The following is a 51,239-nucleotide window of genomic DNA, read 5'->3' as shown; positions in this document are numbered from 1 at the left end:
GCATTAGACTGTCAGGTGAGGATGTGACAGGACTAATAAATACAAGAACACTGATCTCTCCTGTCTGTTAGTCTGCTACAGTTCTCTCCTGTATGCTAGCCTGGCACAGGTCTCGCCTGCTTAGTAGCCTGGCACAGGTCTCGCCTGCTTAGTAGCCTGGCACAGGTCTCGCCTGCTAAGTAGCCTGGCACAGGTCTCGCCTGCTTAGTAGCCTGGCACAGGTCTCTACTGCTTAGTAGCCTGGCACGGGTATCTCCTGCTTAGTAGCCTGGCACAGGTCTCTCCTGCTTAGTAGCCTGGCACAGGTCTCTCCTGCTTAGAAAAAACAGAGCACAAATAGTCATGAATACCTAAAATCAATCTCTCCGCCTAAATTAATAAATTAATCAGAACGTGGTTTCTAATAGTGGACAATCCTATAAATTTAGTAATTCAACAGGATGCTATGTATTATTATGTATCATTACATCATTTGTAGCATGATCATTATACATTTTAAATAGAGATGAGAATCCACAGAATCCGAACCGCTCTGAACATGGGGATCTGAGTCCCACCCGAGCCTGCCGACTCAGATCCCCACTGCGAGCCGAACATCAGCGTCCTGACATGGGATCCTCATCCTTATGTAGAGGCGAACTCTCGCCTCTCGCGAGAGTTCGCCCCTCTCGCGAGAGGCGAGAGTTCGCCTCTACATAAGGCACCGAGTCTCGTTACTCGGCTCCATTCTCCTAGGGTCACACTGCACACTGCGCTATACTCTGCTGATTAAGTGATGTGTCCAGAGACTCATAAGTGGCTGTGCTGGCAAAAGTGACTGTGTAAAGGGACACACTGACTACACGCTGATGTATGCTGCATTGCTCCGCTATACTGATTAAAGTGTCGAGACTCATAAATGGCTGTGTGTAAAAAAAAAAGTTTAAAAAAGTAAAAATAAGAAAGTTAAAAGTTTTTTTTTTTGTTAACTTATTTTGGTGCTGTACCCCACTGTGTATACAAGCACTCTGTATAAAATAAATTAAAAGCACCGTGACTCTGTGGGCCTTAGCCCTCTGTGTATACAAGCACTGTGACTCTGTGGGCCTTAGCCCTCTGTGTATACAAGCACCGTGACTTTGTGGGCCTTAGCCCACTGTGTATACAAGCTTCATGACATTGTGGGCCTTAGCCCTCTGTGTATACAAGCACTGTGACTTTGTGGGCCTTAGCTCTCTGTGTATACAAGCATCATGACTCAGTGGGCCTTAGCCCTCTGTATAAAATGAATTAAAAGCACCGTGACTCTGTGGGCCTTAGCCCTCTGTGTATACAAGCACCGTGACTTTGTGGGCCTTAGCTCTCTGTGTATACAAGCACCGTAACTTTGTAGGCCTTAGCCCTCTGTGTATACAAGCACCATGACTTTGTGGGCCTTAGCCCTCTGTGTATACAAGCACCGTGACTTTGTGGGCCTTAGCTCTCTGTGTATACAAGCACTGTAACTTTGTGGGCCTTAGCCCTCTGTGTATACAAGCACTGTGACTTTGTGGGCCTTAGGTCTCTGTGTATACAAGCACCGTAACTTTGTGGGCCTTAGCCCTCTGTGTATACAAGCACTATGACTCTGTGGTGTCCGCACCGCTGCTCTGTCGCTTAGTAACCAGTCAGCTCAATGCAACATTTGGCCAATAATGGTAAAAACAATATTATAAGCTGTGAGGTGGTCTAAATTGACTGTAAATTACTGGAAATTAATGTTATTGAGGGTAATAATACTCTCGGAACAGAAAAAAGGCAAATCATGTGATTTTAGTTTTTTTTTGTCAATTTTTGTAAAAAATCCAAATCCAAACCGGACGACGAATCAGAGCCAAATCCAAATCCAGCTAAAATGGTTCGGGGCTCATCCCTAATTTTAAATATAGTATCCTGATCCTGTATCTTGTTTTGTGGAGACATGGGGCCTGATTCAGACCTGTTCACTAGCAAGCGATTGCTCGGAGTGAGCAATGTTTTTCAATGTGTGCATGCGTACGCTTCGTATTGCGCGTATACGAACTGGAACGAGCGATGGGGAAACCCTCGCTTGCCAAGCATAGACAGCCCAGCTGAATGAGTGACAGGTCAAGCCATTTGTGGGTGGTAACAGGGGCAGGCCACTGGAAACGGGGGAGTGGAGGTACGAACGCAGGCGTGAGAGGCGTGCATAATTAACAGCCAGCGTCATAGGACACGTCACTTGCTAGAAATATACACTGAAGTACTCGCAGTGCTTGCGGCAGGGTATAGTCAACCTCAAGCGCTGCGAACGCATCTGATGGTGCTCGATGTACCAATGGTTTCATGCACTTCCTGGAGATGACGTACACAAGTGGGCATCTTAAGACAGGCTGGTGGGCGTCTACAAACAAAAAGTGATTGCTCGCCAAAACAAAGTGGGAGTGGTTATGACGTGCCCTGCGAGCAGCTGCCTTGACGTCACTTAGCCGAATTTCCATACGCTCGGAGCGAGCAATCGCATCTAGCGAACGGGTCTGAATAAGGCCCATGGTCTCTTATTTCCTTTCCCTTTCCCTCTTCTTATGGAACCCAAAATATATGTGAATGCACACGTGTTTGTGTGTGTGCTTATATGTATGTACTGTATATATAAATATATATATCTGTGTATATATAGTAATGTGCAGAGAAATATATGTACAATATATGCATGTTTGCATATAGGGTTGTGTATTATATTGTGTATATATTAAGGCTGAATTGAATAAACAGAATTTTCCTATAGAGAATTCCTGAGAGGGGTTCATGGTGTTTAAGGGGCTACACCTCAAAAGCTATTGGACGTACTGAGCTGAAATTTGAAATGGACGGGTAGAACTGTTGCTCGGTGTTGCATGCTGCATATAAGCCAGCGCCAGGCAGCAGGTGTTAGTCTGATGGCGAAGGAGGATCAATGAAGAGCTCTTGAAGATGAAAGACGCTGGGGAAGTCCTGGATGGGCGGCGGCCATGTAAAAGAGCTTAAATGCCACCGCCCTACAGGTGAAGATGCCATGGAAGTCCTGGGGAGGTGGCAGCCATGTAGAAGAGCTTAAAAGCTGCCACCCCCCAGGTGAAGATGCAGCATAATAAATTATTAAAGCATTCGGTGTAATGTTTTTATTTGAATATTTATTTTACATGTGCACTATAGGTACCAGAGGGCCCTTAATGCCCCGCTTGCTGGTACTTGTGGTTCTCCAAGTACCAGCATGCAGGGGAGGCTTGCTGGGACCTGTAATTAACCTGCAAAAGACTATATTTTAACTCTTTATTTGCACTACACAATCAACCCAGCACCCACCATCCAGGGGTGCCAGGCATAGCGCGGGCTATCAGCCCAGGCCTGGGTTGCCCTGGAGATGGGGACCCCTTTATTTGGGGGTGCCTAGCTCCCCAGAGATCCCCGGCCTTGGCTGACTAGCGGTCACGGGTAATGATTTGGCCGGGGGACATGGTGAAAGGGTTCCCCTGGCTGTGGCATTACTCCACCACTAGAAAGAGTTCTGTGCTGTTTATGGATAATGCAGGGGACCCCTACTCTTTTTTTCCTCTAGGTTTCCAAAACCAGGACCGGCTCGTCTGAGCCCAGTGCTGGTTGTGCTAAATACAGGGAACCCCTACGTATTTTATCCCCTGTATTTTCACAACCAGGACTGGCTCTGAAAAGCACAGTGCTGGTTGTACTAAATACCGGGGACCCCTACAGATGCATGGATCAATCTCACTGATACATCCATACATCTGTGTGATTTTATTTTCTCAGATGCATGCCAGTGAGCCCCTCTGTCACCCGCTGATACCTCTGTGTACTGCCCTGCTGCTGCAACTGTCTGCACACCTGCAACCCACCCCTGCAGCCGTCCCTCCCTCTGCACCCCCACAACACCTCCTGTGTGCTGTCCCCTCCTCCACCTGTGCCACCCTGATGGTTAATAAATTATAAAAAAAACAATGAAATTCCATAGACACAAAACCTTGCGGTTTCACATGTCCCATTAAGGTTTCTTAGACATGATCTGAAATTTATAGAGGTTTTGGTTACCTTGCGCTCTCTTAATAGATATTTGTTTGGCCCGCAAATCTTTTTTTGATGTTAGTTGCTCTTGTATTTTTGTCTGAATTTTTTTTTTCAATTATATCCCTTAGTTTTTTGGGTTTTTTTGTAGCGATTATCTCTTCTTCTAATCTTTTTAATCTAGTTTGTGATATTTCTTCTAGTTGTTGAAATTCTTTATCTTGTCTATGTATATTAGGGAAGTATTTAAGTTTTTGATCTTTGTTTCAAGTCCTATCAGTTCTGCCTCATGTAGAATTTTGTTCCATTGTTCCATGAAAATAGCAATCTCGTTATTGTGTGTCGGATGTTTCTTGATCTTTTAACCTTTTGGGATTATATTGTGTTCTAATTACCAATTTAGAGATCTATTGTCCCACCAGACTTTAGATACTTTGGTTACTAATCTTTCTAATTGTTAAAAAAGGTCACAAAATGTATTGACACATTCAAGTGTAGCAGTGGTCTGGTTAAATTATAAGAATACTAGTTTGGCCCTAGTGGTCCTCTCCGTTCTTATTTCAACTATACAGTATGCAAATAATACCCCTTTCAGACATACAACCTGGGAAATTTCCTGCTCAGACCCGGGAATTTCTCCTGTGCAAATTCCCTTGTATTTGGTCGAGACCCCCCTTTCACACTACAGTGTCTACCTGGGAAATTCCCAGGTAGACCCCTTTCAGACAAGAGCAGGGTTTTTCTGCTAACCTGCCTCTTCTCTGCCGTCTGCTCCTCCCAGCCAAAAGCCGGCCAATCGTAATAAAGTTTTTTTTTTTTATTATTATAATTTTTTTAACATTTATTTTAATTCCCTGGTGGTCCAGCGGGAGTGCGGACGGCCCGCTGTGGCACAGCCGGCCGGTGCTGGGGGTGGTGAGCAGCAGCGCTGAGCATCCTGTAGGATGCTCTGCGCTGTCAGCTCAAACAAAGCAGCGCTGAGCGTCCTATAGGACGCTCTGCGCTGTCAGCTCAAAGCAGCAGTGCTGAGCATCCTATAGGACACTCTGCGCTGTCAGCTCAAAGCAGCAGTGCTGAGCGTCCTATAGGACGCTCTGCGCTGTCAGCTACATGCAAAAGCTGCTCCCGGGAGTAATAAATTCCCGGGTAGCACCATTCAGACAGAAGCAGGGTAATTTCCCGGGACTTAAGTCCCAGGAAAAACCCTGGTCGATTGCAGGGGCGGCTACCCGGGAACGTGTTCCCGGGTAGGTACCTTTCACACAGACATGAGACCCGGGAATTTTGGCCGAGGCAGGCCAAAATCCCGGGAATCTCTGTATGTCTGAAAGGGGTATTAGGGAGCTGCTATGGTATTGGGATTTCAAAGCAGTATATATAGAGGTTTTGGTTACCTTGCACTCTCTTAATGGATATTTGTTTGGACCGCAAATCTGTCTAGTAAAGGTTACCCAATCCCTTTTGAAACATATGGAAATAAGCAGATAACAAATTGCACCTGTCAGAATACAATTATAGTATTCTTAATCTCAGTTATAAAGATATGTATGTAAAATATCTTATGAAAAAAGTATATAATTGAACTAATCAAGGATATTTGACACACAGTATAACGTACATACGTTATCTGAAATTTCACAAAACCTGCTGAATTTATGCCACTCAAATTAAAAAAAGCAATGCAATTCCAATCATTAAGGCTTACGCCTTAATGGACATGTTCCTTGCGCAATACAGATATGGGGCCAAATTTAATAGGGAGAGAGTTTAGAAAAGTGAGAGTTTCTGACACTTTTTAAACTTTATCAATGTAATAGAGTCCAAAAATAAAGTAACAGAGCGAACTTGCATGTTTTTTTAGACTTAAAAAACTCTCAAGATTTAATATCTCATTCAGATGTTTTCCCATTTTGAAGATAAAACACAACCAATGTGAGAGTTTACTGCTAAACTCTCACATTTTCTAAACTCTCACCCTATTACATTTGACCCATGGTATGCCATCACACCCTGTGGTTAACTGCAGCTTCAGCACACTCCCAGAGTGAGATTGCTGTCACTCACAAAATGGTGGAGCTGCTAATTCACAGAATTGTGTGTTCATTGGAAAACACACATACAGTCTATGCAAACAATATAATTTTGTTTTTATGAATTTCTAAGATGAATTTCTAATAAACTGCCATGAAAGATTATGTAGATTAGTATAGCACTATATGTGCATGTCACGCTTAAATATTTATGTATTTATTTATATTTTTACTTGTTTCTATAATATGCTGATCATTGTAACTATTGTGTCACGACCCTGTCTAGTTGTCACCTTTTTGCCTTGGGACTTACCCCTGTCAGCTTCCCCATGGAGCTGTGTGTGTAATTTGCCTGGAGGATTTGCTCTGATTATTGCACCTGGCCTCTCCTCTGTCTGTGAGCACTGCTAGCCCTGATTGGAATCACAGGTGTGGTTCTGATTCTCAGAGCTGCAGAGATGAATACTCCTTCTGCATGTTGTGCCTTCCACCACTCAGAATGCTACTACCAGACCACCTGTCCGTATCCACCAATTGCTGTCAGACCCATGGTATATATATCCTCTCCTGAAAGCATTCTGGGCCTGAACATCTCGTCTTCCCGTGGTGTATGGTTCATGCTGTTCCTGCATTCAAGTCTATCCCTGTAACCTGTTACAGCAATCCCTGGCGCTATCCAGAAAACCTGCTTCAACTGTACCTGGCAATCCAGTAAATCTGCTGGCAGCAACCCCCGATGCTTCCAGAAAACCTGTTACAGCCAAACCTGGCAATCCAGTAAGCCTGCTGACAGCAACCCCTGGTGCATCCCGAAAACCTGCTACAGTAATACCTGGCATCCAGACATCCTGTTACAGCATACCTGGCCTGTGCTCTGCTGTTAGTCCTACTCCTGGTTGGTCCCTGGCACTCTGTAAACCTGCATCGTGTCACCCTGCCTTGCTTCCTGCTGTGGATCAACTCCTGCCCCTGTTACCTACCTATTCCCTCCCTGAACCTAAAATTCCCAAACCTACCCATTCCTTCCTGAAACCTGTTATTTCCAATTATCCTGTCCAGCCTGCAAATTCCCAAACCTAACCATTCCTTCCTGAAACCTGTTATTTCCAATTATCCTGTCCAGCCTGCAAATCCTAAAACCTACCCATTCCTTCCTGAAACCTGTTATTCCCTATTATCCAATTCAGCCTGCACCAGAGTTCTAGCCCTTGTCATAGTAATTCCAGATTACCCTGTTTAGCCCTCGTCTCAGCATTACCTGACTTCCCTTCAGCCATTGTCACATTCCAGTCCTGAGTCAAGTTCCAAGCTCATCAGTTCAGTCCACGTCATTCCAGTCCAGTTCTTAGTTCATCAGTTCAATTCAACAAGTCTTCCTGCCGGTCCCAGTCCGGTCCCTCCAGTTCCTGTCATTTATCATCAAAGGCAGTTTTCACTGCTACCCAAGTCTTGTAAATAGAGCTATTTACATTATCTGTGATTCCAGTCATGCCGGCCTCCGTTGAAACCCGATCACCACCTGAGACAGGTAACTCGCAGACACCAATCATGACAGAATGTTCAGGCCCAACGATGGTGGCGGATCAAGCACCTATTAAGGGACTAGATGCTTTCCGTAACCTGGTCACCCGCTTGGATTCACAGGAGGCCGTACAGCATCAAGTGCTACAGCTTTTGAAAATCCTGAATAACCGGCTAGATGTTACCCAAACCTTACCTGAACCCCTAACTACCTTCCATCGACTGCTGGAACAGCTTCAGGCTCTACTCACCAAAATTTTTCAGATCATTCCTGAATTTCTTAGAGCTGCCTCTGTCTCGACTAAAACCTCTGCCTTGGAATCCCTAAGAAACAAGGATTCTTCTGAACCAAGTACTGTCAGACATCGTAGTTACCCACGCCCCAAGCTCTCTGTGGCCGAATGCCAGCGGCGCAAAGATTTACAGCTCTGTCTCTATTGTGGGAGTTCTGACCACTTCATTAAAGACTGTTTCCTTTGCAACTCCAGCAGTGGTTCCAAGTGTCAACGTCTCAGTGTCCGTTCCGGCTCCAGCCCGGATTCAGCCCGTTCCGGTCCCAGCCCGGATTCTGCCCGTTCCGGTCCCAGCCCGGATTCTGCCCATTCAGGTCCCGTCCCGGATTCTGCCCGTTCAGGTCCCGTCCCGGATTCTGCCCGTTCCGGTCCCAGCCCGGATTCTGCCCGTTCCGGTCCCAGCCCGGATTCTGCCCGTTCCGGTCCCAGCCCAGATTCTGCCCGTTCCGGTCCCAGCCCGGATTCTGCCCGTTCCGGTCCCGTCCCGGATTCTGCCCGTTCCGGTCCCGGATTCTGCCCGTTCCGGTCCCAGCCTGGATTCTGCCCGTTCCGGTCCCAGCCCGGATTCTGCCCGTTCCGGTCCCAGCTCGGATTCTGCCCGTTACGGTCCCAGCCCGGATTCTGCCCGTCCCAGTAGGGGACTCCAGTCAGCAGCCCCAGGAGGGGTTTCAAGTCTTGTACCCCAGGAGGGGGTCTCAAGTCCTGTACCCCAGGAGGGGGCTTCAAGTCCCATGCCCCAGGAGGGGGTCTCAAGTCCCGTGCCCCAGGAGGGGGTCTCAAGTCCCGTGCCCCAGGAGGGGGTCTCAAGTCCCGTGCCCCAGGAGGGGGTTTCAAGTCCCGTGCCCCAGGAGGGGGTTTCAAGTCCCGTGCCCCAGGAGGGGGTCTCAAGTCTCACGCCCCAGGAGGGGGTCTCAAGTCTCACGCCCCAGGACGGGGTCTCAAGTCTCGCGCCCCAGGAGGGGGTCTCAAGTCTCACGCCCCAGGAGGGGGTCTCAAGTCTTACGCCCCAGGAGGGGGTCTCAAGTCCCACGCCCCAGGAGGGGGTCTCAAGTCTCACGCCCCAGGAGGGGGTCTCAAGTCTCACGCCCCAGGAGGGGGTCTCAAGTCTCGCGCCCCAGGAGGGGGTCTCAAGTCTCGCGCCCCAGGAGGGGGTCTCAAGTTCCTGTTATCAGGGAGAAGTGTCTTGTGCTACAAAATCTGATTATGGTTCCTGTTCACCGTCTCCTGCATATATTGTTCCAGAAGATGACAATCTCTGTAGTCTGTTCTCAGCTTTGATTGTTGATGCTACTGTCTCTAGCTCCCCAGGACTCCTTCCAGTTCCATCAATTGGTCCGAATTCCGAACATCGGTCAGCTTCAGTTATTTCGACTCCTCATCAATCGGAGCATCCTCAAATTTCCTCCTGCCAGGCACCTGAAAGTGCTCCACAATCCTTAAACACACAGGATTCGTCAGATACGTCACCATGCATATATTTTGATGGGGACTTAACTCAATACTATGCTTTATTGAAACAATTATTTGGTATGATGAATTCTTCCCTGCCACGTGGAGTCAAGTCTACTAATATTGTAGAGTTTGTTATCTCATCTTTTCAAGGTAAAGCTTGGGACTGGGTTGCCCCTATTTACAACTCCAAAGATCCAATGCTTCAAAATATAAAGACTTTCAGTGAAGCTGTTGTCAAAGAATTTGGTCCTTACCCTGTAAACCAAAATTCTAGCGAAGTTCTCAGTTCCAAAATATTGTCCAAGCACTCTGTTTGTGCTACCAAGAATTCGTCCTCCACTCCTCTGAAATCTGAACAAGGTCAAGTTTTCAAGGGCCAGCGTGCCGAATTCCAGGCATCCCAAGAGAGCAGTACTTTTGAATCTGTAACCCAGAACATGACTTGTGCACACACCTCCTTGTCCCCTTTCTGCTACTGTTCCTCCCAAAATTCTGATCCTGTCCTTCCCAGCCACATATTTCCACAGGAGTTACCAAAGATTCCTGGTCCGTTGGTTGGCACAAACGTTCTCGCAGCAAGAAGAAGAATCGGCGAAGGTCTTGAACTATCTCTTTTGTAGACTTTCCACTCCAAGTATACCAAGAAATTGAGAATATGTCTGAAGAAAGTTTTTGTTTTGGTGTCCGGAGTCCACCCATAAAGAGGGGGTTACTGTCACGACCCTGTCTAGTTGTCACCTTTTTGCCTTGGGACTTACCCCTGTCAGCTTCCCCATGGAGCTGTGTGTGTAATTTGCCTGGAGGATTTGCTCTGATTATTGCACCTGGCCTCTCCTCTGTCTGTGAGCACTGCTAGCCCTGATTGGAATCACAGGTGTGGTTCTGATTCTCAGAGCTGCAGAGATGAATACTCCTTCTGCATGTTGTGCCTTCCACCACTCAGAATGCTACTACCAGACCACCTGTCCGTATCCACCAATTGCTGCCAGACCCATGGTATATATATCCTCTCCTGAAAGCATTCTGGGCCTGAACATCTCGTCTTCCTGTGGTGTATGGTTCATGCTGTTCCTGCATTCAAGTCTATCCCTGTAACCTGTTACAGCAATCCCTGGCGCTATCCAGAAAACCTGTTTCAACTGTACCTGGCAATCCAGTAAATCTGCTGGCAGCAACCCCCGATGCTTCCAGAAAACCTGTTACAGCCAAACCTGGCAATCCAGTAAGCCTGCTGACAGCAACCCCTGGTGCATCCCGAAAACCTGCTACAGTAATACCTGGCATCCAGATGTCCTGTTACAGCATACCTGGCCTGTGCTCTGCTGTTAGTCCTACTCCTGGTTGGTCCCTGGCACTCTGTAAACCTGCATCGTGTCACCCTGCCTTGCTTCCTGCTGTGTATCAACTCCTGCCCCTGTTACCTACCTATTCCCTCCCTGAACCTAAAATTCCCAAACCTACCCATTCCTTCCTGAAACCTGTTATTTCCAATTATCCTGTCCAGCCTGCAAATTCCCAAACCTAACCATTCCTTCCTGAAACCTGTTATTCCCTATTATCCAATTCAGCCAGCACCAGAGTTCTAGCCCTTGTCATAGTAATTCCAGATTACCCTGTTTAGCCCTCATCTCAGCATTACCTGACTTCCCTTCAGCCATTGTCACATTCCAGTCCTGAGTCAAGTTCCAAGCTCATCAGTTCAGTCCACGTCATTCCAGTCCTGAGTCAAGTTCTTAGTTCATCAGTTCAATTCAACAAGTCTTCCTGCCGGTCCCAGTCCGGTCCCTCCAGTTCCTGTCATTTATCATCAAAGGCAGTTTTCACTGCTACCCAAGTCTTGTAAATAGAGCTATTTACATTATCTGTGATTCCAGTCATGCCGGCCTCCGTTGAAACCCGATCACCACCTGAGACAGGTAACTCGCAGACACCAATCATGACATATTGAAAGAACATTGTTATATTTTATGTCTAAATTTTGTATGTTTATAGGGTGTTTCCCATTTGTTACAGGGACTGAATAATTATCAACCACCTGGGGGTTATCCAATGAAGTTGCCCCTCATGACATAGGACATAGAGCTTGAAAAAGTCTACAGTGTAGATGAAATGCGTCACTGTCCCTATCTATGATCACAATGGACCTGTTGGATTTACTCGATTACTAACTATTTATCTGCACCTTTAGGAGAAACAGCCATTGTCCTATATAGGTGTTTTGATTGCTGATACTGGAGTTCTGCTGTGCTGAGCAGGGCAATACAGTCTCCTGCCGGTGGTGTATACCTGCTAATTAGTGGTCCACCCTGTCACGTTATGTTGCAAAGATGTGCTTGACAGAGACTACAGCATATACCTAACCTGCTCTGGGAGTTTTATATAAGCTGCACTCCGATATTATCATAGTGTGGCTTGAGCCATCGCCATGTTGGAGACGGCACCTACCCTTTCAAAATATCTCCCTGATACCGGTCTATGGCCCTCATTCAGAGCCGCTCGCTATTTGCGGTCGTTCGTTCTAAAACAAGGGGTGGCTATTCAAATGAACCGTTCGCTAATTGCGGTCTGTTCACGCCTCTAAGTCTAAATACGCCCCCTTTCCGCTCGCACCATACGTCATGTCCGCTATTTATTAGATTAATCGAGTACATCGAACAGCATATGAACTGCTCGCTATTCTTGTGGCTGGTTTTTTCAACCGCTATTTTGCGAGCAGTTCTGAGTAAAAAAAAAACCAAGTGACGTGGTCAGTGACGCTGCTGTATTAATTATGCACTCCCTTAAAACGCCCGTTTTGACCTTTAAGCACGCCTGCGTTCGAATTCCACACCCCCGTTTTCAAGCACCTTCCCCTTTTACCACCCACATACGCCTCCTTCTGTCACTCAAAATAGCAGGCATTCGCTATATAGCGAACAAACGATTTTCGGCCGCACTGACTGGTTCGCGCATGCGTATTAAAATCCGTATGCATGCTCAGATGTGCGAACATCGATCAGAACGAACGAGCGGCCGCTTACGAGCGGCTCTGAATCAGGGCCTATATATTTAAATCTGGACAATTGAGTGACAGGAGTTCACTCCATGGAACTACCAGGGGAACCTACGGATCTTCACAATTAAAAAGCAGTTTGGATGTATTACATGCGGACCGGTTCCAGGAATGGCTTATAGCCAAGGATGGTAACTATGTGCCATTAAAGTAGGGATGTGCAGGCTCGGATAGGTTCGAATTTGCACGTTGAGTTCGGATTTTTTCCTCCAAAAAAACGGAACTCAGAAAGAGGCTAAACGTCATCTTACATGGACGAACATCATCATTCCTGGACTTTTGTCCAGGAATGATGTTGTTCGTCCATGTAAGATGACGTTTAGCCTCTTTCTGAGTTCCGTTTTTTTTTTAGGGAAAAATCCGAACTCAACGTGCAAACTCGAACCTATCCGAGCCTGCACATCCCTACATTAAAGTATATTCAGCAAGTTTACTTCTACAGAAATTAGAAATCCCTTTGTGGCAAATACTCTAGTATAGTTGCTATAGCATCTGGACCTTATCAGGGACTTTATGATCATGCTACAAATGAAATAGATGTAATGATACATAATAATCCATAGCATCCTGTCACATTACTAAAAATGTGTAGGATTGTCCACTATTAGAAACCACATTGTGATTGACTTATTCTTTTAGGCAGAGAGATATATATCTTTGATTGATTTTAGGTATACATGACTATTTGTGCTCTGTTTTTATGATATATTATATATGCATAATTTATTAAATTGTACATACATTTTGTGCAACCAGCGCGGCAATGTGCTACTAGTGTTTTCATGTAATTGGATACACTTTTTGACAGTTTAAATTCGCTTTTGTGGGGGGGCAAATTCCTTATTCTTCGCATGCTGCAGGTGCACTTTATTAATTACTAGCTCATATATGATCCAGCGCAGAACCACCTTCCCTTTCTTCTACTGCTTAGTAGCCTGGCACAGGTCTCTCCTGTCTGCTAGCGTGACACAGGTCTCTCCTGCCTGCTAGTCTGACCTAAGGTCTCTCCTGTATACAGTTCGGCTACATAATTATTCTGTCTTCTAAGGGGCCTATCCATTAGAAGATTTTTTTTTGTCAAAGACTTTTCCTGCCAACAAAAAGTCTTTCATGCAAAAAATCTTTCACAAACATGAAAAACTTTGTGAACAATGGCCCTGATTCAGAGCCGGACGCTCTGACAGAGCGCTCGCTCTGAATCAGGGCCGTCCTTCTTAATTTTAGAGCGGCCTCCTGGCCGCTCATACAGCTGTGGGTGACCACCCACAGCTGTAGCGAGTGGCCAGGAAGATGGTCATGATGGTCAAGACCATCGAGACCATCGGGCTTGCGACGACACCCTTGTGGTAGGGTCTCGTTGCCGCAAGTCCTGGAGTGCTTTCGGCTCTATCAGAGCCGAAAGCACTCCCACTGACATCACTTGTGATGTCAGTGGGGCCGGCCCCAGATGGTAGGCGTTCCGATGGGAACGCCTCTGTCTGGCCAGCCACGCCCCCGGCACGCCCACCAAAGGGGGCGTGCTGTCACTCACCATCGACAGCACGCCCCCTTTGTAGCAAGACCCATAACGGTGGCTTGCCCGTCGCTATCCAGGTCTCGCGCATGCACACGACGGAGCCGAGTCCGTCGAGCGCATGCGCACTGGGCTAACATCGACCCGCTTGCGAGCGCTCATCGCTCACGAGCGGGTCTGAATCAGGCCCTATATCTTTAAAGACCAAGGATCAAGGATTGTTGCTGAAGAGACAAGGGAGTGGACATTTTTAATGAATGGAGTGAATATTCATTAAAGGTGTATCCTTGATGATTTTTTTTTTTTTTAAAGGGATGGGTGGTGCTCTCATGAGGACAATAAACCCTCTCATAGGGGTGACAAAAGTAAAATCTTTATTAAAAGCTAACCAAAGTTTCCCACACCTAGAACCTACTCCTCCCAAAGTGGGGTTTGTACCCCTAACCTAATCCCTCACCCTTACAAAACTTAACCATAACCCCTAAACAATTCCTAAAACTAGACCCCTCCCCTCAACGGGACTTTACCTTGTAGGATGTGTTGTCCATCGTAGTTCTGATGTTGCGATTAAGATAGGTGTCGTTATTTGGACGCCTATGTTAATAACAACGTGGGCCTTCTCCTGTTGTGATACAGACAGCCAAAACTTTATCAATTGGCTATAAAACAACAACCTCAGTAGCCCTACGCCATACATTTTAAAATAAACATTTACAAATATTAAAAAAGATAAATAAAAACACAACACGGTTTGTTAAGCTAAATAAACTTTTTTTTATATAAATTTTTTCAAATAATTTGTGGATGGGATTCCTTAATTGTACCAGACCAAAGAGTGCCAAGGACTACGCAAACAAAAAGAATCAGGCACTGAAAGACGTGGTGAAATACAGTCGACATCATTGAATGTGATGCTAACGTCAAGAAGGTAAAGGGTAAAAACAAAACTTCCAAACAGTGGGGTCATTCAGACCCGCTCGCGAGCGCAGGACGCTCGCAAGCGGGTAAATTTTGCCCCACTGCGCATGTGCACGGCGGGGGGAGCTCTGTCGTGCGCATGCGCGACACCCGGATAGCGACGGGCTCTCCGTCGCTCCGGGTATCGCACCAAAGGGGGCGTGCTGTCGATGTTAATTGACAGCACGCCCCCTTTGGTGGGTGTGCCGGGGGCGTGGCTGCCAGACGGACGCGTTCCCATGGGATCGCCGGCCCCACTGACATCACTAGTGATGTCAGTGGGAGTGATTTTGGCTCTGATAGAGCCAAAATCACTCCAGGGCTTGCGGCAGTGAGACCCTACCGCAGGTTCTCTGTCGCCAGCCCGATGGTCGCGATGGTCTTGACCATCATCATGGACGCTCGCTATAGCTGTGGGTGGTAACCCGCAGCTATGCGAGCATCCATAAGGCCGCTCCATTTTCAGGGAGGAGGGCCCTGATTCAGAGCGAGCGCTCTGGTCAGAGCGTTCGACTCTGAATCAGGCCCAGTGTTCTTTGAGCACAAGAAGTACATAGATGTAACAACGTTTGGGAAACACGTCCAGTGAAGTCCATTCGCCCTAGTCTTGGCACAATGACCAAACTCATGGTCATTCTTGAACAAAAACCAAAGACAAAAAAGGATTGACCAATTGAAAAAAAAAAAAAACACTAAAAAAAAAGATTAAAAATGTACTAATTGTAAAAATCTACATGGGCCTGGAGTGCAGCTTGTGCGCTCATCCATGATGAGTGCACAGCATTCGTCGATGTGCCAGGATAGGGAGATGGTGGCGGTGGGCTATGCGATGCAGCATACGGGTGGGGATGTGACAGAGGAAGAATTGGCTGAGGGGGATACGCCAGTGTAGATGGTGGGATGGGGAGATTGTCATAGGCCGATGGGGGGGCTGAGACCTAATATATGACCCTCATTCAATTTCTCTTGATGAGCAATAATAGAGCGATATATTATTCTCTTAAAATGGATAAGCTGAGTTGGAGTCATCTCCATTTCGTGGCTGACATTGATTCCAAAAGCCTGATTTGCACTCGGGGGAACCTTTAAAACCTCCTCCACGTGTCTTATAAATTGGTCAGTCCTTGTCGGTCCAGAGGCGGGAGTCCTGAAAGCCAGTCTGCATCTCTTCCTTGCTGGAGGATCAGCAGCTGATGTTGATGCAGATGGCCTCTCCATTTCTAACTCCACGACCTCTGTGGGCTCGCTGGATGGAGGTTCAGGATCCACGTCAAGAACGTCGACCTTGGAATTAAAAGAATAAGAAAAAAAAGAATTTAATACAATTTTAATAAAACATTTATACTTATCATAAATTCATATGGAAAATCAGAAACCCCTGGGAAATGTAAAAAGTCAGACGCTCAATCAGTTGACATTTTTGTTAATTTAAAACAATTGACTTCAACTACCCCAAAGTAAATTAATGACATTTTTAATAGCTTACATGACCCTGAGTCTCCATCTCCTCTTCTAGGTTGTCCTCCTACTCCTTGGCTCTTGTTCAAGAACAAATGTGAGCAGGTCATAGTACCACAGCTTGGGCTTCTGGACCTCATCAGCACATGCTCCCGAACATTGCGCTTCCTTGTACTTATTGTGCTGCTTTAATAACACTGTTCGCAAGCTCTGAATCTTCGCCTTTACCCAATCAACGTCAGCATCATGTTCAAAGCGTTGACTGTAGATCACTAGCTTATTCATTGCCCATTTCTTTAAATCTCTGTTTGCGTAGTCCTTACTGGCAACGTTCCACAGACACTCAGTGGCCTGGTACATTTTAATGAATCCCACCCAAATGGTCTGTTTTTTAGACTGGACATCTGGAAATTAAAAAAAAATAAAAAACAAAATGTATAAACAATCAATACAAACTAATAATGCCCACAGGATTGCCCCTTATACAGTGCTCCCAGTAGTGCCCCTATGCAGTGCTCCCAGTAGTGCCCCTATACAGTGCTCCCAGTAGTGCACCTTTGCAGTGCTCCCATCCTCGCCCACCCCCAGCCCCCCACCCAGAGCAACATTAAAATCAGCATTGGTGATCAGTGGGCCCCCTCAGCCCACCCCTGCTGACTGCTGCCCACACCCTCCTCAGTGAACAAAGATACATTGGTGGTCAGTGGGTGTCCCCCCACATGGCTGCTGACCACCACCAATCCCCCCTCCCCCCAGGTCATATGACTTTGGAGGGTCAGTGGGTAGCACCCAGTACCCCCCCCCCCCCCACCCCAGTACTTACCTTGCACAGGAGATGACTGAAGCTGCTGGGAGTGTCCAGGGATTGGCTTCGCGGCAAAAAATAGTTTGCCGTTCAACATTGGTTATTCACTGCATATCCACTGAACGACTTTTCTAAAGTCGTTCAGCAATATGCAGAAATTGACCAGCGTGTTTGAACGGGAAAATACTTCTTTTGTCATTCGCGGGAGTGTGCGGCGCAGGACGTTTGCAGCCTATCCATTACATGATCTCTTGAATGATCCGACCAAAGGTTTTGGTCGGATCGTTCAAGAAATTGTGTAATTGATAGGCCGCTTAAGTCAGCAATATCGTAGCTGTATTAAGTTAATTAATAACTCTTTCCTTGGACCAAATTGAAGAAATGTATCCTTTTTGTGCACAGCAGATAACTATTCAAATTCCTTTTCGGCACCTTACTGCCTTGGATTTGTTCCTTTTTTAATAATAAGTCCTGTGAAACAAGCTAGTGCTGGATTACTGCTTTAGATATATGCCATATTATAGTACACTGACAGAAGATGCTTTCAAAGGACATATATGGCCCCTGGTGATGGTTTATACCAGTGGTTCTCAAACTCGGTCCTCAGCACCCCACACAGGTCACATTTTCCAGGTCACCCAGCAGGTGCACAGGTGTACTCATTACTCACTGACACATTTTAAAAAATCCACAGGTGGAGCTAATTATTTCACTTGTGATTCTCTGAGAAGACTTGGAAAACATGCACTGTTTGGGGTCCTGAGGACAGAGTTTGAGAACCTGTGGTTTATACTGTTTGCTTATAGGGTCTATATCAATTAGCCAATTATCCTATGCGCAGTCTAAAGGCACACATCCACTAGACAGGCAAAAGACTGCACAATTACGACATTGTAATCGTGCAGTCATTTGTCTGTCTGTGATGTGGCTTCACTGAACGAGCAGTCGCTCAGTGAAGGCACATCCTAACTGGTAGCTGAAGTTAAAATAACTATCCACAATTGCTGCTGAAAATATAGAATTTTTAACCCACTTCTCAGTTTTTCCCTCTGCTAGGGTATTTTACTTTATATAATCTGGACTACAGCTGAAGACCCTGGCTTCCTAATCATCCCTAGTCTCTGATGGCTGCACTGACGCTTCAATGGATCTATCCACAGTATACAACTATAGGTTACTATTCTAGCTGACCTCTATAGTAAAGTATACCAATACCCCTTTTACACCAGAGCAAAAACCTGGGTTTTTGCTGGGTCTACCCGGGTCACAACTCAGTGTAAAAGGATCCCTGAAAAATAACCCGGGTCAAGTGACCTGGCAATTCAACCCAGGAAGCTGCCAGGGTCGGACCCAGGATGGACATGGGTAATGGTGCAGTGTAAACGGCGCAACCCAGGTTATCCAACCTGCGTCATGCCTAATATGAGCTGATTGGTGGTTGTGGAGCAGTCACCTCTCACTTTTTATGTCCTCACAAGTTTAGCAGGGCAGACCCAGGTTTACAGGGGTATTCAATATGGAGCGAAAACTCAGTTTCTGCGATGTTTTCGCTCGGATGACGTCATTATCGCCGCTTTTACTTTTACACCGTATTCAATTTGGAAACTTTTCGCGGGTGCGAAAAGTATATTGCATTAGACCCTGCAAAAAAGTATCACCAAGGAATGGGTGGCGAAAAAAAGTGCAGAATTGGGGTTTTGGGGTGCAACATTTCGGGAACCCCCATGCAGCCTTCAGACAGTCCCCCAAAGGTAATCTGGGTAAAAAAAAAAAAATTGAGGGCACCCCAAAAATTTACTTTGAAAAAGGGGGTGAAAAAAACAAAAGTTGGGGTACAAACTTAAAAAATAGCGAACTTTACTCTGGGGGGGTCCCCAACAATTTTTTTGATTGCAGGTGTTTGCGGCTGGCGGGTTTTTCACGTTTTTTTAAGTCACTTTGCCAACTTTAAAATATGCTGAATCCCATTTTCAAGTACCTCAAATTTGATGCCCATAGTTGTTTGCCCCCAAAAAACTTCTAAATGCTCTTCTGCATCACCTTATTCAAAGCCGCATTTATGCACCAGCCGCGGCTATTAGAAACCTCGACTTCCTTCAGTAGTTAAAAATGGGGGTACCCATAGTGATCCCCCATGTCTACACATCTTTAGGGGGGTCCCTAGAATATTTCCTGAAAATTCCCATTTTTGTTGAACCTGTAAAAAAAGTAGCAAAAATTAAAAAAAAAAAAAAAAATGACATAAGGTCCCCCCCCCAAAAGCCAAACCAGCCCCAGGCTTGCCACCTAGTGGTGGTTTCTAAAAATACTGGGAACAAAATGTGTAGGGTTCCACCGTATTTTAGAAACCAACATCAGGCTGCAGGGACTAGTGCTGGTTTTAAATATAGGGGGCAAAAAAGACGTGGGGTACCCCCTATATTTAAGACCAGCACCAGACCCAACCGACCGGGGTGTAATGCCACAGCCCGGAGACCCAATCACTGGGGCTCCAGGTCCAAAGCATTACACCCCAAGTCAGTCAGTGCAAGCCGGTGATCTCGGGGGAGTCGGGGACCCCCCAAAAAAGGGTCCCCCCTCTCCCGAGCACCACAGGCTTACGTTGAAGCCTGGGGCTCATCCCCATACCCCTGGAGCGGTGGGTATGGGGGTAATAGGGGGGCCAAATAATGTAACACTATTGTACTTTACAGTGGAACTACAAGTGCCAGCATGCCTGCCATTTTGCACTTGTGGAACTACAAGTCCCAGTGTAATTTCACTGTAAAATAAATAGTTAAAAAAAGACAAAAACACACACACCGTGACAGTATAACTTTATTACACACACCTAGCCATTCACACATACTTACCTATACCAGATGAATCTGTCCTCTTCTCCAGTAGGATTTCCCAAAAACATGGCTCTGCAAATAAAAAATCATACTCACCTACATCCAGCGCTGGTCTCCGCAGTAATCCATGGCAGTTTAAAAAAAAAAAAAACAGTTACCCGATCCACGCAACACAGCTATCTGTATGTGTGTTGTCACACATACAGATAGCTCCCGAATGGCAGCTATCGTCACTTCACGGGGCATTGCAGTCCCGTGAGCCAATCAGCGGCACCGCTCACTGTAGAGCGCCCGCTGATTTGCTCAAGCAACTGACAGTTCCCACCTGGGCGAGTCAGCCCATGTGGGCACTGTCAGTCGCCGGAGCCAATCAGCGGGCGCTCTACAGTCAGCGCGGCCGCTGATTGGTTCTCGTGACTGCCAGCTCCGTGGATTTGCCGTCAGCTGGCATTCGGGAGCTATGAGTATGTGTGAAAACACACATACTCATAGCTAGTTCGTGGATCGTGTATTAGTTGGTTTTTTTTTGCCAAGTACGTGGATAACTGCGGAGACCAGCGCCAGGATATAGGTGAGCATGATTTTTATTTGCCGAGCCATGTTTTTGGGAAATCCTACTGAAGAAGAGGACAGATTCATCTGGTATAGGTAAGTATGTGTGAATGGCTAGGTGTGTGTAATAAAGTTATACTGTCACGGTGTGTGTTTTTGTCTTTTTTTAACTATTTATTTTACAGTGAAATTACACTGGGACTTGTAGTTCCACAAGTGCAAAATGGCAGGCATGCGTAATAAAGTTATACTGTCACGGTGTGTGTGTTTTGTCTTTTTTTAACTATTTATTTTATAGTGAAATTACAAGTGCCGCATGTCTGCTGGCACTTGTAGTTCCACAAGTGCAAAATGGCAGGCATGCTGGCACTTGTAGTTCCACTGTAAAGTACAATAGTGTTACATTATTTGGCCCCCCTATTACCGCCATACCCACCGCTCCAGGTGTATGGGGATGAGCACCAGGCTTCAGCTTAAGCACTGACCGACTTGGGGTGTAATGCTTTGGACCTGGAGCCCCAGTGATTGGGTCTCCGGGCTGCGGCATTACACCCCGGTCGGTTGGGTCTGGTGCTGGTCTTAAATATAGGGGGTACCCCACGTCTTTTTTGCCCCCTATATTTAAAACCAGCACTAGTCCCTGCAGCCTAGTGTTGGTTTCTAAAATACGGTAGAACCCTACACATTTGACTCCCCCGTATTTTTAGAAACCACCACTTTTTTGTACATTTTTGCAACTTTTTTTTTTTACAGGTGCAACAAAAACGGGAATTTTCAGGAAATATTCTAGGGACCCCCCTAAAGATGTGTAGACATGGGGGATCACTATGGGTTTTTAACCCATTTTTAACTACTGAAGGAAGTCGGGGTTTCTAATAGCCGCGGCTGGTGCATAAATGTGGCTTTGAATAAGGTGATGCAGAAGAGCATTTAGTTTTAGGTTTTTTTGGGCAAAACAACTATGGGCATCAAATTTGGGGTACTTGAAAATGGGGTACAGCATATTTTAAAGTTGGTAAAGTGACTTAAAAAAAAAAAACGTGAAAAACCCACCTGCCGCAAACACCTGCAATCAAAAAAACACTTGGGGCATACTTGGGGACCCCCCCCCAGAGTAAAGTTCGCTATTTTTTAAGTTTGTACCCCAACTTTTGTTTTTTTCACCCCCTTTATCAAAGTAAATTTTTGGGGTGCCCTTAATTTTTTTTTTTTTATGCAGATTACCTTTGGGGGACTGTCTGAAGGCTGCATGGGGGTTCCCGAAATGTTGCACCCCAAAACCCCAATTCTGCACTTTTTTTCGCCACCCATTCCTTGGTGATACTTTTTTGCAGGGTCTAATGCAATATACTTTTCGCACCCGCGAAAAGTTTCCACATTGAATACGGTGTAAAAGTAAAAACGGTGATAATGACGTCATCCGAGTGAAAACATCGCAGAAACTGAGTTTTCGCTCCATATTGAATACCCCTGTTAGGGTGAACGGGGCGAACCTGAAAATAACCCAGATCGATGGTGCTGTGTAAACGCTGTCTGGCCTGGGTTGGAACCATGTCTAAAAACCCAAGTCACACCCGGGTTTTTGGTGGAAAAGAGGTATGAATCTCTCTCTCTTCGGGAGTGTATTCAATGACTACAGGGAGGCGCGCCAATAGCCACGCTAAGCCCGGGTAAAGGGGGCGTGGCAAATTCACAGGAGTTGTGGCCACGTCCCATTGAGAGAAAAATAAGCATTTTTTTCCAACGCCGCATGCTTGCTGGGGAGGGGGATACGTTGAGCCCCTCAGCCCGGCGCAAAGCCAGTAGGGGGTGTGATCAGTGAGCAGCTGCGAGCAGTCTACTACTGCAGCTCAGCACACATCAGCATGTGCTGGGCTGCTGTGATGTAAGATGGGGGAGCGCGGTGCAGGGTCCCCGCCAGGCCCCTCCAGCAAGCCCGGGGCATTAGTACCTGCTCCCCCCCTCTCAGCGCTCCTGACTACAGTATATAGCTGGTGCTCACAGCCTCCTGTAGAGTACAGCAGCTCCTCTGCTGCGATGCTGCCTCTTAGGCTGGGTACGCACAGACAATTGATTGGCCCAAAACTCTGGTGGCTGTCGGGCCAGTGTGTATCAGCAATATGTCTGAAAGACGTCGTTCACAGACATATCGCATTGGCTGTGCTGCAGAGCTGAGGGACAGATATATATGCAGACATATCTGTCCATCGGCAAGTGTGTACGGGCAGTCTGCAGATCGCCCGTATACATGCAGCGACAGCCCCACATGCACACTCACCCCCCTCCCCCAGCCAGCGGTATCCGCAGCTGCCTGGAAGATGATGGTCGTTCAGTGTATATGAATGACCATCATCTACAGATCGAGTGATCTGCAGCAGGGGTGTATCTACCCACTGGCCAGGATGCCACTTGCCAGGGCGCCGGCCAAAGGGGGGCGCCGTCCGGCAGTGCCACCAGCAGCCAATGGATGGAATCAGGCCGGGACTACCATGACCGGAACTAGAGGCCACTAGTCCCCCGGGCCCCACAAGTGTAGGGCAGACCGCTGTGAGTGCGGTCTGGCCTACGCAGTAACAAGCACACAGCCGCCAGAGGTTGCTGTGTGTTTGTTATAGCAGCCAGCCAATGAGAGTCGGACAGACTCTCATTGGCTGCTGCGTCCACGGAGGGAGATGGCTGGAGCTCACTCATGAGCTCCGCCTTCCAGCTCCCACCGCAGCGTGTGATGGGGGAGACGTCATCATGTCTCTCCCATAATGCAGAGCGGGCCGGGAGGAGTGGACAGCGGCGGTCATCGGCAGGAGCGGGTATCAGGTAAGTTGTTGGTTTTTTTTATGTGTGTGCAAGAATGGCACAGGAGGGGGGGGGGGGGAGTGTGGCTACTAGGTGGCACTGTATAGGGCGTGGCAGCTACTGGGGACACTTTATGGGGGGGTGGCCACTACTGGGGGCACTGTATAGGGAGGACTACTACTGGGGGAAATGCAGCATAGGGGGATTACTACTGGGGGCACTGTATAGGGGGGGACTACTACTGGGGGCACTGTATTAGGGGATGGCTGGGGAGACAGATGGAGGTGCTGGCTAATGAAACATGTGGGCTGGCTGGGGAGACAGAAGGGAGGTAGCCGGGGGAAACATTTTAAGTACTTATTTAATGTATAGTGTAATTATTCAGAAATTATGGGGGAGGGGGCGCCAGTACATTACATTGCCAGGGGCACTCGGATCCCTAGATACACCCCTGATCTGCAGATATATCTGCTACGTGTGTACCCACCATTAGTGACACTTATCAGCGGGCCTCCTCTCAGCTGACTGCGATGCTCAGCTGATGCACACTACCCCGCCTTTTACCTCAGCACCACGTTACTTCTCCAGCAGAATGGAGCTGAGTGGACAGCTCTGACTCTCTGGTGGCTGCCTCACTCAGCACCCTCTGTACAGGTACCTGCTCCTTCCTCACCCACCCTGGCACCGCCGACAGTTTTCCCAAGCACTGTCGCTGTTACCCCGCTTGGGTACTTAAGCAGTGCTGCGAACACACGTCTGCCTACTCTTCTGAGGGAACTGCCATTTAACTGCAAACTGCCGCTCCTTTTATCTTCTCCCCTTACCCGTCACGCGACCCTCATCTTCCTGCCTCCTAACTACTGCCTCGAGCTCCCTTACCAGATTATGCTGGGGGCATATTGTCGTTAAATAAAGCTCAAATTAAATATTCACTTATAACATATACATGAATTTCCATTCAATAAAAGTACATTTTATTAAAAAGAACCCATCTCCACTTTAATCTATAAATAGAAATAACATGCCTTTAGCATGGACATAAGGGGTGTTACACTGTCAACCTGATCATAATGTCGACATGCTTGGAATGCAGACATTGGGCCTGATTCAGACCCGCTCGCAAGTGGGTCGATGTTATGGACTGAGCATGCGCACGACGCGACGAGCGAAGGAAAGTCTTTCGCTCGTTGTGTCCGATCAAAGGGGGCGTGCTGTCAATGTTTATTGACAGCACGCCCCCTTTGGTGGGCGTGCCGGGTGCGTGCCTCCCTGACGGGGGCGTTCCCACGGGAACGCCTCCCGTCAGAAGCCGGCCCACTGACATAACTAGTGATGTCAGTGGGAGTGATTTTGGCTCTGATAGAGCCAAAATCACTCCGGAGCTTGCGGTTGAAACCTCAATCGCAGGCTCCGGCTCGCAATTTCGATGGTCGCGATGGTCTCGACCATCGCGGCCATCACAATGCACGCTCGTATAGCCTGTGGGTGGTGACCCACAGCTATACGAGCATCCAGGAGGACGCTCCATGAAAATGGAGCCCGGCCCTCATTCAGAGCGTGCGCTCTGCTCAGAGCGTACGGCTCTGAATGAGGGCCATTGACCACATCTACATTTTCATTATGACATGAAAAGTTGAAACATCCCTGGTGTTCTAGTGATGACTTACCTGATCTGGTGGGTACAGACAGCTTTGGTTTTGCCCTTAAAATAATTGCAGCTTTAAAAACACGAGAAGACTTGGAGTTCCCACAGCGGCTGCAGCTCGCAACCGTTTACATAATGCACCTATAAATTAGGGATGTGCAGGCTCGGTTCTACTCGGTTCCGTTCGGTTCTTTTTACCGGATCTTATTGGGTTTCAGCTGTCACGAGTTTTGGATAGCCAATAAGGTTCGGTAAAAAGAACCGAACGGAACCGAGTAGAACCGAGCCTGCACATCCCTACTATAAATATGTTTACACGCATTTTACTTATTATGCTGTTTTATGAGAAAATTATTGTGTTTTTGATGAATGTATTGATGGTTTTTATGTAGATTATGCATTAGTGCAATCAAATGTATAAATCGACCTCTAGTGTTAGTTACTATATCTACAGATGCAATCTAATTTTTTCCTTGTAGTTGTTGGGTAGGATCCTAGTAGAGATCTTTAAATTGAAGCCAGTATTTATAGGTCTCGAACAGTGGAGGTTGTGAAGCTGCAGCACAGTCCTAAACTAAAGGAGAGGAGCCACACCAACTGCACCCCCAAACACTGCTCAGTCATCCCATCATTGCCGGGCAGGAGTCAGTGGGAAGGCATTGGGAACCAACCTGGTGTAGCACAGAACAGCAGTCACAGCAGCAATGGATAAGCCTGCCCCCCAGACTCCGGTGCCAACCCGCTTCCATTGGCTAGCTAACTATCTGACCACCCCCCAGTGACAAAGTTTACCTTTTGTGCTTGTCCATCACAGTTTACACAGGTTTACATTTTTTATTTATTTATTACATGCAGAGTTGGATCACAAAGAGAAAAAAGTACAGATTCCATGTTTTTATTAATACACTGTATGATTTTTATATTCTGCCACCCATAGATTCTCATAAACAGTCATTAATGCATTTTGAAAAATATTTTGTCACAAAACAAATTGTCTGCAAATTTACAGTCCCGTCCTCCCATTGCTTTTCTTGCTTGCACTGTGTTTCTGCATGTTGGGACTTTTGACTAACACTTTTCAAAATAAGGAATAGTTGTGACCACATTCACCTAGTATTTTTGCGCCATATGGTGCTAGGCGCTCTGTGTGACTTACGTGCTCCTCCATGGAAAGCAATGTGTACTTATTTACATCGTGTGCCGAGAACATGAGATTAGTACTGCTATTGTAACAGACTTGGGCCCCCATTTACTAACGAGTTTTTATCACCAAAATGAGTGAAACATTTCACTGTGTATGATAAATGGTGCTCAGCTCCCAACTGTCATATTGCTAACAGTTGGGAGCTGATTGGCTGGAGCACCATTTATCATACACAGTGAAATTTATCACTCGTTTTGGTGATAAAACTCGTTAGTAAATGAGGCCCTTAGTATGAAATGTGTGTAAAGTCACAGATTAAGCAAAACGATGCGTGTCAGGAGAACTACAAGTAATACCAGCCCCAGCAGTGAGTGTACCCTTGAATCGTACTGTTTTTGCATTAGTGATGCAACCGATATGCATAATTAAAGGAAAAGGCGCATGGCACAGCTAAACTACAGTCTATGCTGGGCCAAATATATGAGCAAAGGTGAATGTGGGCACTTCTGTACATAGATAAAAAGGGTTTGTCCATCACTAATATCCACCCTTGGAGCTTTCCTCAATCTGAGGATTGCTGCCCAAATTTAGAACTCTGTCTCTACCCTCATAGAAAACCTGAGAATATAATTGATAGAAAAAAGGTAAAAATCTGTAGATCAGGGAAGAATAATCTGACCTTAATCACCATTTTCTTTGGTTATTATGACAATAAATGTATTTGACTTAGGACCTTGTTAACATTTCTAATCAATGAAGCATTATATCTCCAAATAGTTTTCTCTTCAATTAATGATGTGTTCAGTAAAGTCTTCTGAAAAGGGGATCTGCAGTGGTGAAGCAGGGCTGTCTCATTAGAGACATCTTTAGAATATCCAATACATTTTAGAACATAGTGTACAGATGTTTGAATTACCTTCCTAGGATCCACAATCATTTTCCGGCCCTTAGAATAGCCCGGACTGATTGGCTCACGGTGAACGTGCTGCAGTATATTGAATCCTGGCAAACTCTGCCAAGATGAAATGTTGGAGAAGTTTCCATCAATAGTGATGGTTCGAGGGAAAATGTGATTTTCAAACAAAAAAACACCAACTCCTGGTTCCTGTTGCTGAAGACTTTCCATCAGTCTGTTCCATGTCTGGTGTTTAACTGGCAGAATTATTTCATCAAGATCATTAAGCAGCACAAATTTACTCCTGTACATGTTCCGATAGATGCAGTCATTGAGTGTTGCCAATTGTCCATAATACCCAATATCTTTGGCGTTCTTAGAAAAGGAATAGTGCCATGCTCCACTAGTTCTCAGGTATCGCTGGATTGGCCACGGTATCACCTCTACAATACCTTCTGCAATGTAGTACTGAATAACTTTTTCCATCTGTGTGCTGCAATTATTAAGGTAGATCATAACCCTTTGGGCCCCCAATATCCGGTACATCTCTATGGTTTGCAAGAACTGTAAGACGTTACTGTAATTCCCATACATGGCGGAAATGCAGACAGTGAAGTTGGCGGAAAACGGTTTCTTGTCCTGATTTTGTATTTGGAACAGGGGTAATTGTGTCATGTTTCCTGAAGGAGACATATGGACATATAGGTACTTGGCTTGGCAGTTTGGTGGTTCCATACATAGCAGGTCCGTTGTGCCATAGGGAAAGTCGAACCGATCACTGTGTATGTCTATCTGAGCCTTGGAAACCTTCACCGATTTGTTTGTGGTGCAACAAAACCAGCAATACAGCTCCTTTACCTCTTTATAATGAATAATGCTGAGGACACGAACTGCGCTTTTATTGTGTATTCGATTGTCGAAATATGCAGCTATGATAAATGTCCGGTTGTCTCCCAGTTGTGTAATAGTATCAGTGGTTAGTCTACCATCACAGCAGGTACATGGAGGACTCCAGAGATCCAACGGAGTGTTCAAAGGGTTGTTAAATAGAAATCCCAGTATAAAGGTGCCAGTCAATATGACAGATATATACACTAGGTTCTTCATTGAGATTGTGCCCATTGCATCAGGAAACGGAACTAGAGGAGAAAATTGAGAAGACACTTGAGAAGGCGAAGTAATAAATGTATAGAGCATGTAGTGATTATTCTCCCCATCCTGCCCAATTCACTAGGAATATTCAGGAGTCTCCTATCCGAGAGAGTAGATAACTATGACATAGGACAGTGGTTCCCAAACAGGGTGCTCACCCTAATAGTCCAGGTTTTAAGGATATCCATGGGCGAGAACAGATGATTAAATCAAAATGACCAAGGTACAAATTAATTCACTTGTGGTCAATAATGGAGTTCCTTAAAACCTGGACCATTAGGTTGCCTTGAGGACAGAATTTGGGAACCACTAACATAGGAACTTCCTTGGTTTGTCACTTGAGCAGCATGGTGTGCCTTTGCCTCTTAGCACTGAGGTCATGGCTTTGATTCCAGTCATGGCAATATCTGTGGAGTGTTTGTATATTCTCCCCTTGTTAGCATGGGTTTCCTCCCAAACTCCAAAAACATACCGATTAGGTTAATTGGCTGCTGACAAAAAAAAAGTACCAAAAAGCATTTGTATGTGTACATGTGATAGGGAATATAGGTTGGAAGCTCCCTTTATGGAACATAATAGATGGGTTGCCTTAACACTCTAAATAAATCATTAAATCCCAGTAAATATTTGTAGTATTAGATTGCACAGTGTTTACTTTGTAGCACAGTGGGTGTAATAAACACTTACCTAAACTACTGTTCTTGTTCTGATGGAATCCCTATGGAGATTTGTACATTGTAGGCAGTGCCAGATTAAAGACCACATGAGCCTGGAGCTGACCTTTCTGACGGGCCTATTTGTGCTTCCGCAGAATGTGTGACCAGCATGGTGGGGGTGTTACTACTGATGTGGGGATCGGGGGTGACCAGAGCTGTGGGGCTGTGGTGTGCACATGGGGTGTAGCTAGCACCATGGAGGGCACAGCTACTGCCAACCACCTCAATCTCTTTCCCCTCTTGGCTTACATTAAGTATGCACCACCTGTTATATTATTGTACACTGAAAACACAGGTTATTTAAGCACACACACACAGATCAAATTACAGTATGTGAGTCCCATAATGTATAACAATTGAAGTCCTAGCATCCATCATAATGTAAAACATTTGAGAGAAATAACAAAACAACAGAGTAACAAATTATCCTATAGAGGCTTTATTTAATAAGAACACATAATGTAATAGAAATATTCTGGAGTGGTTATCATAAAGATATTTACAGTGTAGTTTAGGACGCAAGAGGAGCAATAAATTATATACACACACTGCATGCATCACAGTTGAATGGCAGAGGGGGTATCCACTACGTGACATGAAAGTCTGAACATCCAGACCTTCATGTCACTGAGGTGCGGTGCCCGCACTGAACAGCATTCACTGAACATCATTCAGTGAACGAGCCCGACATCCTGAACATGCCGAACCTGACGAGTGTCATCAGGTTGACTGGCCTGTTCAGTAGACAGTCGGGGACGGCAAGGACCCAGGGTGTACGTGCATCGCTGGTCCTTGCCAGCTACCCATTACCCGAGTTTGTGAACAATGCAACCAAAACCTCCTCGTTTTGGTTGGATTGTTCACAAAGGGGTCTATTTACTAAGCAGTATTAGGAGAGAGTGAAAAGTGATAAGGTGCCAGCCAAACACTGCTTAGTAAATAGATCCCAAAGTCTGGAAATGGATAGGTCCCTTTCGGGGGAAGATTTGATGGCCCTGGATGGGATGTAAGACATCTGTGATTCAATTTCTATTTATATCACATTCCAAAGAAGAAACAGAAGCACCAAACCTATGCACAAACAGCCGTCCTGCCACCACCAAATACGATTTGTATAATGGGCGTGTTAGGGGAGTGTCAGTGAAAGTGGCTGCGTACGCAGATGCACAGCCCCAGGAATAGGAGGCCACGGTCAGACGGAGAAACTGTACTTGCCATAGGGCTGGTGTGACTGTAGGTGGTGTATTAGGATACACCACTCTGTATTACAGCGTGCATTCAGCCGCACGGATGTACACAAGGAAAGGAGAGTGTAGAGACATTTGCATAAAGTCACAGGTGTGTGACCACCAATAGACGCTGCTGCATCCAACTCAGAATCAGGCCCTATGCCATATAGTAGTGCCCCAGAACACACTAAGGGCTCTATTTACTACAATCCGCATATTGAATGCGGATTGTAGTGTGATATTACCGAGTGAATTCGCATTGCGAATTCAGGCAATATCACAGGGATTTACTATAAATCCCTTGCAGGGACAGAGCTTGCGATAAAGCTCTGTCCCTGCGGATCCCATCCGCACTCTAGTCGCGGTATTTTCGGAAAAAATACCGCGACTAAGAGCCCGCGCATACGCCGACCGACCATCGCTACTACCCCCCTTCATTACACTTACCTGCATCCTCCTGGCCTCCGGTGATCTTCTCCGGGCTTCCCGATCAGGTGAACTCCCATACTGCACTGTGTCCCGATCACCTGATGACCGGGCCCCAGTGCACTGTGGGAGACCAGCTGACCGGAGAGGAGCCATTACCGGAGGCCCGATCACCGGTCCCTGGAGTCAGGTAAGTAAAAAAAAAAAAATGTTTAATTTTTTTTTCTTTTTTTTACAGCAATCAGCTTGCGGTCTGCTTAGACCACACAGCTGATTACTGGTACCGGCTCCCGCCTCTGTTCTCCCCGTTAGAGCAGAGTGGGATCCCGGTAACCGGGGGAGACCCTGGATAACGCCACCTCCAGGTGGCGTTATTATCACAGGGCTTCCCCCGGTATTTTTTTTACAATTTATTTTTAGTAACTGTGGTCGGATCACATTTCCCATTACAATTATGGGAAATGCGATCTGCTTTACTAAAAATAATTGATACTAGGGGTTGGAGTAGAATTTTACTAATTCTACTCCAATTGCCCTGTAATAACTACAGGTGATACTAAAATAATGTGAAAAGGGTGTGAAAACACCCTTTTTCACTTTATTTTAGTAAAAATAATGTTAATAAATAGAGCCCTATGTCACATTGTAGTTCACCCTGATACACATTATGCCACATTGTAGTGCCCCATAATACACATTATGTCAGATTGTAATATCAGCAATACACAGTATGCCACATCATGGTGCCCACACAATACACATATTCCAGATTGCAATATCCCTAATACATTTTATGCCACATCGTGGTGCCCCCACACAAATGCCAGATTGTAATATTCCCAATACACAGTATGACACATCATGGTGCCCCTATAATACACATTATGGCCAGGGGCGCCGAGAGGAGAAGCAAGAACTACTAAGGCCCGGCACCGCTCCCTCCTCTTACATCACAGCAGCCCAGCATACGCTGCTGTGTGCTGGGCTGCATTGGGAGACTGCTCGCGGCAGCTAAGTAGCCACCATAGCAGTCTCCTATGCCTGTGGGGGGAGCGATCAAGCTAATCCCGCCCCTCACTGGTTATGCGCTGGGCTGAGGGGGCGTTTACTGCACAGCATAAACTTTTCTTTTACCCAAGGGGGCATGGCCACACCTCCAGCAATTAAGCTATGTCCCATTTACCCCTGCCCCATGCGGCTCTTGGCGGACCTGATTATGCCAATCGTAGTGCCCCCACAATACACATAATGTCAGATTGTAATATCCCTAATACACAGTGTGTCACATCATGGTGCCCCCATAATACACATTATAAAACTGTAATATTATTATTATTAACAGTTATTTATATAGCACACATATTCCACAGCGCTTTACAGAAAATATTTTACAATTCACATCTGTCCCTGCCCTAGTGGAGCTTACAATCTACTGTATATTCCCTACCACATGCTCACAAACATACACACTATGGTAAATATTGTGGGGAGTCAATTAACTTATCAGTATATTTTTGGAGTGTGGGAGGAAACCGGAGTACCCGGAGGAAACCCACGCAAGCACAGGGAGAATATACAAACTCCACACAGTTAGGGCCATAGTGGGAATCAAACCCATGAGCTCAGTGCTGTGAGGCAGTAACGCTAACCATTACATAGTCTGCGCTGCCTAGTTAAAACACAGGTGACTGCAATCATACATTAGATGGGAAGTCCAGGAGCAGAGCATTTTATAGCTAATGCAATGGGTCATGTTGGAGGGGTAGGTAGCCTGTGAGCTTCAGGCACAATTATGGTGAGTCTGTCTAGATTAATAAAGCAGCAATCATTTTAAAAGACAAAAGCAAGCCAAAGAAAAAGCACGCACGCACAAACGCACCACAGGAACTTAGTAAAAGTTGCAGAAATCTACAAAACTTTCTATAAATAAGCCCCACTCAGCCACTACCCATTTTATACATTCTCAATATTACAGTGATTCCAGCCACACCCAAATTACAATTTTAAACAACTAACCTGTCTATTTTTTTTGCAAACAAATATTAATTTCACATTTTATGGGAAATCTTTGAAGTTCCCCCCTGAGAGACTCTTTGCCTAGAAGCAGCACGTTCTAATATACAGCAGTGTCTAATACACACAGCATTAATATCCTACAAAATAAACTACAGTACTACACAAATGAGAGAGACTCTATACATCACCCTACAATCATCCAGTTACCTTGTCAGTCGCTGGTATCTGAGTCACTGTTATTACTGAGACAAAGCCCAAATTCAGATCAGGGTGTAATAGTTTTATAATCCCATTGGCAGGGGGGGAATAACAAAAAAAAATTAGAAGGGGAAATTTGTCTGTGTCCAACACCCAGGAGCTCAGACAGGAGACTGTCCCACAAGCAAAGCATGAGCAATCTGAAAGGTTTACTGTAATGAGGGGGCAGGGCTTAGAGAGGTAATTAGAGCTTTAGACCAACCTGTAGCTCTCCAGCATGCTTTACCAGCTGATGGGTGGGGGGGTGTGCTGGGACAGGTTGGCCAGGCCTTCATTAAACTGGGTACACACCTGAAAGGTATAACTGCAGATAATGGTTGTTCATAGACACTGAACAACCATCACAGCCATCTAGCTGGGGATTGCATTGCGTCCCCCTCCGCAGCGGCCTGTGCAGTAAGTGTACGGGTAGTTGTCTGACCACCCGTACACACAGCACGATGGTCAGACATATCTGCATATATTTCTGCCATTGACTGTGCTGCACAGCCAATGCAATATGTCTGTGAATGATGTAATTTATAGACATATCGTCTGTAAAAGCTGGTTGGTAAACACATGATATATCGGCCATTCCGTTGAATGGCCAATGTGTCAAACAGTGTGTATCCAGCATTAGACTGTCAGGTGAGGGTGTGATAGGATCATAGGACTAATAAATACAAGATCACTGATCTCTCCTGTTTGCTAGCCTGGCACAGGTCTCTCCTGCTTAGTAGCCTGGCACAGGTCTCTCCTGCTTAGTAGCCTGGCACAGGTCTCTCCTGCTTAGTAGCCTGACACAGGTCTCTCCTGCTTAGTAGCCTGACACAGGTCTCTCCTGCTTAGTAGCCTGGCATGGGTCTCTTCTGCTTAGTAGCCTGACACAGGTCTCTCCTGCTTAGTAGCCTGTCACATGTCTCTCCTGCTTAGTAGCCTGGCATGGGTCTCTCCTGCTTAGTAAAAACAGAGCACAAATAGTCACGAATACCTAAAATCAATCAAAGATATATATCTCTATGCCTAAATTAATAAGTTAATCAGAACATGGTGTTAGAGTCTGTGGGGTCTATGTACTAAGCAGTGATAAGAGACAGAGTGAAAAGTGATAAAAAACTGATAAGGTGCCAGCCAGTCAGCTCCCAACTGTCGGAGATGACGGAGATGAATTAGGTGAATCCAGATAGGCTGTAAAGGTGAAATGGAAATCCGGGTATGCAGAGTAATGGCTTGAGAGGGATATCCGGAAATGCTATGATGTACAGGAATGGGTCAACTGAGGAGACAGGTTCAGGCAGGAGTGGGTCTCGTGGAAGGTTCAGGGTGATCTCTAGCAGAGTGCAAGGCAAGGCAGAGCAGTGCAGGTTGCAGGGAGCTGAAGGCAGACAAGGAGCTAGGGCAAGCATCGGAGCACAGGTCTCAGGTTCAGGAGCGCTGGAACTCTCTCTCACAGCTGTCGCTGTGAAACACGTTGCACTGGCAACTACAGGGTGTTCCAAACACCCTTAAGTACCCAGCAACAGAACGTGATAAGCCAGAGAGAGCAGGTGAGCCACAGACGATTGGTCTGATATGTCACATGGCCAAAGACAACATGGTGGAGCCCAGACAGCCGTGACACGGAGATGCCACTAGTGTTTTCCCTGTCAGGACGGCCCAACGCTGGCAGACCGCTGTGTACACGCAATGCCAATCTCCAGACGCCAGCTCCCCTGCCAGAAAGACCGTGCCACAGCGCCCTCACCGGTAAGGACCGCAAACCTCCACGCCGCAAAACCTGGGTCATGACACGTGGTTTCTAATAGTGGACAATCCTATAAATTTTAGTAATCCAACAGGATGCTATGTATTTATTATGTATCATTTGTAGCATGATCAGTATACAATAAAATAAAGATGAGAATCCACAGAATCTGAACCGAATATGGGGATCTGAGTCCCACCAGAGCTGAGGATCGGGTGTTCCCGCCGACTCGGATCCCCACTGCAAGCCGAGCATCAGTGTCATATGTCAGATCCTCTCGAGAGAGCCGAACTCTTGTGAGAGACTAGAGTTCGCCTCTACATAAGGTGCCGAGTCCTGCGACTCCGCGCCATTTCTCCTGCATGCTCCGGACTGCGCACTGCTCTACTACTGAGCTGGCTGGCTGAGTGGGACACGTGGCTGTATAGGGGGCATGCTGATGTATGCTGTGTAATGCTCTGCTGATCACTGGCTGCCTGAGAGGGACAAGTGGCTGTGGTGGCAAAGTGGCTTAATAGGGTGCACAATGCACGCTGATATTGCGCTATGCTCTGCTGATTAAGTGCTGTGTCCAGAGACTCACAAGTGGCTGTGCTGGCAAAAGTGACTGTGTAAGGGGGCACACTGACTTCACGCTGATGTATGCTGCATTGCTCCGCTATACTGATTAAAGTGTCGAGACTCATAAATGGCTGTGTGTGAAAAAAAAAAAAGTAAAAAAAAGAAAGTTAAAAGTTTAAAAAGGTAAAAAAAAGAAAACTTATTTTGGTACTGTACCCCACTGTGTATACAAGCACCGTGACTACGTGGGCCTTAGCCAACTGTATAAAATAAATTAAGGCACCGTGACTCCGTGGGCCTTAGCCCTCTGTGTATACAAGCACCATGACTCAGTGGGCCTTAGCCCTCTGTGTATACAAGCACCGTGACTCCGTGGTCCTTAGCCCTCTGTGTATACAAGCACCATGACTCAGTGGGCCTTAGCTCTCTGCATATACAAGCACCATGACTTTGTGGGCCTTAGCCCCCTGTGTATACAAGCAACGTGCCCTCTGTGTAAACAAGCAATGTGAACGTGGGCCTTAGCCCTCTGAATAAAAAAAATGAAAAGCATCGTGACTTTGTGGGCTTTAGCCCTCTGTGTATACAAGCAACGTGACTTTGTGGGCCTTAGCTCTCTGTGTATACAAGCACCGTGACTCTGTGGTCCTTAGCCCTCTGTATAAAATGAATTAAAAGCACCTTGACTCCGTGGGCCTTAGCCCTCTGTGTAAACAAGCACCGTGACTTTGTGGGCCTTAGCCCTCTGTGTATACAAGCAACGTGACTTTGTGGGCCTTTGTGACCCAGTGGTTTCTGCACCGCTGCTCTGTCGCTTAATAACCAGTCAGCTCACTGCGACCTTTGGCCAATAATGGTGAAAACAATATTATAAGCTGTGAGGTGGTCTAAAGTGACTGTAAATGACTGGAAATTAATGTTATTAAGGTTAATAAAAACTCTAGGAACAACAAAAAAATCCAAATGATGTGATTTTAGCTTTTTTGGGACATTTTTGTAAAAAATCCAAATCCAAAGCCAATCACGACAGGTTTGGCAAATCCAAATCCAAAGCCAGACGATGAATCAGAGCTAAATCCAAATCCAGCAAAAATGGTGTTGTGCTCATCCCTAATTTTAAATGTAGTATCCAGATCCTGTTTCTTGTTTTGTGGAGACATAGGCCCTCATTCAGAGCCGCTCACAAAAAGCGAGCGCTCACTCTGAATGAGGGCGGCCGCTTTTGATTTGAAAGGCGGCCTCCTGGACGCTCGGGTGGGTGACCACACACAGCTTTAGCGAGTGACCAGGTGATAGTCGCGATGGTCGAGACCATCGCGACCATAGGGGCTTACGACGAGACCCTTGGGGTAGGGTCTCGTCTACAGCAAGCCCCAGGTAGCTTCCTGCTGTAACAGATCAGGAAGCTCCCTACTGACATCACTGGTGATGTCAGTAGGGCCGCCTACAAACGGCAGGCGTTCTTTCAGGAATGCATGCGTTTGTCTGCCCACCCCCCCACCCCGCCTACAAAATGGGGTGAGCTGTCGATCAACATCGTTTGTAGCGAACCCCGGAGCATGAGAATTAGGCGATTGCGAGCGGGTCTGAATGAGGGCCATAGTCTTTTATTTCCTTCCCCTTTCCCTCTTCTTATGGAAGCCACAATATATCTGAATGCACACGTGTGTGTGTGTGTGTGCGCTTATATGTATGTAGTGTACTGGTATATATAAATATATGTATATGTGTATATATATATATTATCATATATATAGTAATGTACAGAGAAATATATGTATGTTTGCATATAGGGTTGTGTGTTTATTGTGTATATATTAAGGCTGAATCGAATAAACAGAATTTTCCCATAAATAATTCCTCAGAGGGGTTCATGGTGTTTTAGGGGCTACACCTCAAAAGTTATTTAAGCTGAAATTCGCCATGGATGGGCAGAACTGTTGCTCAGTGCTGCATGCCAAATTTCAGGGCAAAAAAAAAAAAATATGAGGATTTGGGAACAATCTAAAGTTTAAACTGTCAGTTTTTTCTGCCACTTTCAGTTAGGACCACTTTTCTTCTTTGGGGGTATATTCAATTGGCCGCGAGAAAAGCCAAAACCCACACCTGCGAGGAATTTCCTGCAGGTGCGGGTTTTTTGCTATTCTATTAGGTGCGTGTTTTTTATAAAAACACGCGCCGGGAGGTTTTTTTTTGCGCAAGCGTGAATTTTACAGAAATCAATGGGGGTCATACAGACCCACTCGCGTGCGGCAGTCCGCTCGCAAGTGGGTCGATGGCGAGACCCGGCGAGCGAAGGACTTTCCATCGCTCGGGGTCTCGCACCAAAGGGGGCGTGCTGTCGATGTTGATTGACAGCACGCCCCTTTTGGTGGGCGTTCCGGGGGCGTGCCTGCCAGACGGAGGCGTTCCTATGGGAACGCCTACCGTCTGAAGCCGGCCCCACTGACATCACTAGTGATGTCAGTGGGAGTGATTTTGGCTCTGATAGAGCCAAAATCACTCCCTGGCCTTGCGGTTGAGAAACCCGACCACAGGGTTTCTCTCGCAAGTCCGATGGTCGCGATGGTCAAGACCATTGCGACCATCTTGTTGGAAGCTCGTATATGCTGTGGGTGGTGACCCACAGCTATACGAGCGTCCAGGAGGACACTCCATTTTAATGGAGGTGGGCCCTGATTCAGAGCGAGCGCTCTGGTCAGAGCGTCCGGCTCTGAATCAGGGCCAATGTTCTTAGGAAAAATCACGTGTACTTGCTCTGAACCCCCGCCCCTCCCCAAAGGACTAATTAAGCAATTGGAAGTATCCAATTAGCTTAATTAGTCCTTAATTACTCACCTTCCGAAGCGCTGTCTTCTTATCTTCTTCTGCATCCAGCGTCGGGAGCCGGCTCTTCTGCAGCAGCGGTGAGTATGTCAGTGTGTGTGGTGTATGTAAGTGTGTATGAGTGACTGTGTGGTGTGTGTGTGTATGAGTGCATGAGTGTGTGTGTGACACCCGGTGCGGTGTGTGTGGCCCCCCCCGGAATGGGCGCTGGGAGAACTACATCTACCAGCAGCCCTTGCTCCTCCCATCAGCCCCCGTGACTGCCAGCAGCCCCCTCTCCAGTAAGAAGAGAGAGGGGAGGCCGCCGGGAGCCGCAGAGACCCGGACAGGTAAGTGACTTTTTTTATTTTTTTTAATTTACGCGGCACGTGGTTTTCAGTGATGAAAACCCCTCACCCACTGTTTTTTTAATTGAATCCCGTGGGTATCGGGAGCGCGCATACCCGCGGGATTTCAAAATTGGCCACGAGGGGCGCGAAGTTTTTTCCTCGCAAAACCTTGCGGCCAATTGAATATACCCCTTAGTCTATGGGAATTTTTAGGAAGGCATAACTCAGGACAGAGGACAAATTAGGACTTGGGGTTTGTTTTATTAGGTAGCTCTTGTTCCAGTCTAGGTGCTTTTCGGGTTCAGGTAATTGATAAAGTTACAGTTTTTTAACTATTAGTGCACAAATGCCCCATGATAGAGATAGGGAGCTTTAACTTGCTGCGCATGCTTAGTAGATGGCCTCCTGCATGGGGTGTACAGTGACTTCACTTGGGTGCACTAAGATGGCTGTCCTTTGCCCGTGTTAGCGGTGGCGGGACCCGGTGAAGGTAGCGGGCGTTAGCGGTGGCGGGGACCCTGCCACACCCCCACCACCACCATCAGCGTGGTGGTGGTGGGAACCCACGCTATCCACCACTGCTGCTGGAATGGCGGCGGCGGGATGTGGTGGGCATGGAGATGGGACGCGGTGGCATTGGGACAGAAAAAAGGGGTGGGATGTGGCTATTACCTTGCAGAGTTCAGCAGCAGGCAGCTTATTCGAAATACAAGATTGCCGCAGCGAGCCAAACACTAGCCGTGTCATCGCCCGCCCTTTTATGCTGGCTTATTTAAGCCAGAGCCAGACAGTGGGTGTCAGTCTGATGGCGAAGGAGGAGCAATGAAAAGCTCTTGAAGATGAAAGATGCCGGGAAAGTCCTGGATGGGCGGTGGCCATGTAAAAGAGCTTAAAGGCCGCTGCCCTCCAGGTGAAGACACCATGGAAGTCCTGGGGAGGCGGCAGCCATATAAAAAAGCTTAAAAGCTGCCATCCCCCAGGTGAAGGTGCAGCAAAATAAATTATTAAAGCATTCGGTGTAATGTTTTTCATTTAATATTTCTTTTACATGTGCACTATAGGTACCAGAGGTCCCTTAATGCCCCACTTGCTGGTACTTGTGGTTGTCCAAGTACCAGCATGCAGAGGAGGCTTGCTGGGACCTGTAATTAACCTGCAAAAGACAATATTTTAACTCTTTATTAGCACTAAACAATCAACCCAGCACCCACTGCCCAGGGGTGCCGATCATAGCGTGGTCATCAGCCCAGGCCTGGGGTGCCCTGGAGAGGGGGATCCCTTTATTGGGGTGTCCCTAACTCCCCAGGGATCCATGGCCTTGGCTGACTAGAGGTCAGGGGTAATGCTTTGGCTGGAGGACATGGTGAAAGGGTTCCCCTGGCTGTGGCATTACTCCGCTAGAAAGAGCTCAGTGCTGTTTATGGATAATACTGGGGACCCCTACTCTTTTTTTCCTCTGTGTTTCTAAAACCAGGACTGGCTCGACTGAGCCCAGTGCTGGTTGTGCTAAATACAGGGAACCCCTCGTATTTTGTCCCCTGTATTTTCACAAACAGGACTGGCTCTGAAAAGCCCAGTGCTGGTTGTGCTAAATACAGGGGACCCCTACAGATGCATCCATGCATCTTTGTCTTATTGATTTTATTTTCTCAGGTGCATGCCAGTGAGCCCCTCTGTCACCTGCTGATGCCACTGCTCCGCACTTCCACTGCTGCAACTGTCCGCACACTTGAAACCCACCCCTGCAGCCGACTCTCTGCACCCCCACAACACCTCCTGTGTGCTGTCCCCTCCTCCACCCATGCCACTGTACTATTTTTATGCCCATCTCCCCTGCAGGTGGCCTGGTTTGCTCCTCCAAACCCTGATGGTTAATAAATTATAAAAAAGCAATGAAATTCCATAGACACATAACCTTACGGTTTCACATGCCCCATTAAGGTTTCTTAAGGTACCCATCCACTAGCAGACATGAAAACGACTGTACGATTACGACATTGTAATCGTGCAGTCGTTTGTCAGTCTGTGATGAGCCTGCAATCATCTGCAAACATGTTCAACCTGACGTTATCGTCAGGTTGACCAGCATGTTTGCACGATGATAGATGTCTACACGACCAGTGGGCACGCGCATCGCTGGTCGATTTTGACATTTTTGCAAATGATTTGCAAACGATTTATGAATGATTGAACGATCATTATCGTTCAATCGCTCAACTTAATCGTCTAGTGCATGGGCACCTTTAGACATGCTCTGAAATTTATAGAGGTTTTGGTTACCTCACGCTCTCTTAATGGATATTTGTCTGGGCCACAAATTTTTTTGTGATGTTAGTCAGTCTTGTTGTATTTTTGTCTGATTTCCTTTTTCCAATTTTATTCCTTAGTATTTTGGATTTTTTTTTAGCAATTATCTCTTCTACTAATCTTTTTAATCTAGTTTGTGAGATTTCTTCTAGTTGTTGAAATTCTTTATCTTGTCTATGTATATTTAGGGAAGTATTCAAGTTGTTGATCTTTGTTTCAAGTCCTATCAGTTCTGTTTCGTGTGTGCTCAGAATTAACCTTATCAGTTGTGTGGCACATTCATGTAGAATTTTGTTCCATTGTTCCATGAAAATAGCAATCTCGTTATTATGTGTCGGTTGTTTTTTGATCTTTAAACCTTTTGGGATTATATTGTATTCGAAGTACCAACTGAGAATTTTATTGTCCCACCAGACTTTAGATTCTCTGATTACCAATCTTTCTAATTATAAAAACACCTTCCCTTTCAGCTACTGCTTAGTAGCCTGGCACAGGTCTCTCCTGTCTGCTAGCGTGACACAGGTCTCTCATGCCTACTAGTCTGAACTAAGGTCTCCCCTTTCTGCTGATATGCTACGTAATTTTCCTGTCTTCTAAAGGGGCCTATCCATTACCCAACTTTGTGAACAATCCGTCCAAAATCAGGAGGTTTTGGTCACATTGTTCACAAAGTCGGGTAATGGATAGCCGGCAAGGACCAGCGATGCACGTGCACGCTGGGTACTTGCTGTCCCTGACTGTCTACTGACCATGACTGTCAACCTGGCTATGCTCGTCAGGTTCAGCATGTTCAGAGATAGGAGGTCAACCTCCTTCACTGAATGACGTTCAGTGAACACTGTTCAGTGTGGGAACCGCACATCGGCGATCTGAAGGTCTGAACGCTAGACGTTCAGACTTTCAGGTCGCGTAGTGGATACCCCCTTTTAGGGGCCTATCCATTAGAAGACTTTTCCTGCCAACAAAAGTCTTTCATGCAAAAAATCTTTCAAAAACATGAAAGACTTTGTGAATAATGGCCCTCATTCAGAGCCGCTCGTTAGCGGCAGTACGCTCGTTCCGAGCGATGTTTGCACATCTGCGCATGCGTACGGTTTTTAGTACGCATGCGCGAACCAGTCAGTGCGGCCAAAAATCGTTGGTACGCAATATAGCGAGTGCCTGCTATTTTGAATGACAGAATGAGGCGTATGTGGGTGGTAACAGGGGAAGGTGCTTGAAAACGGGGAGTGGAGATCCGAACGCAGGCGTGCTTAAAGGTCAAAACGGGCGTTTTATGGGTGTGTATATTTAAAACAGCAGCGTCATTGTTCACGTCACTGGGTTATTTTATAGCCAGAACTGCTCGCAAATTTGTGGTAGCAAACACCAACCACAAGAATAGCGAGCAGTTCATACGCTGGTCGATGTACTCGATTAATCTAATAAATAGCGGACATGACGTAGGATGCGAGCGGCCAGGGGGCGTTTTTAACAAATAAACGAGCGTATGTTTTGCTCGCTCGTTCAGACTTAGAGGTGTGAACAGACTACAATGTGCGTACGGATCATTTGAATAGCCACCCCTTGTTTTTAAACGAACGACCGCAAATAGCGAACGGCTCTGAATGAGGGCCAATATCTTTAAAGACCAAGGACCAAGGATTGTCGCTGAAGAGACAAGGGAGTGGATATTTTTAATGAATGGAGTGAATATTCATTAAAGAACGTGTATCCACGTGGAATGGGTGATGCTCTCATGAAGACAATAAACCCTCTCATAGGGGTAACCAGGGCCGGATTAAGGCCTGCGGGGGCCCCTGGACAACAAACTTGTGGGGGCCCTATCAATCACATTATTAAAGTGATATATTGGTGTGTTGCGTTTTTGGACAACAATACATTGAGGGGAATTCAATTAAGAGCGAATACATTCGCCCAGCCGAATCTGCACAGCAGCCGCCCACTTTACGGCAGCAGGATCTCACTCAAAACTGTTCGCTACCCCATAGGGTAGCAAGCACTTTTGAGCGAATCGGGCATTCGGCTGACTCGGCGAAGGGTGCGAGACTGGCTGTTGTTGCCGGCGTTTAAACGCCGTGGCAATGGCAATTCGCACCCTTCGCCTGCAATTGAATTCCCCTCTAATTCTCAGTGGGGTTCATCTAGGAATAAAAACAGTCAAACAGCTTAGCCTGTGATTTTATTCCTGGACAAACCCAGCTGAGTGCCGTCCACTACTGACTGCATATTATGACTTAAGGTCCGACACCCGGGTATATTGGAAGGTGGTGTGGGGTGCCGGTCAAACAACGTGATATAGATAGATTTTACAGTATATATATATATACACACACATACTATATATATATATATATATATATATATATAGTATGTGTGTGTGTATATATATATATATATATATATATATACACACACCACAAAAAATCCCAAACTGCGCTGATCAATTCACATACAGCAGCACCCTTCAGTAAGTCCCCTGTTAGAAGGACTAATTCAAAGATATACAAATGGATTACTGATGGGGCGCTAAATCGTAACACAATTTATTTTAAAATTTGTAAAACACAATGCAATCTCTCCAAAGGCTTATACGTCTTCTTTTTCTTTTGAAGAGACAACTTCACCGTTATTCCTACTCGTTCTCAATTTTGATCAATTAGTCCAAACTATGAGTTCGCATTAAGTCCTCCTCGAGGTTCTAAAAAAGATACCCTCGTACCAAGACACACAAACACAGGCCCAAGGCCAACGTTAGTAAGAATTAGAAATATAGAAAGTAAAATAATTCTTTATTAAAATTTAACAGTATGCTAGATGGACAATCTTACACAATTTGGTAATGCACAGCCTTCCAATCTTAGGAAAGGGATATCAAACACCTTTCGATCAGCAGATGTTTAAATGTAGTGTCCACCTTTCATTAAAACCCTACGCGTTTCGTCTCTTCGTGAGACTTCTTCAGGGGTAGATCTCAATATTGATGTATACACATGTACTTAATGTATACCCAAAATTAGGCAATTCTTTGGATCAGAAACTGTAAGACCTCATACTTGATGTCTAAAAAACAGTACCCGTAGTTTATGTCAGACCATCTGGTGGTCAATTTATTGAACCAAAACCGTGCAACTGGGTAGATGCTTATGCTCAGAGAGTGTAGCAGTTGGATTCAGAAGCATAAGCATCTACCCAGTTCCGCGTGTCTTATAAATTGGTCAGTCTTTGTCGGTCCAGAGGCAGGAGTCCTGAAAGCCAGTCTGCGTCTCTTCCTTGCTGGAGGATCAGCAGCTGATGTTGATGCAGCCGGCCTCTCCATTTCTAACTCCACAACCTCTGTGGGCTCGCTGGATGGAGGTTCAGGATCCAAGTCGAGAACGCCGACCTTGGAATTAAAAGAAAAAATAAATAAATAATACAATTTTAATAAAACATTTATACTTAACATAAAATGAATATGAAAAATCAGAAACCCCTGGGAAATGTAAAAAGTCAGACGCTTAATAAGTTGACATTTTTTGTACTTTAAAACAATTGACTTCAACTACTCCAAAGTAAATTAATGACATTTTTAATAGCTTACCTGACCCTGAGTCTCCACCTCCACTTCTAGGTCGTCCTTCTCCTCCTCCTCCTCGACCCTTGGCTCAAGCGAGCACCACGACCGTATCTTTGGCTCTTGTTCATGAACAAATGTAAGCAGATCAAAGTACCACAGCTTGGGCTTCTGGACCTCATCAGCACGTGCTCTCGAAAGTTGCACTTCCTATTTTTTTGACTGGACATCTGGAAATAAAAAAAATAAATAAATTATAAGCAATTAATAAAAACTAATAGTGGCCACAAGATTGCCCCTTACACAGTGCTGCCAGAAATGCCCTTATACAGTGCTCCTAGTAGTGACCTTATACAGTGGTCCCAGTAGTGCCCCTTTGCAGTGCTCCCAGTAATGCCCCTATACAGTGCTTCCAGTACTGCCTCTTTACAGTGTGCCCAGTAGTGCCCCTTAGCAGTGCTCCCAGTAGTGCCCCTATAAAGTGCTCCCAGTAGTGCCCCTTTGCAGTGCTCCCAGTAATGCCCCTATACAGTGCTTCCAGTAGTGCCTCTTTGCAGTGCTCCCAGTAGTGCAACTTTGCAGTGCTTCCAGTAGTGCCCCTATAAAGTGCTCCCGGTAGGGCCCCTATAAAGTGCTCCAAGTAGTGCCCCTATAAAGTGCTCCAAGTAGTGCCCCTTTGCAGTGCTCCCAGTAGTGCCCTATACAGTGCTCCCAGTAGTGCCCCATTTGCAGTGCTCCCAGTAGTGCCCCTATACAGTCCTCACAGTAGTGCCCCTTGACAGTGCTCCCAGTAGTGCCCCTTTGCAGTGCTCCCAGTAGTGCCCCTTTGCAGTGCTTCCAATAGTGTCCCTATACAATCCTCCCAGTAGTGCCCCTTTGCAGTACTCCCAGTAGTGCACCTATACAGTGCTAACAGTAGTGCCTCTTTGCAGTGCTCCCAGTAGTGCCCCTATACAGTGCTCCCAGTAGTGCCCCTATACAGTGCTCCCAGTAGTGTCCCTATACAGTGCTCCCAGTATTCTCACTTTCCACTGCTCCCAGTAATGCACCTTTGCAGTGCTCCTAACCTCGCCCAGTGCCCCTATACAGTGATCCCAGTAGTGCCCCTATACAGTGCTCCCAGTAGTGCCCCTTTGCAGTGCTCCCACTAGTGCCCCTATACAGTGCTCCCAGTAGTGTCCCTTTACAGTGCTCACAGCAGTGCCCCTATACAGTTCTCCCAGTAGTACCCCTTTACAGTGCTCCCAGTAGTGCACCTTTGCAGTGCTCCAAGTAGTGCCCCTATACAGTACTCCCATTAGTACCACTTTGCATTGCTCCCAGTACTGCCCTATACAGTGCTCCCAGTAGTGCCCCATTTGCAATGCTCCCAGTAGTGCCCCTATACAGTGCACTCAGTAGCGCCCCTATGCAATGCTCCCAGTAGTGCCCCTTTACTGTGGTCCCAGTAGTGCCCCTATACAGTGCTCCCAGTAGTGCCCTTTACTGTGCTCCCAGTAGTGCCCCTATACAGTGCTCCCAGTAGTGCCCCTATACAGTGCTCCCAGTAGTGTCCCTATACAGTCCTCCCAGTAGTGCCCCTTTGCAGTGCACCCAGTAGTGCCCCTTTGCAGTGGTCCCAGTAGTGCCCCTTTGCAGTGCTCCCAGTAGTGCCCCTATACAGTCCTCCCAGTAGTGCCGCTTGACAGTGCTCCCAGTAGTGCCCATTGACAGTGCTCAAAGCAGTGCCCATTGACAGTGCTCCCAGTAGTCTCCCTATACAATCCTCCCAGTAGTGCCCCTTTACAGTGCTCCCAGTAGTGCACCTATACAGTGCTCCCAGTAGTGCCCCTTTGCAGTGCTCCCAGTAGTGCCCCTATACAGTGTTTCCAGTGGTGCCCCTTTGCAGTGCTCCCAGTAGTGCCCCTATACAGTGCTCCCAGTAGTGCCCCTATACAGTATTCCCAGTAGTGCCCCTACACAGTGCTCCCAGTAATGCCCCTATACAGTCCTCCCAGTAGTGCCGCTTGACAGTGCTCCCAGTAGTGCCCATTGACAGTGCTCAAAGCAGTGCCCATTGACAGTGCTCCCAGTAGTGTCCCTATACAATCCTCCCAGTAGTGCCCCTTTACAGTGCTCCCAGTAGTGCACCTATACAGTGCTCCCAGTAGTGCCCCTTTGCAGTGCTCCCAGTAGTGCCCCTATACAGTGTTTCCAGTAGTGCCCCTTTGCAGTGCTCCCAGTAGTGCCCCTATACAGTGCTCCCAGTAGTGCCCCTATACAGTGCTCCCAGTAGTGCCCCTATACAGTGCTCCCAGTCTTGTCACTTTGCAGAGCTCCCAGTAATGCACCTTTGCAGTGCTCCTATCCTTGCCCAGTGCCCCTATACAGTGATACCAGTAGTGCCCCTATACAGTGCTCCCAGTAATGCCCCTATACAGTGCTCCCAGTAATGCCCCTTTGCAGTGCTCCCAGTAGTGCAAATATACAGTGCTCCCAGTAGTGCCCCTTTGCAGTGCTCCCAGCAGTGCCCCTATACAGTCCTCCCAGTAGTGCTCCTATACAGTGCTCCCAGTAGTGCCCCTGTACAGTGCTCCCAGTCTTGTCACTTTGCACTGCTCCCAGTAATGCACCTTTGCAGTGCTCCTATCCTCACCCCGTGCCCCTATACAGTGATCCCAGTAGTGCACCTATACAGTGCTCCCAGTAGTGCCCCTTTGCACTGCTCCCAGGAGTGCCTCTTTGCAGTGCTCCCAGTAGTGCCCAGATACAGTGCTCCCAGTAGTGCCCCTATACAGTACTCCCAGTAGTGTCCCTTTACAGCTCTCACAGCAGTGCCCCTATACAGTGCTCCCAGTAGTGCCCCTTTGCAGTGCTCCCAGTAGTGCCCCTATACTGTTCTCCCAGTAGTACCCCTTTACAGTGCTCCCAGTAGTGCCCCTTTACAGTGCTCCCAGTAGTATCCCTATAGAGTGCTCCAAGTAGTGCCCCTTTGTAGTGCTCCAAGTAGTGCCCCTATACAGTGCTCCCAGAAGTGCCTCTATACAGTGCTCCCAGTACTGCCCTATACAGTGCTCTCAGTAGTGCCCCATTTGCAGTGCTCCCAGTAGTGCACCTATACAGTGCTCTCAGTAGTGCCCATATACAATGCTCCCAGTAGTGCCCCTTTACTGTGCTCCCAGTAATGCCCCTATACAGTGCTCCCAGTAGTGCCTCTATACAGTGCTCCCAGTAGTGCCCCTATACAGTCCTCCCAGCCGTGCCCTTATACAGTGCTCCCAGTAGTGCCCCTTTGCAGTGCACCCAGTAGTGCCCCTTTGCAGTGGTCCCAGTAGTGCCCCTTGACAGTGCTCCCAGTAGTGCCCCTTAACAGTGCTCCCAGTAGTGCCCCTTGACAGTGCTCCCAGTAGTGCCCCTTTGCAGTGGTCCCAGTAGTGCCCCTTTGCAGTGGTCCCAGTAGTGCCCCTTGACAGTGCTCCCAGTAGTGTCCCTATACAGTCCTCCCAGTAGTGCCCCTTTACAGTGCACCCAGTAGTGCCCCTTTGCAGTGGTCCCAGTAGTGCCCCTTTGCAGTGCTCCCAGAAATGCCCCTATACAGTCCTCCCAGTAGTGCCCCTTGACTGTGCTCCCAGTACTGCCCCTTTGCATTGCTCCCAGTAATGCCCCTATACAATTCTCCCAGTAGTGCCCCTATACAGTGCTCCCAGTAGTGCCCATATACAGTGCTCCCAGTAGTGCCCCTTTGCAGTGCTCCCATCCTCGCCCAGTGCCCCTATATAGTGCTCCCAGTAGTGCCCCTTTGCAGTGCTCCCAGTAGTGCCTCTTTCCAGTGCTCCCAGTAGTGCCCCTATTCAGTGCTCCCAGTAGTGCCCTTATACAGTGCTCCCAGTAGTGCCCCTTTGCAGTACTCCCAGTAGTGTCCCTATACAGTCCTCCCAGTAGTGCCCCTTTACAGTGCACCCAGTAGTGCCCCTTTGCAGTGGTCCCAGTAGTGCCCCTTTGCAGTGCTCCCAGAAATGCCCCTATACAGTCCTCCCAGTAGTGCCTCTTTCCAGTGCTCCCAGTAGTGCCCCTATTCAGTGCTCCCAGTAATGCCCTTATTCAGTGCTCCCAGTAGTGCCCTTATACAGTGCTCCCAGTAGTGCCCCTTTGCAGTGCTCGCAGTAGTGCCCCTATACAGTGCACCCAGTAGTGCCCCTATACAGTCCTCCCAGTAGTGCCCCTTGACAGTGCTCCCAGTAGTGTCCCAATACAGTGCTCCCAGTAGGGCCCCTATACAGTCCCCCCTCATCAGTACCCCTATACAGTGCTACCAGTAGTGCCCCTTTGCAGTGCTCCCAGTAGTGCCCCTTTGCAGTGCTCCCAGTAGTGCCCCTATACAGTCCTCCCAGTAGTGCCCCTTGACAGTGCTCCCAGTAGTGTCCCAATACAGTGGTCCCAGTAGTGCCCCTATACAGTCCCCCTCATCAGTATCCCTATACAGTGCTACCAGTAGTGCCCCTTTGCAGTGCTCCCAGTAGTGCCTCTTTGCAGTGCTCGCAGTAGTGCCCCTTTGTAGTGCTCCCAGTAGTGCCCCTATTCAGTGCTCCCAGCAGTACCCCTAAACAGTGCTCGAAGTAGTTCCCCTTTGCAGTGCTCCCAGTAGTGCCCCTATACAGTGCTCCCAGTAGTGCCCATTTACAGTACTCCCAGTAGTGCCCCTATACAGTGCTCCCAGTAGTGCTCATTTACAGTCCTACCAGTAGTGCCCCTATACAGTGCTCCCAGTATTACCCCTTTTACAGTGCTCCCAGTAGTGCCCTTATACAGTGCTCCCAGTAGTGTCCCTATACAGTCCTCCCAGTAGTGCCCCTTGACAGTGCTCCCAGTAGTGCCCCTATACAGTGCTCCCAGTAATGCCTCTTTGCAGTGCTCCCAGTAGTGTCCCTATACAGTCCTCCCAGTAGTGCCCCTTTGCAGTGCTCCCAGTAGTGCCCCTTTGCAGTGCTCCCAGTAATGCCCCTGTACAGTTCTCCCAGTAGTGCCCCTTGACAGTGCTCCCAGTACTGCCCCTTTGCATTGCTCCAAGAAATGCCACTTTGCAGTGCTCCCAGTAGTGCCCCTTTACAGTGCTCCCAGTAGTGCCCCTATACAGTGTTCCCAGTAGTGCCCCTATACAGTGCTCCCAGTAGTGCTCATTTACAGTCCTCCCAGTAGTGCCCAGATACAGTGCTCCCAGTAGTGCCCAGATACAGTGCTCCCAGTAGTACCCCTTTACAGTGCTCCCAGTAGTGTCCCTATACAGTCCTCCCAGTAGTGCCCCTTGACAGTGCTCCCAGTAATGCCTCTTTGCAGTGCTCCCAGTAGTGCACCTTTACAGTCCTCCCAGTAGTGCCCCTTTGCAGTGCTACCAGTAGTGCCCCTTTGCAGTGCTCCCAGTAATGCCCTTGTACAGTTCTCCCAGTAGTGTCCCTTGACAGTGCTCCCAGTACTTCCCCTTTGCATTGCTCCCAGTAATGCCCCTTTGCAGTGCTCCCAGTAGTGCCCCTATACAGTGCTCCCAGTAGTTTCCCTTTGCACTGCTCCCAGTAATGCACCTTTGCAGTGCTCCCATCCTTGCCCAGTGCCCCTTTACAGTGCTCCCAGTAGTGTCTCTATACAGTGCTCCCAGTAGTGCCCCTTTGCAGTGCTCCCAGTAGTGCCTCTTTGCAGTGCTCCCAGTAGTGCCCCTATAGTGCTCCCAGTAGTGCCCCTATACAGTGCTCCCAGTAGTGCCCATATACAGTGCTCCCAGTAGTGCCCCTTTGCAGTGCTCCCATCCTCGCCCAGTGCCCCTATATAGTGCTCCCAGTAGTGCCCCTTTGCAGTGCTCCCAGTAGTGCCTCTTTCCAGTGCTTCCAGTAGTGCCCCTATTCAGTGCTCCCAGTAGTGCCCTTATACAGTGCTCCCAGTAGTGCCCCTTTGCAGTGCTCGCAGTAGTGCCCCTATACAGTGTTCCCAGTAGTGCCCCTATACAGTGTTCCCAGTAGTGCCCCTTGACAGTGCTCCCAGTAGTGTCCCAATACAGTGCTCCCAGTAGTGCCCCAATACAGTCCTCCCAGTAATGCCCCTTTACAGTGCTCCCAGTAATGCCCCTATACAGTCCTCCCAGTAGTGCCCCTTGACAGTGCTCCCAGTAGTGTCCCTATACAGTCCTCCCAGTAATGCCCCTATACAGTCATCCCAGTAGTGCCCCTTGACAGTGCTCCCAGTACTGCCCCTTTGCATTGCTCCCAGTAATGCCCCTATACAATTCTCCCAGTAGTGCCCCTATACAGTGCTCCCAGTAGTGCCCATATACAGTGCGGCCAGTAGTGCCCCTTTGCAGTGCTCCCATCCTCACCCAGTGCCCCTATATAGTGCTCCCAGTAGTGCCCCTTTGCAGTGCTCCCAGTAGTGCCTCTTTCCAGTGCTCCCAGTAGTGCCCCTATTCAGTGCTCCCAGTAGTGCCCTTATACAGTGCTCCCAGTAGTGCCCTTATACAGTGCTCCCAGTAGTGCCCCTTTGCAGTGCTCGCAGTAGTGCCCCTATACAGTGTTCCCAGTAGTGCCCCTATACAGTCCTCCCAGTAGTGCCCCTTGACAGTGCTCCCAGTAGTGTCCCAATACAGTGCTCCCAGTAGGGCCGCTATACAGTCCCCCCTCATCAGTACCCCTATACAGTGCTACCAGTAGTGCCCCTTTGCAGTGCTCCCAGTAGTGCCCCTTTGCAGTGCTCCCAGTAGTGCCCCTATACAGTCCTACCAGTAGTGCCCCTTGACAGTGCTCCCAGTAGTGTCCCAATACAGTGCTCCCAGTAGTGCCCCTATACAGTCCCCCCTCATCAGTACCCCTATACAGTGCTACCAGTAGTGCCCCTTTGCAGTGCTCCCAGTAGTGCCCCTTTGCAGTGCTCCCAGTAGTGCCCCTTTGTAGTGCTCCCAGTAGTGCCCCTATTCAGTGCTCCCAGCAGTACCCGTAAACAGTGCTCGAAGTAGTTCCCCTTTGCAGTGCTCCCAGTAGTGCCCCTATACAGTGCTCCCAGTAGTGCCCATTTACAGTGCTCCCAGTAGTGCCCCTATACAGTGCTCCCAGTAGTGCTCATTTACAGTCCTCCCAGTAGTGCCCCTATACAGTGCTCCCAGTATTACCCCTTATACAGTGCTCCCAGTAGTGCCCTTAC

General features: G+C 47.3%; 1 protein-coding gene across 2 annotated transcripts; it reads right to left on the bottom strand.

Moving 5' to 3' along the window:
* Positions 1–26,341: 26,341 nt before the first annotated feature.
* Positions 26,342–33,032, bottom strand: LOC148480556 (beta-1,4-galactosyltransferase galt-1-like). Of its 2 annotated transcripts, none has more exons than XM_088454209.1 (2): positions 32,982–33,032; positions 26,342–28,121 (listed from the first exon to the last, which is right to left on the bottom strand). In XM_088454209.1, the coding sequence occupies exon 2, from the start codon at positions 28,102–28,104 to the stop codon at positions 26,791–26,793; it is 1,314 nt and encodes a 437-aa protein (XP_088310335.1). In that variant the 5' UTR covers positions 28,105–28,121; positions 32,982–33,032; the 3' UTR covers positions 26,342–26,790. The 2 variants fall into 2 exon arrangements, with proteins under 2 accessions (XP_088310335.1, XP_088310334.1); XM_088454208.1 differs by lacking the exon at positions 32,982–33,032 and adding an exon at positions 32,729–32,964.
* Positions 33,033–51,239: the final 18,207 nt, after the last annotated feature.

Source organism: Taudactylus pleione, unplaced genomic scaffold (genome assembly GCF_031769625.1).
Source record: "Taudactylus pleione unplaced genomic scaffold, aTauple2 ptg000610l, whole genome shotgun sequence".
NCBI classification, from domain to species: Eukaryota; Metazoa; Chordata; class Amphibia; order Anura; family Myobatrachidae; genus Taudactylus; species Taudactylus pleione.
Note: the sequence above shows the minus strand (reverse complement) of the source record. Positions and strands in the feature narration are given on the sequence as shown.

What these genes read in the sequence shown, in the direction of transcription:
- LOC148480556 (XM_088454209.1), bottom strand. Translation starts at nt 28,104, where the DNA reads ATGGGCACAATCTCAATGAAGAACCTAGTGTATATATCTGTCATATTG.